General features: G+C 37.7%; 1 protein-coding gene and 1 non-coding gene across 8 annotated transcripts; both read left to right on the top strand.

Annotated features, from left to right (window-relative positions):
* Window positions 1–13,396: 13,396 nt before the first annotated feature.
* On the top strand, window positions 13,397–13,470 carry Trnai-aau. Its single transcript has one exon. It is a non-coding gene; the product is annotated as a tRNA-Ile (tRNA).
* A 16,590-nt stretch (window positions 13,471–30,060) lies between these two features.
* On the top strand, window positions 30,061–61,932 carry LOC121872921 (inositol monophosphatase 3-like). Of its 7 annotated transcripts, none has more exons than XM_042376043.1 (7): window positions 30,061–30,352; window positions 30,631–30,854; window positions 43,088–43,234; window positions 44,875–45,037; window positions 51,556–51,707; window positions 52,153–52,273; window positions 59,611–61,932. In XM_042376043.1, exons 1-7 carry the CDS (start codon window positions 30,343–30,345, stop codon window positions 59,859–59,861), a joined length of 1,068 nt encoding a protein of 355 aa, XP_042231977.1. In that variant the 5' UTR covers window positions 30,061–30,342; the 3' UTR covers window positions 59,862–61,932. The 7 variants fall into 7 exon arrangements, with proteins under 7 accessions (XP_042231977.1, XP_042231981.1, XP_042231975.1 ...); XM_042376047.1 differs by having other exon boundaries at window positions 30,062–30,302; XM_042376041.1 differs by having other exon boundaries at window positions 30,062–30,352; window positions 30,616–30,854.
* The last annotated feature ends 10,157 nt before the right edge of the window (window positions 61,933–72,089 follow it).

Raw genomic sequence — 72,089 nt, 5'->3', positions numbered from 1 at the left:
GACTTATTACATAAAAGAATAATTCATGAACACTACAACTTAGTTTAGTTTTTTACTCAACAGATTCCAAGTCAGAAATTAAATTCATATTTTCTTGCTCCCAAAAAGTATGAAAAACTTATCTACTTTCAGAAATCTAATTAGAAAAATGTAAGCTATTGAAAAAACAAACACAGTTATCAATGTATTGCCAAGGTGTTGGATGAGGTCTATAATAGTCTTGTGTCAGCCAGTTGTTTACTTGGTACTGTACATTACAACCTTGGCTTTGAGCCCTCGTAAAATGTCATTAACCTTAGATAAGGACAGGACTTCTGAACAAAATCAGCAAATCACATTATTAATCAATCAGAAATATGTTACACGCTTTCTTATACTTAACAAGATTTTCAGTAATGATATTCAGTGGAGGAAATGATCTTTTATACTGAGCTGTGTTAAATTCGTTCATTTCTATACCTGACGACATGATCTGAGGTGTAATATGGATGAAAACTGTTGGAGATCTTGTAGAATGTTTCTTCTCGTTTGTTCAGATTTATAATTCCCTGTCCGACGACATTGAACATACTCACTTTGAGATGTGTCCAAAAATGTAAGTTTGACACCAGCAGCAGATATCCAGACAGATGAGCGGTGGCAAGTAGCAGTAATAGCAGTAGTAACAATAATAGTGGCAACAAAACTAGGGACAACAGTACTAGTATAACAGTAATAGGAACAACAGTACTGTAGTAACAACAGAACCAGGGACAACAGTATTAGTATCAGTAATGGACAACAGAAACCGTAATAGGGACAACAGTAACAGTAACATCAATTGGAGCAACAGTAGTAGTAGTAATAACAGTAGCAGCAACAGGAATAAGGACAGCAACAGCCGTGCGGGTGGCAAAGACTGAGGGCTCCGTAACACCGACCCAAGGTGGCTGGCCGCTACCGGGGTGAGCCATACATTGCAGGGGAGTGCACCGAGGCAATGCGGCGGTGGTCGATGATGGCTCCGGCTCACCACGCTATTTACTTATTTTCTTCACTTTTTTAGATTTGTTTTTTCCTTACGGGAGACTGTGACTGCTGAAATACCACCCACAGTATATTTCCACTCGCTTCATCCTGGAGAGTAGTTGCTCCACGCCGCAATCTCTTTCCCTTCCTTCCTCCCTTCCTTCCTTCCTTTCTTTCTTCTCATCCTCCTTCCCTCCCTTTCTCTCCCTCCCCATCTCGCTGGCTCCATATTGGGGAATAGCTACTTCACATCGCATCACTCTCTTTCCCTCCCTCCCTCCCTACCTCTCTACCCCACCCTCCCTCTCCTCCACTTTCCCAGCCTCGATGGCTCTTTACAAGAGAGTAACACCATCACATCGTCTCTCTCTCTCTCTCTCTCTCTCCTCTTCATCCTCCTTCTCACTCTTTTACTATCACTTCCTCCGTCTCTTGCCGTGTATCAGTATGGCTTTTACAGGTTGTTTGAGTATGTTTCTAAGTCTATTGGCTGATTATTGTGTTTCTGGGGCCAATCAACTTTCTTTGTATTTCTCTTTACTTTTTTGTTCCACCAATGTAAACTCTCCTGGACGTATTTCTTATCAGAGTTTAGTTCAGGTTGGCTGGCTTACTAGGAAATGTTTCTTTTTTTTATAATACTGTTTACATATTAATACTAAACGTTAGTTCTTATTGCAGACTCGGGTTGGGGATATTATAAAAACGATTTGTACTTATTAGTATGATCTAAATTTCTATACTCGGATAGCGTCGCGATACCGTATGTAAACAAGTCGAAAAATACGGCATTAAAACGTCTAGGAAATATTATATGAATTAAAATAACCCAATAAACTAAACTTACATAACTAACTTAATCAAAGAATAAAATATGATCGTCAGGGTGGATGAGCTTAAGTTATGTCAGGTTTCACTCGATGCTGCTCTTCTCATTAAAGTCTTTCTGTGTTCTAATTCGGCTTTTTTTAACGTTCGTCACGTGTTTCCTTAATTAATATTATTTATCAAAGACACGAAATTATAAAAGGACTCTTAATAAGGCAGTGAGCCATAACTAAACCTACATATGTTTTTTTATGTCTTTACAAACTGATTTACGGGAATGTTTACACTGGATCTACTTTAGTTGAGAACTACCCGAGGCTTCTAAAGATCCTTCCTCAATAAGTATAGGTGAAGGGCCCATTAATAATTCATATGGTAAATAGAAGCTGCGTCTTATAGGAGTAATAAGGGTTCCCGCCACTACCCGTCGAGCCTTCCGGGATGAGGAACATTTCTGATAGGTTCCAACCGTCGCCACCGTCCCAAGGTCATCAACGCCACCACGTGACTTCCTTACACTCTGCCATGTTTACCTTCCCGCCCGCTGTTGACGCTCATGTAAATACGAGCAGTGGTGATGGTGACGGTGGGTGATGATATTGTTAGCAGTGATGATGAGTATATGTGGTGGTAGTGATGTTGGGTGATAATGAGGATAATGATGGTGATTGTGTTGTGTTGGTGTTATCGTCCCACACACCCAACTGTCCACACTGTTGAATGCATCTCCACCACTTCACTACATTGGGCGAGTAATGTGTCTGATAGATAATATAGATAAACAGTTAGATAAATAGTTAAATTAACTAAATAATTAGATACATAATTATAGGTGGAGTGTGCTATGTGTGTCAGAAGAGGTGGAATGTCTCATGTGTCAAAAGAGGTAGAGTGTCATGTGTCACAAGAGGTAGTGTGTGTCATATATGTCAGAAGAAGTGGAGTGTATCATGTGTGTCAGAAGAGGTAGAGAGTGTCATGTGTCACAAGAGGTAGAGTGTGTCATGTGTGTCAGAAGAAGTGAAGTGCGTCATAGTGTCATATAGACCACACTCCGAGACTATTAGTTTTACACAATCAAAAACAGAGACGAACTAAAAATCAAAGGTCATCATTATTGGACACAGGAACTCTCCACATCTCGACCCTGACCACCACTGCGTATGTGCCTGTGTGTGTGTCTGTGTCTGTGCGTGTGTCAACCTGTCTTTCTGTTTATCTGTCAGTCTGTCTGTCTTTCTTTGTCTGTCTGTCTGTTTATCATTCTGTCTTTTTGTTTATCAATCTGCTTTTCTGTTTATTTGTCAGCCTGTCTGTCTTTCTTTGTCTCTCTGTTATGTCATTCTGTCTATCTGTTTATCAATCTGCTTTTCTGTTTAGCAATTTGTCTGTCTGTTGAGCGAGGCACGTGAAGGAGAACAAACTACCCTGGATCTTAATAACTGACATAGCAACATTATCACCACCATCTAAATGTGAAATAAATATAAGTTTCTGAGAACCTATTCATGGTAACTCTCTCTCTCTCATTGATTTATTTATATATTAACGCAAAAGCACACAGGTGATCACTACAAAGCAATGAAACAGAAGGACCCTAAACGCTCTCGGAACAAAATCACACCTTGAGGGAGCACAGACTAGAGCACTCAAAGATAGTAGACGAGAGAGAGAGAGAGAGAGAGAGAGAGGGGAATTATCACACCCACACATTACCAGCGAGTTAGTTTGCTGCCCACAAAGGTCTCACTGACTGACTGACCATGAACTCTGACATTATCTCGTCCACTGCGCCTTACCGCCCGTCCTGTACTGTCTTAATTCTTTTTACCAAACAACTAGCTATCAACCTTTAACCGTTGGTGACCTTGAATCCTGACCTTAATCTCTAATAATAGGTAAATTAATGTAGGTTTTTTTTTTCAACCATGTGACCTATGGGTGACAACCTTGACCTAATTTGACCTTGATATTAATAACTCATTATGTCAGATATCGGTGTTAGAGGTCAATTGGGTTACAAGTTTAGAGAAGTCATTGATAACGACAGACCAATGAGAAATAAACAGAGGAGGCTTATTAATCTACTCTACCACGAGTGAAACAGTAAATAAATATTAACGAAGAAGAATAACCACAGACAATGGGGTCCTCTCCTTCCTGTTACTCTTAAAAATAAACAATATATTCACACCAACATTTTACCCAGTAGGAGGCGTCGACGGTGCTGCGTCCCTCAGAAAACTTCACCTCTTTCATTTAACTTCATCAGAATTTCACGCTCTCTACAGGCTCTCTCTCTCTCTCTCTCTCTCTCTCAATATAATATTCTTGAAAATTTAAGTAAAAAAAATTACCCTACGAAAAATTTAATGAAATGTTTTATACTGTGAGCGGGTGGACACTGAGACAGTCTGTTTGTGTGTTATGCTGTTCTTACTGGCTGGGTCCGTCTCTCTCTCTCTCTCTCTCTCTCTCTCTCTCTCTCTCTCTCTGTCTCTCTCTCTCTTCTGTTTAAGTGTGTATATTTCTTTGTGTGTGTGTGGGTGCGTGTGAGTGTGTGTGTGAGGATCTTATTACCACCATGCGATGTGTACTATTCCAGATGATACGAAATGTTACATAATACTTCCTTGAGATAAATGTATAGCATAATCAGGTGCCTACAGGAGAGCTCAAGTTTTTTTTTTTTCTGGCTAAATAAAATGTTTCAATTCAGTTCAATTCACTTACACACGTGACGTCAACTCATAAGTAGCAGAGAGACAGGTATATCAAGGTGCAACACAAACACAAATAACCTCTTGTCTAAGTTAGATAGTGTCAGGGGAAGTGTCAGGGCAGTGTCAGGGGAAGCGTGCGGGCAGTGTCAGGTGAAATGTGAAGGCAGTGTCAGGGGAAGCGTGCGGGCAGTGTCAGGTAAAATGTTAGGGCAGTGTCATGGTCAGTATGGGGGCTATGTGAGGGGAGTGTTAGGGAAGTGTTAGGGCAGTGTGGGGTGAAGTGCGAGGTCATTGCTGGGTGAAGTATGAGGGTAGTGTCAGGTGAAGTACGGGGGCAGTGTCAGGATGGGAGGAATAAGAATGGGAGGGTTCATATTGAAAGGGGTCAGTGTGAGAGAAATCTGAATAACGATGGAACAGGAGGAGGAGGAGGAGGAGGAAGAAAAGGAGAAGGGGAAAAGAAGAGAAGTATCAAGTGGTGGTGGTGATGAAGGGAGATAGGTAGAGGGAGGGAAGTGATGAAGATGTGATAGAGGGAGATGATACGAGGAGGTACCTGCTGAAAAAAATAAAAATAACGAAGGATTTTTTTTTCACTCTTTTTGTAGGAGTTCGTCAGTAGCTTGGAGGTGATCACTACACTACACTCTCTCTCTCTCTCTCTCTCTCTCTCCTTCCTTCCTTCCTTCCTTCCTTCACTTCCTCGCCACGTTTGGGAGTGCTACACTCATGTTTCTTCACATACACTCATGTTTCCTCACCTACACTCATGTTCCCTCACCTACACTCATGTTTCCTCACCTACACTCATGTTCCCTCACCTACACTCATGTTCCCTCACCTACACTCATGTTCCCTCACCTACACTCATGTTCCCTCACCTACACTCATGTTCCCTCACCTACACTCATGTTCCCTCACCTACACCCATGTTCCCTCACGTACACTCATGTTCCCTCACCTACACTCATGTTTCCTCACCTACACCCATGTTCCCTCACGTACACTCATGTTCCCTCACCTACACTCATGTTTCCTCACCTACACTCATGTTCCCTCACCTACACTTATGTTCCCTCACCTACACTCATGTTCCCTCACCTACACTCATGTTCCCTCACCTACACTCATGTTCCCTCACCTACACTCATGTTTCCTCACCTACACTCATGTTCCCTCACCTTCACTCATGTTCCCTCACACTTATAATGAGGGTAAAGTAAGAAGTACAAGTAAGGTAAGAATTTATAGTAATAGGATTGTAAAGTAAAGGAAAGTTGGTAGAGTGGCCTATTAGTTATTTAACCGATATTATGTTCTCAGGGAAAAGCCTCTAAACGCCAATTCTAAGTACATCTATTTATTAGTTAACTGAATGACATGGACACATTAATAAATATATCGACGTTACTAGACAATGACTCTTGGACACAAACATGAAATGGATACACTTCGCACCGTAAGTAACTCACCCTATGGATCGCTCTGACAATGACTCATGTGTTGCCTGCACTTCGGCACCTCAGCTACCCTGAGAGATTGGAACGCCTGAACTTGCCTAGCTTATACTACAGACGGGCAAGGGGTGACCTAATTGAGGTGTATAAGCATCTCAAGGGGCACTACTCAGTCGAGCGTCCTTACTTGGAGCTGGCGGACGCTCGCCCCACAAGGGGTCACAGCTCAAGATTGAAGAAGCCACAAGTCCAGGAAACTGTGAGTGCAAACTTTTTCGGAGTGAGGGTTGTAAACTCTTGGAACAATCTACCAGAAAGTGTTGTGACGGCACCGAGTGTGAGCGGGTTCAGGTACATTCAGGAGCCGGTGCATGCCCAGTACTTGCCAACAGTGCGTAACAGAGACGTGACCGATCGGCCAAGCGGCTATGAGCCGATCAGTGGTGAAGAGAATAAAAGTTATATAAGGGAGGCCCAGTGGCTGGGGAATATCTGCAAGTGCTGCTGAAGAGAGTGGTCCCGGTGGGTGCTGGACTCTGCCCCCAGTGGGAAACTTGGCTAGCTGGGGAGGGAAGTCCCCCTCCAGACCTCGACTAATGACGAGCGTGACTCCGTTTGCCTCTGTGTTCTGACTCTTCCTGTCTGTCTGAAGGAAAGATCTGTAGGCGGCTAGGCCTCTTATATTGGCGGTGTCAGGCCGACAGAGTACCGCATCAGAGGCTTCTGAGAAAAATTAAGGCTCATGGTATCGAGGGGAAAGTTTTAAATTGGATAAAATCATGGCTCACCGATAGAACGCAGAGGGTCAGCGTAGATGGTGTTAAATCTGAGTGGGGTCGTGTAACCAGTGGGGTTCCCCAGGGGACAGTACTAGGCCCACTCTTGTTCATAATCTACATAAACGATCTAGATACTGGGATCAGCAGTGACATAAGCAAGTTTGCGGATGACACCAAAATAGGGCGGCAGATTAATTCAGGGCAGGATGCAAATGCATTACAGGAGGATCTAAATAAACTGCAGGGGTGGTCTGAAAAATGGCAAATGAAATTCAACACCAGCAAGTGCAGCGTACTTAATATTGGAAGAACAAATACTGTCAATGTATACAGCCTTAACAACATCAACCTAGAGAAGTCGACTTGTGAAAGAGACCTAGGGGTACTTGTAAGCCCGGACCTACGGCCTAGAAAACAGTGCGTTAATGTTCGAAATAAGGCAAACAGAGTATTGGGTTTTATATCTAGAAGTGTAAGTAATAAGAGTGCAGAGGTCTTATTGCAACTATATCTTGCGCTAGTCAGGCCGCACCTCGATTATGCGGTTCAGTTCTGGTGCTCTTATTATAGAATGGATATCAATTCACTAGAGTCGGTGCAGCGAAGAATGACGAAAATGATTCCGGGACTTAGAAACCTTCCATATCAGGATAGGTTAAAGAAACTAAACTTGCATTCCCTAGAAAGACGAAGAGTGCGGGGAGATATGATAGAAGTATTCAAGTGGGTGAAAGGAATCAATAAAGGTGATATAGATAAAGTTCTTATAATACCCGAGCAGGATTGGACTCGGAACAACGGATTCAATTTGGATAAGCTTAGGTTTAGGAGGGAGATAGGAAGGAACTGGTTTACAAATAGGGTGGTGGACGAGTGGAACAAGCTTAGCAACCTTGTAGTAAGTGCTGGAACGCTGGAAAGTTTCAAAGGGAGGCTGGATGATAGAGAGTGGTAGTAACTCTCGACAGGAGCTGCCACGCACAGGCCAACCGGCCTATTGCAGACTCCTTATTTTCTTACGTTCTTATGTTCTTATGTCACTAATTAACACTAATTTGGGTGTGTCGAGACAGCTGTTTGAACAGGTATGTGGTGTCCACTGGGGTGTAGTTTCTTGAGTTCACACGGTTATGATGCCGGTTTGACTAATTACATGCGGTGAGAACTGTTCATTGTGACCGTGACCTCTGCTGGTCACGTCTTAATCTCACTTTAATTACTGAGAGTGGGTCACCTTACGCATCTACTTACTGTTATATGTGTTGTTTTTTCTGGGCTGTACGCTATGGTCTGATAAACAATCATTACACACTTATGCTCCCTCATTTACATTCATGTTCCCTCACCTACACTCATGTTCCCTCACACTTATGCTCCTTCACTTACACTCACGTTCCCTCACCAACACTCATGTTCCCTCACACTAAAACGGAAGAAGGAAGTAAGTGTAGGGAAGAGGAGGGAGGAGTGGAGGACATCCTTGACACAAATGTAGGTGGAAGTCCAAGATGAAGAAAAACAAGAAGTGTCTCGTATCTCTCGTACACTGTTGTTTTTCTCCTAAGTAGTCAACCTCGTCTTTGTCTGTTGCTGAATCTCCGGGACAACTAAAAGGGCCACAAATCTCAACACATTATCTGAGTTATGGTATGGCTTTATTGTCCTTATTTTCATGTCTTTCAAAAATATAAAATAAAGATATTAAGTTAGAATTACATTGATATAAACTGAGGAACAACATATGGTAAAAAAATTTAATAATGATGATAATTTAATAATTCTTTGATATCAGTTTGTCATTTGAACATTACATACATACATACAGACACACACACACACAGACAATGGATATCACAACACTCCCCTAGTAATTAATAGGACATAGATAACTTCCTTCTCCACACCCTTTTGACCGAGGAGAACCACTCACTCACTTCACTCTGTAACAAACACTACTTAAAGGTCCTCTCTCACACACACACACATTATCACCTCAGAACATTTAAACATTTATCTTAACAGTAAATACCACAGATGAGCTGAGTCTACCTGAGGCATTAGATATATGTGTATATATATATATATATATATATATATATATATATATATATATATATATATAACATTATGCTAGATAGTAATTTCACTCAAAGTACATCACGTCAACTGTACACTGTAGATATATAAACACACACTTAACATCTCTTATATAAACTTAGATACACTATCAACATCTCCTATGTAACTTAGATACACTATCAACATCTCCTATGTAACTTAGATACACTATTAACATCTATACAGTCTTAGACACACTATACACACATCCTCCCCCGAAAAAATATATCACCTTTAAACACCTTAAATAACCTAATGAGGAAATGAAAACAAGAATCCTTTCATCAAGCGATAGCAACTTGGTGATAAAGATGAGAGAAACGCCAGGACACAAGAATGATTAATAGAGAGGCAGGATGTGATAAAGAGGAGATAGAAGAATGGTGAAGGAAATATGATAAGAGTGGAAATATACAAAAGTTAAGGAAATATGATAGAAGGGGGAAAGGAGAGAGATATGAAATTTTAAACACTGTAGATATATTAAAAGTAATTGTAAAGGGCAAATAACTTGCCTCCAACTGAATCCTTAGTGTAAACAAGGCTTCCTCCTCCCAGTCCAGCCATGGGTCCAGCCAGCGAACAATGTATCAGAAACGACAAAACCTGGCCAGTGCAGGTGATTGTACAAGTGAAACAATAATGTATATGAAACAATATGGTTCTCGATAGACGATTTAAAAATAAAGTGTATAAGAAACCAGCCTTGAGTAATCATTTATTTGTTTATCATTTTATTTGAAAACGTCAACTGGGGTGGGAGGCAACGAGTGGGAAGACAGATTACTGACGGTGAAATCAATGGAAACTCAGCGAGGTGTTGGCAATACCTGTGTTGTCTGAACCATCATGAGGTGGAAGTAATGACAAAGAGGATGGCGGGCAATATCTCTTTACCAGCCACCCGTGTTGGCCGATTCAGTCTCACTCTCCACGGGGCCGAGTGCTTGTATGGGATAATGGAGAAGGCTGTCTGCCTGACTTACCCGGCTGTCAAGCGTTTCTCATCAGACGAAGTGGATGAACTCAGGGTTTTATAAGAAAAGAAAAACTAAGAAAATGACCTCAAGCAGAGAAGATGTTTTATGAATGAGAAGAGTCAGAGAAAAGTGGAGATCGCTGGGGAGATGACAAGCCTGTGGCACTCATCCAAATTAAGACGAGAGAAAGATTAAGGTGGTGACTGAAAAAGGGAAAATATTACAGTAGTTTTATCTGCCAAGAGCTGTACCAGAGTGAAAGAAAGCAAGCAAACATTAATCACCTTAAAAATCAGCTGTTTTGTTTAAAGAAAACCAAGAGAAGCTTTCTGTTAGATTATCATAAGAATATAATTATACTGTACAGGTATAAAGGCCTAGGAAGTAACGACCGTGCGACATAAACCAAACGATAGTACTTCATTACGGGACGAGCTGGAAGTGTTATGACATAGTTGTAATTAAGAACACGATAAAACAATTAAAACGTATACAGTAGCTATTTGCTCTGACAGATGTCACTCACTTATAATATAAGATTTTTTCCTTTTGCTGTTGAAAGGTTTGTTTTAATACTCAATATTTTTCCCCAACTTGGACACCACAAAAAGACGTAAGAAAGAAAGTGTTGGACGAGGAAGCTATTCTCTTCGCGGTTTTCTTGATCAAGAAACGGGGGATGAATGATCTCCATCTTCCTGGCCTCAAATAAGAGAAAACTGCGAGGGAAAGCTCCAATGAGGATATTCTTTTTACCTTCAATTTGAATATAAAATATCTTCAGCCACCGCGTCTTTTGATTCCAGCTATGAAGGCCTTATTTTAGGGGTTGTGGAGAAAAAATCTTTAATACTCACAAATACATTTCTTCTTAGAATTTTATTACTTTCAGAAAAAAAACTGTTAACGTGTAGGATAGGAAACTTTGTGTCTATTACTGAGAGAATTAAGAGAAGATGCTTCACCTGAACGTTCTACCGTGAAGAAAAAGTTTTGATGGTGTTAACCCAAATCAACAGAGGTCTTGAACATACTTCTATGTCTATGGATAAGTTACCACCTTCAAGTCAATGGTATTACAAAGAAAATTACACTTATGTTTCGCTCCAAAAGGATTTTATAAATAAAACTCTTCCGTTGTTCTGATTATCCAACCTGAAGCACACTATAATATTTAAATCTTTTACCTTTAAAGCTGTGCGGTGACAAAGTGGAAACACCGATCACCTCCTGCCCAAAGCGTTGCTGATTCGAGCTGAGATCACCCCTAGTTCACCCAACTGCGAATGGGTACCCAAATTCACAGATGAAGAAGTGAAGAAGATCGAGTGCAGTACCGGCCACGCTGCCTCTTTGTGTGCCCCAAATTTAATATAAAGTGTAATGTGTCCGTCAAGCCTATAGGACCCACTTTCACTCTTCAGCTTTAAAGAATAATCTAGGGTGTTGTCGGGTAAAATGATTTTCGTTAACTAAGAAAATACTAACTTGTACATTTTCCTGATGATCGTCACCTTGACAGCTGATCAGTAATGTCAACGCGAACCTCCACACTTGTAGCTCCGAGGCTGAGCTAACACTCCATAACTCTAATATCACTCTCGACTTATTGGCTCATCCTCAAACTTTATTAAACTTTGAGGAGATTCTAGCCAACACTTGGGCCTCAAAATTTGGGCAATATTGGATGGGTGAGCAGAGTGTTGTGAGCGACCTCCACCCCCCCCCCTCCACCTTTATTATCTTCCTCCATCAACACCTTCACTACTGCCTCCTCCTCTTCCTTCTTCCTGCCCCACCTCCTCCTCCTTCTCCACTCTACGTACTCTCCATATTTAGATATTATTTCATATAGGGAAGCAGCTTGGATCTTTGGTGGAAGCAATACGATATACATCACATACTACCACCATCACACACACACCACTGCAAGATTAACAAACTTAACCTAACCTAACTTAACCTAACCTGACTTAACCTAACCTGACTTTACATAACCTAACTTCACCTCCTGAGTAGCATTAGGGTGTTTAATCAGGTGAAATAAGTTAGAGGGCTAATCAATAGGTCTTTTTAATACTTTCGTTTTTACCTCATTAGAAATTCGTTTCATATGCGTGTTCATTCATTTCTAAATTACATCGCTTAGAGTTATGTCCCACAGTAGCCAACACTACACAGTAATACTAATAGTGAGGACAAAAGGCATTCTATTGCCAAGGAAAATAAACTGTACCCACTATTGAGTAAGTATTTTGTATTCCCTATTGAGTAAGTATTCTGTATTCCCTATTGAGTGAGTGTTCTGTACCTCCCTTTTGAGTAAGTGTTCTGTACCTCCCCATTGAGTAAGTATTCTGTATTCCCTATTGAGTGAGTGTTCTGTACCTCCTATTGAGTAAGTGTTCTGTACCTCCCTATTGAGTAAGTATTCTGTATTCCCTATTGAGTGAGTGTTCTGTACCTCCCTATTGAGTGAGTGTTCTGTACCTCCTATTGAGTAAGTGTTCTGTACCTCCCTATTGAGTAAGTATTCTGTACCTCCCTATTGAGTAAGTGTTCTGTACCTCCCTATTGAGTAAGTGTTCTGTACCTCCCTATTGAGTAAGTATTCTGTACCTCCCTATTGAGAAAGTATTCTGTATCTCCTATCAAGTGTCCTGTAACCCCCAACTATTGGTGACGGTGTGATATGTGACTGTTACCCATTGTTACTGGACTTGGGAATAAAGTACATGCTTTATTGGGTATAGTAACCACTCATTTGCAGGGAATTTGGTGGAATGTGTGGGTCTTGTACAGCCGACGGAACTGATTTTGTATTGTTACCGTAATTTTTCTGCCAATTAGTGAAACTTTTGACAAATAATAGGATCAGGATGGCATGTTGGGCCGCTCTTTTCTGTCAACTTCTAATGATCAATGTCGCAAAAATCAGATAATATGTTTTTGAATCAGAAACTCTAAGTTGAAGTTCTATATTTAGGTCCTTCAAAATAATTGTTTTATTTGTGTCTTTTCCTTTATTTTATATTTTTTGGGGTGTTTATCTCCTATTTCTCAATGTTTTTGAATATTACAGCTTTCATGAAATCAAAAGTACAAGAGGAACACCATGGTAGAACACGTGTGTTGCAGCAGTCAGTTAATAAATGACAGCTAGTACTGATATGTCTGATGTCCGGCCTTCCTTAACCATCTGAGCAAAGCCTGACAAGAGTGTAAAAGGAAGAAAATACAATATTACAAACTAGACTACTTTGATATATATAATTATTTTATAAATTTTAATGCCTGCTCTTTTATTTTCAGGGTACTGTATAATTATATACTGTAGTCAAGACACTCCAGAGTTTTATAGTTCATCACGGCAGGTCAGCTGACTATGCAGCAGCGAATGAATATTGTTAAATGGCATTTATCCACAAAATCAAATTCAAGCGAGAGTATTATGTTACCAAAGAGCGAAGGAAATTTAATATTTTATAATAAGAAAGCAATCTGGCCTGTTAGCTCAGTTGGTTAGAGCGCCGTGCTAATAACGCGGATGTCGAGGGTTCGATCCCCTTACGGGCCACAGTGGTGTCCGCCTTTGCGAGGATAAACTTTTTATTTTTTTCATTTTATTTTATTTATAGGTAGTAGGACAAGTAGGTAGTAAGACAAGTAGGTAATAGCCCGCTTCAAACAGGGAGGTACTACCGCCTGGGAAGATATTGTTGTCTAATGGTAGGCTCTGCTGCCATATGGCATCACAAAAATTGTGACCAAGTCCCAGGTTGCTGACCTGACTTTCTGCCTCATTTACACACTATTGCAGGGTTTCAATTGTTTCTCTTTACTTTGACAACACAACATACATTGTTGTTTATCATTCTTGATCTTTTTTTCCATGTTTATATTTATTTATTATTAGTAGTAGTAATAGTAGTAGTAGAAGTTGTAGCTACTTTTGTATTAGGATATTTAATTTTAAGGTAATAAAATGGTGGCGAAGGTATGGATATAAGGGGAAGATGAAGGCCAATATTAAAAAATATATATAAAAAATAAAGAAAGTAGTAGTAGTAGTTGTAGTGACAGAATCATGAGTGTATGGGGGGGGGGGGAATTCCCGTAAGCAAAACCTCACCCGAGATAATTTCTTGTCAGCGCTGAAGAGAGAAAAGGTCAATACCAGTAGAATAAGCCAGCATGATGGAACACCACCCCACACATCAAATCGCTCACTAGAATACGTCCAAGGTGTATTCCCTGGTGGTCGTCTCATCTTAGACAGGACACCTAACATATGGCTGTCGTAGTCACCAGATATGAACCCTTATGAATACTTTCTCTGGGTTATCTCGGGTTGTAGCGCATTAAAGCTCGAACAGAACATTATGCAAATAATTATCCAGATTCCACTTGACATGTTAGAGTGTGTTGTTGACAGATTCAGCCTTCGTGTACTGGCCGTTAATGAACAGCGTTACAGCGAGGAACATTGATCGAGCTTATCATTATCTAATTTGATTACTTAGTTTTTGTTTTTTTATCTGTGTAACTACAAGGCAAATTAATAGTATATTAGTTTAAGAAGGTATTGCTGCTACCATAATTAGCTCCCAAACCATAGCTCTTCACATACACATACTCACACACGCGCGCGCGCGCGAGCTCGGTTATAGCAAAGTTTGTTTAGTTAAGTATAAAAAGCAAGTTAATAAGAGTTGTGACAGAATAAAACAGTTTTGAAGTTAATAGTATTGTTATTCCTTAATTTTTTTATTTTCTGTGGTATATTTAAAAAAGAAAATGGTTATATTACAGAACCTTACACAGCATGACTATAGCATTATAGAAGTTTATTATATATATAAATATATATATATATATATATATATATATATATATATATATATATATATATATATATATGTATGTATGTATGCAAGTAAATCACTGTAGGTGCGCGTGATCCAGGTATATGCTGATAACCACAAGGAAAAAGAAAACACGAAGTTCCCAGCACTTGGGAACTTCGTGTTTTCTTTTTCCTCGTGGTTATCAGCATATATATATATATATATATATATATATATATATATATATATATATATATATATATATATATATATATATATATATATATATATATATGTGTGTGTGTGTGTGTGTGTGTGTGTGTGTGTGAGTGTTATACAGGAGGAACCCGGAAATCTGTGATGTTTTGTAGTACGTACCACACTTGATAGCAACCTTCTCACGTGTGTCAGGGTCGAGTCTCGAACATTTGACATATTAGTGAGAGTTACGCGCCTTTCGGCCGCTTAGTCTGTTCTTTGTTCCTGTATTATAAAGTTTATTTGCTCAGTGTTAGTACGGAAAGAAGCCGAATTATCCGAAGGAAACCTGTGATTTTGGGTAGTGTCACACTTGATAACACCCTTATTGCGTGTGTCCCGGCCAAGCACGACTCGAACCATGATACAATGGTGATTAATGTGTGTGTTACCGCTGTACCACCAACACTACTACTAATGCTAGTACTACTTTGCTGTCACTCGGAATCGAGTATGACGATCATCCATCTGTGATACATTGAGTTATTAAGGATGTCACCTACGTTGGTGAGTTTTGGGGTGACTAAAGAGGCTGATACAGGACCAGCAGGGTCGTTTACAGATGTTGCTCAGGTGGAGGGCTACATCTAGTGAGGAAGGGACGGTGGCACTTGTCTGCCTCGGTATGCAGTCGGGCTAACTCGAAAGTATTGACAGCATCTAGTGTGGTGCCCTTCCAAGGGTTACGGTGTGGTGTAGTCGTCTCCCAGGTGAGGCGGTCGATTTGGCACTTTTTTAGGTTTGTTTTAAGACTATCCTTATACCTTTTCAGTTGCCCGCCAGCGTTACGTTTACTATTCGTAAGGTGACTGTAAAGTAGCTGCTTTGGTAGTCTACTGTCGTCCATTCGGGTAACATGGCCAGTCCAACGTAGTTGTTCATGTGTACTATCAGCCAAAGATGCACTGACCCCACCTTGGGTCTCGTACTAGCAATTTTACGTGGCAATACTTGGTGAAGTAAGGCTGTACGTAATGGTGATTGTGACTGGTGAATCTTCTTTTCGGCTGTACCACTGTCAGGATAAATATCAAACAAACCAAAGGTAGCATTTTTATAATAAAAACTATTCATCATTATTTTAGATCATGAGAAGTTTTCAAATGTTCGCATATTTGCTTAAATAATGAAGAAAATTATACTCATGAATTGGCAACCCATACAACCAAAGCTGCCATAAGATTCTCACATCAGATTGTTCTCCCGATCTCATGTCATCTATCTCAGAAATCAGAGCCTCTTCCTGAACTGCCGCTGACTACTGATAATTATTTTTAGAGTCGCTGTTCCCACAAATTGATAAGATAGATATTTCTAAATTAATCTAAAATAGCCCAGCTTGAAATGTTATACTTGGTTATTTTCGTGATTTTTAATCTTGTACAATGTTTTAGAGGAAGGAAAATATTTTTCTCGGACAACTTAGCTAGAACAAAGGGAAACTTGAAGAGTCAACACCAACTGACACACCATAACATCACTACCGCCCCGGCACATATGCTCTCCGCTTGTTATGAAATAGTAATCTTGGCCTTTTATTTCCGGTAATTAAGAATTACGCACAAAGCCTATGAAGTTAATAAATTATGTGTATTAAGGAACAACTGTAGGGGATTATTTTTGTCCTGTAAGTACTGTATATATTAAACTGCTGTGAATTAGTAACCATCAGTTGAGGACGAGGGGCGGAAATTGCTCGTTTTCTTCACGTGAAAATATGAATTTGACCTAGGGTTGAACGGTAGCGTAAACAAACCTCGCGATGACAAAAGCTTTGTTTGTAATTTGGATCAGTAAGTTGTGTCCATATCTAATCTATTTGTTAATTATTTACACAACTACTAATGCATTATAGGGAGTACAGTATCATTCGTTGTCAGGAGAAATTCTTCAATGCAGCCTGTGTTTAGGCAAATGAGGCCGAGTTCGAGACACCTGGTTCAGGTGTTTGAATCGACAGATATTCGAGACATCGTTGATGTGGTGAAGCGGGAGGAAGGACACCAACCAGTGTGTCACCAGGCCTTCACTCGAGGAGGATACTAGGACCTTTCATTCGTGGTACAGCAGGTGGGCAATTGAATATTGGTACTTATGTTGACGTTTGAATTTAAGTTTTTGTTATTGATTGGTGTAAATGATACAACTTCGTAATATCAACGTCTATCGGCTCTAGTTCTCTTTCAGTTAGGTATACGGTTTGTTTAAGAGTGACAGGGAAGTATGTTCGTCTATTTGTTTTCTACACTTCCCACGCATTTCACTACATATTATAATTTAAGGAATTCCTGTATCTGAGCTATAATGATAGTTGTTTTTCCTGTCCCCATCCCGACGTATTATTACGAATAATTACTAAACTTAGTTTTGGAGAATCCTCGCGATCATTTGGGCGGCGACTTCATTTGTATGTTTACCTGGTGTATTAGTTTTATTGGAACCAGGTGTGTATTACTTTAGCATCTAGACTTCTTACCGTACATGGTAAGACTTGTTACTGTACATTATTTTTTCTACGAGATAAAAATTTGTGATTTTAAGTTTTGAAACTGTTCCCAAAGCAGTTTTTCTTGTGTGGGAAATTGACTATCTAATAAGTTAAGTTGTATTTATATTTTAATTTGTTATTGAACGTGTATGAGTACAGTGGTCGCTAACCCTCCGGTATGAGGACAGTACTTTGATTACACGCCCCCCCCACTCTTTTTTTAACTGCCACTTTACCTGCTTTTATACTGTAAACGGTTCTACTCCATTACAAATTATTCTTGTCAAGGCTGAAATTGTACCGAGTTTCAAACTTATTTTAATGGTAAGTTATAAGGAACCTAGTAAAAGGCTATTATGTTTTGATCTTGGATTAGAATAGATTGTGGTGTATTCTACTGATTGGTATTGAAGTTACATTTCCTAAAAAGAAATGCGTGATTTCTTTAGTGCAGAACGTGCGTGTAGTTGTCTGTTTCCAGAATACTAAGTTTTTCCTGAATGGTATAAACCTTACCTTGCTACTCTATTTACTTGGTTGTTTAACTATGTTCGACTTGCTTAGGCGTGTAATGTGCTGAAGTGTGTGAAGAGTTCTTGTAAAACTCTTAAGATGGAACGTTTAATTATGAACGCCACTACAGGTGTACTCGTGAATAGAATTTAAGCTAGTGAACATTCTTATATATTATATTATAGTTCCCCGGCCCTTATGTGGGTCTGTGACATGTGCTCAGTTGGGCTAATCCCCGTAAACAAAAGCAAAGTGGATTCTAAGGTTATACATGGAATTTCAATGTGAATGGATATGCTGAAGTATTACAGAAGTGTCTACCATAGTAACGGTACATGTTGTTCTAACTGACTGGCTAAAATTGCTAGCCATTGAGAAGTTAGAGTTCGCATTGAAGGGTGCAGTTAATTTATTAACCTTTATAAAGTGCTAAATCCTTTACTAAAAACTTCTAACACGTGCAGTGATACATTTGTACTGTAAACCTGTGTCTTAAGCTAAAATTCTTTAAAAACTAAGAGTAAACGACGAATATTGCTTGAATATGAAATTTGGTTGAATTGAATTGAAAAATTCCAAACTACTTTACTTTAAAATTGCACTTTGATCTTTACACTAAATGTAAACATCCTAAGTTCTTGCATTACATGAGAATGGTTGAAGAAAAACCAAAATTATTCTTGTAAACGACTAGCCTGAAATTGTAAAAATCTGGTTGTCTTCCCAACTTATTAATTGCCACTCTGTATCTAACCGAGGACTTAATGAGGACTATAAATTCTATAAAAACTGGTTTGGTCACATAAAACGACTTGTACTTGCGGAATCTTAATGAAGGTTGTTTAAAGATGCAATCTACCTAAAAACCACTGCCTTTGTGTAGTGAGGGAGTATAGGCTACTTATTACCTTGGAAGGCAACTTGCTTCTGACGGTTACTTCAGCTTGAGCTAAGTATTGTAAGATCTCTTTAGGTATCTTGAGAATATCGGTATGAAGTAACTTCTCGATATAGAAGTTTAACGCCATAGTTTGTAAATTAACTAATTTATGATAATAATGTAAGCTTATACTAGAGCTGGGTTTTGAAATGTGGACCATTTCCCAGTGGTCCACACTGAAGAATAAATATTAAGTGCGGTAAATATTTTCTATTAAGAAAAAAGTCCTCCCATTATGTTTCAAACGGAAGTCCATTGTAATTTTACCCCTATGAGTGCTGATGATGGTACACAGTGCGTGTCTAGTGGTCCACGAAGTACATAAAAGTAAAGAACCCCTGTAGTAAAGGTATTAAACTTGGCCTTGCTTGCAACCTCCAATAAGAGGTGGTGACAGCGGTAACTGCGTTGCCCGAATCTTGCAGTAAAAAGCGCCGCTGATATTCAGTGTAAACGCCCACCAGTCACACAATGACTGACTAGGATCACTTGTTTCAGGTGTGGAGGCCAGCGGTGGTGCTAAAAGACTTCACTCTTTACTGCTGAACTGGAGGTGCGAGTGACGTGAGCTACTATCTGGACTTGACCTACACTTTCCCAGCTGTGATGGTGCTCGAGTGACGGACCACTGCCACTAGATCAACACTACCCAGCTTCTCGGCCATAAACTCCTGTTATAACACTAAGTTTGACTTGTATAGATGTCATAAGTTTAATTCCCCTATAATTATATTGGTGTTGTGTTCAGCTTGCTTTAAAGCTACTGAATACTTGAAATTTAGTAGTAAAGTAGCATTTATTAATTTATCTCGCAATATATAAACAAATTAAAAGCTCAAACTAATAACCAGAGTTTTGTGAAATTCCTTAAACACGGTGTAATATTGTACATTGATCACTTTGTCCTGCAACAAGACCTGTTAAGTGTGGTAGATCGTGAAGTAAAGGCCAATCGTTTCCCAAGATTTCCAGTGCAGGGTACAGTACAGGTCTTTCGGCATAATTTTCAGATTCGGGATCTGAACCAGTAAGAACCAAGACGGTGAACAAACTTAATACCGGGAGTATGCGGTACGTCAACGGGCAATGTTCGGTGGATTTGGCATCCTGTGTATCGCTGACAAGGCAGTGGACTCTTAACACGTCTTTCCTGCGGTGCCCATAGTTTGTGTGGATAAACCCGTCATAGTACATTATTCTTTCCTCGCACAACTAAACTGTGGAATGCTGACCTTTGTTTCTATACTCCTACAATCTGTCTAGTTTCAAAAAGATGGTTTTCCGATATCTTTGTGGTGTACAGTATTTTTCTCTATTTTTTTTTATTTACTAGACTTGTTCCCCAGGGCCCCGTTGTGGGTCGATGACCTCTGCCCGGGTGGGCCATTCCCTGTAAAAAAGTCCGTTATTCTGTGTCCATTATAGCACTAATAATATTATCAAACGAAAAATTAAATAAAAGGCATGTCATATGAAGTTCCACGAAGAGTAACCCTGTTTAATTATCATTGAATGCATTATTAAAATAGCCTATGAATGGTCGAATACTTGCTGCTTCAATTGTCTGAATAATTATGTACATAATTTGTATACCCACATTGTCTATATACATGGTGACTAAATGTGAACGCGTATGATTATTTTACTGAATAAACTCTGTATCTAAGAATTTGTGTCCCCTTGGCCACATACGCACAGGGAAAGCTGGCAAGGTCTTTCAGGTATACCTATTAAAATATTCGGACTAGCAAAGCATGTCCAGCAAAACCATGAAGAAATTACCATGCAATGAATTTTTTTTTGGTTACACTAATAAAAGATGTCGGAACAATTAATTTCCTATTTGTCTAAAGCTTTACTCGTTGATGTAATCTAAATTTCGGGCCCAGGAAGGCGGGCCGAGGGCGCGCGCTGGCGTCTCCGTGTATACTGTACAGTAGGTACCACTAATGTTGCGATTATTAGAAGTTTGTAGGAGTCTAAACTCGACTAATAAATTTATATCTTGTGGAAACCGGGATTGAACGTATTATATTAGTGGGAAATAACTTTGATCCCAAGTCGATGGTCCAGCCACCCTGTTATTACTAGGTTTTCAGTCCTGATTGAGGCTGGAGAGCAGGGGCGAAGGCCTTCCATGTTTCTTTATGGTTGAAGGTCTTTGGAAAAGTTCATGGACCCCAATGTTTAAGTTCTGGTGCACAGCCAGACCCCTCGAAGCGCTTTGGTTAACTCTGCTCCACCCCTATTAAGGATTAAAGCTTAATTTCCCTAATAGCCACCTCGCCTAGAGGTGCCCAAAGAGGGAGGAAGGCCAGTGGCCCATGTAGGATTCACCCCCCTCCCTCTCAGTTACCATTTGTCTCGATAGTTTGCCAGACTATTTTGCAGCCCAGAGTGCTGTTCGTCAAAGATTATAGAGGAAGGATATATAACCCTTTGAAACCCAGTTTCTCCCTGGCCTTCTATTGAGGCTGCGACATTGTTATACAGTAGAAATTGTTTATATTACTTGGAGCTCCCGCCAGTAGTTATTTAGTTGGGACAGTGACCAAGTGCTATTTATGCCTGGGCACTGGTTCCTCTCGTGTGAAAATCTGTTTTAAGCGCGCACTCGTATACAATGTTGCTTGCTTCTTCGGTGATCTATGTAATGTCAATTTACAGGGGTTATATTTCTAATGTTTTCTCGCCACTGGAGCAGGTCCGTTAATGTTTGTTTTTTTAGGACTGTTTTACAATTTCCTACATGCACGTACGTACGTAACATCCTTAGCTAGTTGTCAATCGATCGATTTTAAATATTGAAGAATCCCAGCTTGACTTGCCGCTGTCGAAAAACAACCAATTGTTATGCAATTCCCAAAAATCGTGTACCTCTTCACAAGTTGGGCTGTAGTAGTGCACAACAGACTGGAATGTCGAGTTGTGCGGTAAGTGGTTACGAGTGTCCCACTTTTCAGTTTTAAATGATTTTCCGACTCTCCTCTTCAATTCGCTAACATCCAACCTAGATTTAAGCTTATTCTGTATTGCATTTTATTATAGGATGTCGCGGCGTCAAAATGAAGTAAATATGTTGCGGATTATTTTCTTAATGCCGAGATTAAGCAGGTATTGTGTCCAGTTACTAAAGAGTACAGTACTGCATGTTGTATAAATTTACATTTTGAATACGCCGTGTTTCATTAGATTTATTGGAGTGACTGTTTGCAAATACAGTATATTTTAACGACTGTTACGTTGATGTGTATTTTATCCTGGAATGTAGCTTATGTGTGCTCGAAATATATATATTGGAAAATAAATTAAAAGCAGTGCACATTCCGTAATAGTAGACCGGCCAAAACTCAAAAATTTACTTTGAACTGCGTTTTATGTTCTAGCTGGCACCCATGCTAAGTCAACGTACTTGTGGGTGAGGAATAAAATGCAGGTGGATGCCAACCTCGCTTTTGTCTTTGAAGGTCAATTTCGAGGTTAAATTGTGCAAACAAAAAATTGGCGAAAAAATACATTGAGCAAGTTTGTTTGTGAAAAAAATTTCTTTTAATAGTGCCTAATAAGTTTGATAGTATGAATTAAGTAATCACAGTAACAGAAGTATCAACTAAATCACAAAGCCGTAAATATAGCTCCATAACTATAAGTTGGTACACCAGTTACGTCTACAAGTTCGTTTCTTAATGAACAGCACCTAAATGCTGCACGGACAGTCACAATTGATGTGGATTGCATTCACTTAGAGCAGAATTATTAGTTCCTTACAGCTTCTCTCGATTTCAGCCTGGAAGAGAGACCTAGATCTACTGTCCAGCTGGGTTACTGTAACCGCTGCTGTCACAACCACAAGCCGTCATACACTTCATCCTTTTTCTAAAGCAGTTGCACCGATGTGTCTTGCACTTTTCTTGCAAGCAACAAGCTCCAGGCAGGCTTCGGGGATTTGAAGGAGTCTTGTCCACATTGATAGGAGGCTTTCGGGCTGAAGTGTCCACTTGATCTTCAACATCTACGTTGTCTTTGTCGTCCTGGAGTCACATTTTGGCCTGTTAGTTTGCCCGCTTGGCAGGGAGCTCCAGGGCATCCTTTGTCGGAGGGAACATTTCCCGAATTTTCTTGACCATCCCAAAAAGGTAAGCTCTGGCGTCATCAACTGTCTTGTTCCGAGGTGCCATACAAATGACAAACTTATCAACGTCTGCAAATTTACCCATCTCGACCAGTGGCGTGCAGCAGGAGTGGGTGGTCACAGAGCGCCTTCAAACACTTATTTTTCCCATGACCACTGAAGGACGAGACTGTCACTTCTAGTCAGAGCGTGGAAGCTGACTGGTTGTCCTTGACTGGGGCCGACAAACTCTTGAATACATCGTGCACGGGGTAGCATTTTCGGTTCTTGGCCGTTCCACACACAATCCACATTTCAGCGACCTTGGTGCAAATTAAGTGAATTAGCAGCACCATTACATCAGTGTCTCTGCACACTACCAGTATTCGTTTCTTGCCCTGGGACGCTGCATCATAGGAGTGAAGGATGAGACTGGTGTCCATCTGTTCATGGTTGCAACAGTACATGGGTTATACTCAGGGGGAGGGTAGTGGAAACAAGTGTTCCGACACAGGGTCAGGGGGCAGCAGTGCACGTTACCCACTCAACCCCCACCCGGGAGGCGGCACCAGCTCAGCCTACCGGACAGGGGGGAACGAGCGCCGTGTAAACAATGACATTTCTAACCACACCCTGCAAAATACAGTGTGCTTAGCAAATGCTGCAGCTTCTGAGAATGTGGGTGGAGCGGGTTTATTACTAAGAGCAGAGACGTTACCGAGAACAAATTCTGGCTTCAATGTCATGTACACTAATACTGACACGTTCCTTGATAAGAGGGAGGAGTTTGAAACACTACTAAGAGTACACCAACCAGATATTGTAGGAGTTGTAGAACTGTTGTACAAGAACAGGAGAATCGACCCAGAGGAATGCGAGTTCAGTATTGCTGGATATGACTCATTTATGAACCTAACTCAAGAATCCTGCAGGAGGGGTGTGGTTATCTACGCTAGGCAAGACCTTAGAGCCAGCCAGGCGAGGGTACAGGGAGAGGATGTTTTTGAAGAGTCCAAGTGGTGTAAAATTAAATTAAAGGGAGGGGACTTACTTATCGTCGGGTGTATCTACAGATCCCCAAACTGTGGCCCACTAAATCAAAGGAACTTAAGAACCTTAATAAACAATGCGGCGATGCTCAACCCTAGCCATCTCCTTATCATGGGGACATTAACTAGGCGACATTGACTGGAGAAAAGAGTCCACCCCGAATGACTTGAATAACCCTGCTACTCTTTTTGTAGAAACTCAGAGATAATTTTCTGTTCCAACATGTGAGAGACCCGACACATTACAGAGGGGAGCAAACACCCAAGCCACTTGACCTCATCATAACAAACGAGGAGGGTATGGTGGCCAAACTGGAACACCTTGCCCCCAGTTGGCACCAGTCACCATACAGTGTTGTCATTCAGATTTAACTGTTACCTAGTTCAAGATAAGGCCAGGCTAAGGTGCAAATATTACAAGGGAAATTACAATGGGATGAGGGAAGAGAGGACGGGGTATCAACTGGCCTGACTTATTAAGGTACAAGAACGCAGACACTACGCTGAATATCATAAATAGTAAACTGACCCATTTGATCGATAAATATATACCCAAGACCAAACCCAGTGCTTCTAAGAATACGAGGGGATCACTACACATGAACCATACGGCAGTCGACAAAATTAAGAAGAAAACCCAAAAATTCAAGACGGGTTGGGTCAAACGATGAGCAAGACAGGAGGATGTATGCAAGAGCCAGAAACAAAAACAAAGATAGTGTGTAGGAGGGCTAAAAAGGAGTTCCAGAGGCTGGTTGCACGCGAGGTCAAGTCAAACCCAAAGGCGTTTTACCGCTATGCAAAGTCGAAATTGAAAACGCGAGTAGGAGTATTAGACATGAGGCTTGAAGATGGTAGTTACGCAGATTCTGACCAGGATAAAGCTGAGGCATTGAACAGCTTCTTTTCCTCAGTGTTCACAAGAGAGGATGAAACTAACCTTCCTGCGTTTGAGGTCAGACTTCGACACAGCACTGACCCACATTGTGTTCACAGAAGAGGGTATTAGAAATAAACTGTCCAGGCTAAAGGTCCATAAGAGTCCCGGACCTGACATGGTGCATCCTAGAGTGCTAAGAGAGCTGTGCAACGAGCTTGCAGAGCCCCTGAAGATCCTGTTTTGTAAATGCCTGGATGAACAAATGGTCCCCAGTGAATGGAAAGTGGCTTATGTGAGTCCTATCTTCAAGAAGGGCGATAGTCACTCCACGAACAACTATAGACCGGTGAGCCTGACCAGCATAATATGTAAAGTACTTGAGAGTATTATCAGAGATGCCGCGATGGAACATCTACTACGAAACAACCTTGTAAAAGATTGCCAACACGGTTTTATGCCGGGGCGCTCTTGCTTAACACAATTGCTCAAGGTATTGGATATTTGGACCCATATTCTGGAACGGGGTGGTAATATCGACAATATTTACCTAGATTTTGCCAAGGCTTTCGACAGTGTACCCCACGAAAGGCTGAAAATCAAACTGGAAGGGTACGGAATTCGGGGAAATGTCCTAGCGTGGATAGAAGACTTTCTACATGACCGCAAGCAGTGTGTGGTGATTAATGGCACGAAATCGTCATCTGTACCTGTAACACGTGGGGTACCACAGGGCAGTGTATTGGGCCCGCTGTTGTTTGTTTGTTTGTTTCATAAATGACATGCCTGACGTACACTCCTCCATACAAATGTTTGTCGATGATGGCAAGTTATTTCGGGAAATTAAGAACCAAGCGGACTGTGAAGATTTGCAGAAGGACCTCTGTGGGCTCCAGGAATGGTCGAAGAAATGGCTGCTGAGATTCAATGTCACGAAGTGTAAGAGGATGCACCTGGGGCGTACCTACGGTAAGGAGGCGTATCATATGTCCCAACGGGATGAAGAAAATGCACTAGTTGAGACTGTGTGTGAGAAGGACCTAGGTGTGTATGTTGACAATGAGCTGAAGTTCTCGGGCCATTGTGAGAAGGTAAATCAGGCAAATAAATTATTGGGTCTTATAAGAAGGTCGTTCAGATATCTAGACGGTCCGTCCCTCGTGACGATCTTCAGGAGTGAAGTGCTTCCCCATCTGGAGTACTGTCACCCCATCTGGTCCCCGAGATATGCTAGGGACTGTCAGTTGGTTGAAAATATTCAAAGGAGGGCCACCAGACTGGTGCCTGCACTTCGGCACCTCAGCTACCCTGAGAGATTGTAGCGCCTGAACTTGCCTAGCTTATACTACAGACGGGCAAGGGGGGGGACCTAGTTGAGGTGTATAAGCATCTCGGGGCACTACTCAGTTGAGTGTCCTTACTTGGAGCTGGCGGGCGCTCGCCCCACAAGGGGTCACAGCTCAAGATTGAAGAAGCCGCAAGTCCAGAAAACCGTGAGGGCAAACTTTTTCGGAGTGAGGTTGTAAACTCTTGGAACAATTTACCAGAGAGTGTTGTGACGGCACCGAGTGTGAGCTCTTTCAAGAGAAGACTTGACCAACACTGGAGCGGGTTCAGGTACATTCAGGAGCCGGTGCATGCCAAGAGCGCGTGACAGAGACGTGACCGATCGCCCGCGCGGCTAGCGATTTACATGAAAAAAAAATTATATATATATATATATATATATATATATATATATATATATATATATATATATATATATATATAATTTCATGTAAATCCACAATGAAAACGTGGATAAGATAAATCTTGATAAAATCACACGGGAAAATGGAAACAACGGAGCACCTTAGCTTTCGTCTTTATTCAAGACATCTTCAGAGGCAACTGGATTACATGGACAGAGAGAGGCTTAAATATACAGGGTGACCTTAAAAACATGAGGTCAGGTCATAATGATGTCATCCACTAATCCCCACACCAACACACACGTAGAGGAGCTTAAGAGAAGGGGGGTGACGTGACTAGTCAGGTCAGGTCAAAAATAAGGGACCCACTAAATAACTATCATACATCTAGATCAAAGGTTTTCAAAACATTTTTAACCTTGGGCCACTGACAAATAAATTTATGTAACATATTATCAGTTTTGAACTGACCATCACTAAGGTTTATTGATTTTAATTCCTTAATCAAACTAGCTTCAACCAGAAGTCTTTCTGTGACACAAGATGATTTAAATACTTCTAAGCTTTTTTCCCAAGCAATGGGATGATTATTATTCCTAACATGAACGAACAAGGCACTGCTTTCAGATGCTGTTCTGATATTATACTTATGTTGTTTGATTCTGAGCTGCAGTGTTTTTCCTGTCTGTCCTACATAATTACAATTACATTTGCTACATGGAATACAATAAACACTTCCATTTACATTCAAACTTGGGCTATTCCTTATTAACATATTGGTAATGGTTGAGTCATACTTGAAAACAACATTAATATTTAGAAGCTTGAGGGAACGAACTAACGGGACAAATTCATTACGATAGGGCAGTCAAAATATTCTTAAGTGTAGGAACTTAATGTTTTTAAGGTCACCCTGTATATTTAAGCCTCTCTCTGTCCATGTAATCCAGTTGCCTCTGAAGATGTCTTGAATAAAGACGAAAGCTAAGGTACTCCGTTGTTTCCATTTTCCCGTGTGATTTTATCAAGATATATATATATATATATATATATATATATATATATATATATATATATATATATATATATATATATATATATCATGGTTTTAGTTTTTCGTGGTGGTGTAAGAGTGGATTATATTATATAAAGATTATAATATGTTGTGTTTATTTCTTACTGTAGAATTCGATACCTTCACACTGGTTACTTACAGGAGATTATGGCGTATCTACATAGAAGTTCACTCGACATTCCATGATTTATACTTGATAAATGATGATTTAATGGATTCCATTAATTTCCAACATCCATCTAAGTTATTGGTTATACTTTGTCATAACCAATCAGTCATTACCTTTAGTAATAATAAGAAAGGATCACACATACGGGCAGATAATTGAACTTACATTTATTTGTCAAGCTTCCATACAATGATTTACAATTTGCATGGATATATGATTCACTCACGTTCACGCTGTAAAAAAATTAATCTTCTAAAAGAGGAAATTTTCAACTCGGGAACGCGTGTGATTACTCTACTATGGGTATGACTTCACAGAGCCTTAATTCTTCAAGTGATACATTTACTGTCAGCCTGGATTGCTTTTGTTGCAACCAGGCTTCCACACAAGAACTTCTTTCCACGGGAATAACAACAAAAAGATACTCTTGGGTTACCACACATAGTCTCGCGTCACTGACAGTCACTGTAGACAGTTGTCGCGGCAAGGAGAACTGGTAAGCATGACTTGAATTAACCATTTAGGTGCAATAGACCAGCCTGGATTGCTCTTGTTGCAACCAGGCATCCACACGTGATATTTCCACGGGGATAACAACCTAGGTTAATACGCTTAGTCTTGTGTCGACGACGGTCCACAGGACAGGGTGGCGGTGGAGGACTCTTGTGTGGTGTGGTGTGGTGTCCCGTTCCCTTCAGGAGGGAGGAGGTGGACGTCTTGACTAACCCATGGCCAAGGGGATACTACTTAATATGAGTTTTTTGGTGTGAGGCGATGAACAGTACAACACTGTCTCACTGCCCCCCCATATAGGCTGGCTAACATACTACTAATGAAAAATATATGTCCCAGTTATGCCTCGCCGGGTGCCTTATCTCTTGTAAAACAAACCTTGGAATTGGTTGCGTGGGTAAGCCTAACGCAACCCATGACACATATATTTCATTTAGTCCATATAGCACGCGGAGTTTCAACATATAATCAACGACCTTGTGGGATTTCGTGATGTTGGTTCACACTCAGGATGGGTTGGAGAAAGGAAACTCACAATGTGCTCTCTGTATATGTATTGTATTGGATGTACAGTGCAGCTTGGTGCTGGGAAGTTGCAGCGTGGTTACAAGAGTGGAGTAGAGAGAGCTGGTTGGTGAGGCACGTATACTGCCAGATCTGGGGTCACTAATTCTAAGGGGGAAAACTTAACTATAGTCTTAATTTTAAGGGTTGCTGCCACCAGACCCCCTCTGGGCAGTATGTAGCTCGCTATGTAGCGGGCAGAGTGGACTTGACATTGAGTTAGGGTTTTCATTGACCAGATTGATAAGGGGAAAGAAGGGTGAAACCATAACATGTCTTAATTAATTTATTCCTTATAAAACATACTGGTAAAAAAACATACAAGTGAATTGGCCTTCATCAGAAGAACAACGAAAATGTTGGTACCCTGCTCGGCACCAGACGTCTTACATTAATTGCGTGTCATCCACATACTTATTGCATAACAATCCGTGACCTCCTTACCTCGGTCATTCCTTCTTACACTACCCCTTAACACGTCAGACTGCTCCACCTGTATGGAATATAGCACCGTAGGTTATCATACACAGTAACACCATCTCACCTCCCTGTAGCACCATCTCAACACACCTGTTATACTCCACACCTGCAAGTATGGGACTCCTTGTAATTTCTAGGTATACATAACAGGCACCACGTTCGCACACCGCCCTCTGTGGGTAGAGACGAGGGCTCCACCAAGAGACATACCAGTACTATTTCTACGCCTGGTATTATAGGTCGCTCCAAGTGACGACCGCGGCGTTTCTCATGGTCCTTATTTGTTCCTACTCATTTGGGGTGGTGTGCTGGGAATCCACAGGTTCACAGTGGATTGGCATAGCTGGGAGTAGTCACCACCTGGTGAGGTCGTTCATTATATGTTCAAAGTCCGCGTGTTATATATACAGTATATACATATATATATATATATATATATATATATATATATATATATATATATATATATATATATATATATATATATATATACACAAGTATATATATACCGATCAGTGGTGAAGAGGATAAAAGTAAGTACAAAAAAGGTCGCACTACACCTGCTGAGGGCTTGAGAATATTCTGTCAGTATGAACAACGACAATACTGTATTGTTTTGCTACTGAATGTTAAATTTACTAATTATAAATCTAGTTTATCGACTTAGTTGTAAATTTGCACAATTTAGATGATGTTTAGCTTGCCACCATAAATACTATTGGTTGTATGGAAGATTTTTTAGGTTATGGTAGATTGTCCTGGGATAAACAGCAGCAACAGCTGGGGTCCACGACAGCAGCTGAGCCTCTCCACAAGTGTCAACCTCTCGAGCTGGTGAGCCCTTCCTAGCTACGTTTATTACTCCCGTGAAGTGATGATCACAGGTGATACACAAGTGTCCAGTTGTTGATTCACTGCCACACATGCTGGTATATCGTGCTCAGATGAGTTGGCATCGAGTTGATACAATACTTTATAAATTGTGTTATTTAGTAATGAGCTGCCAGTGCCCAAGTCCAAACTAGCATTCTTTGGTAATAGTATTCCAAATTTTCTTCTACATATCCAAAATGGAACATTGATACTCATAATATTTGTATACTGTTTTATATCGTTGTAATTGTGACAAATTTATGATCAATGGCAGTGCCAGCTTTTACAGGTGACACTGTAGTCTACCCTCATACACATTACAAGATGAACCTGGGAGCCACAATAAAAGTTAATAAGTTTGGTGTTGGCATCATATTCACGGCGGTGGTGATGGTGGCCGTGATATACAGATACGGAAGTTCAACCAATCTGGAAAGAAGTGCGTCGTCTATGGTGAGCTTAAGGGACCTGTTATCGGCTGCCATAGATTCAGCTCAGCGAGGTGGAAAAATAGTGAGTATATTTTCATAGTGGATATTTTGCCATGACCGGCTAAGTTCCTAATAATGCTATGCTCCGATTGATTACGTACTTTCTGTTTAATATGACGGGGGTCTGTCCCATGGTAAGGACGTTAGGTAAGGTTAAGTAGGTTTCTTTGGTTGGTTAGGTTAGGTTCTAGTAAACTCACATCTTTTATAATGATAAGAACATCTGGGGAAAAAATGAAAAAAATGGGTAAATTTGCATAAGTGCACACAACTCTGTTAGAAAGTAAAAAATATGTTTTTCTAGTGTATTTAGATAGGTTATGACCTTCATTTCCGTCGGAAATTGGATGTTTTTTTTTATCTTTTTTTTTTGGGTGCGGCATTTTCCGACAAAAATTATGGCTAAGCGAATACAAAATACAAAAAAAAAAAAAACGCTAGAAAAATATAAATCTTACTTAACCTAACGGACTCTCACCATATGAGTTGGAATCACTTATTTCTTACCTTATTGGCTGTCTCTTCTTTGTTTGGGATAAGGGACGAGTTGCTACAATGCCACATATGTTGGTCTTGACGATATTTACATTCGTTCTTGCACTTAGGACACTTTACTGAGGTCGGGAGAACACCATGAGATCGAAAAATTTTTTATAGTTTCTTCATTTTTTCGCTAAAACTCGCAATCAGCTCCATATAATTAAAGTGACACCCATCGCAGATTTCCATCGTCGGAAATTAATCGGAATTTCAAAATATGAGACCCAAATAAAAATTGAAAAAGATTGGGCCAAAAATACAGCGAATTAAACCACAAATCATTTTAATTGGTTGCCCCCCCCAAAAAACGCTTTTGACTGGCCTCGTGACGTGTATGGGAACGCATGCGCTTGATGATTTATGAAGGAGACACGCAGTGTGGGAGGTGAGGTAGGCGATAATGGCGGAAGATTAATGGAAGAAAATAGAGAAAATTTTGGATACTCTATCTCCGTTATTATACATTTGTGGAAGTAATGTAATAGAAGAAATTATCTTATAATTAGACGTCTTATTCGAATATGATAATAGATTAGGGGTAGGAATGTTGTGTGTGAAAATGCAATAATACCCCAAATAGAACAACTTCTAGTGGTAGTGGTGTTCTTAGACATTACTGTACAGGTACCTTATTTTTAAACCTTTTTACGAGTTAGGTAAAGTTTTCAAAGGCTTGTTTTGTGTACTTTTTAGTATTTTAACCCACATTTTCCCTCTACTGCCCACTTTGAATAACCAATATTGATGATTATTGAGGAGTCTTATCGGTGAAAATACTCAAAAAATTTAAATTTGTGCCAGAAACGTAGTAGAATATATATATATATATATATATATATATATATATATATATATATATATATATATATATATATATATATATATATATATATATATATATATATATATATATATATATATATGCTGGTTATCAGCATATACCTAGATCATGTGCACCTGCAGTGATTTGCATATATATATATATATATATATATATATATATATATATATATATATATATATATATATATATATATATATATATATATATATATATATATATATATATATATATATATATATATATATATATATATATATATATATATATATATATATATATATATATATATATATATATATATATATATATATATATATAGTGAACCCTCACATTACACGGTCAATTGAACCCACGGCGGCCCGCGTAAAGCGAGAAACGCATAAAGTGAACAACATAACATATGGGATTAATTGAAATAGAGACCGGGCCGACCCCTAAACTCCACTTTTTCCCGTCACAATACGTACGTTTTAGTAAAAATAACATCTTAACTTTATGATGGTATTCACACACACATAATATAGAAGGGAACAATCAAAAAGAGAATAATATACTGTAGGTTAGGTTAGAAAAAAACAAGGTTAGGGTTAACACTTATGTTAGTAGAAGAGATGGGTCGGCGTACGGGAATGGAGGCTGGTTCCGAGGCAGAGGGCAGGCTACTGGCCCTCAGGTGAGTCTTCATCACTGTCATCCACACTCATTAGTGCCTCCCTGACAAATCCCTCAAAGTCATCATTACTGTCTCTGTCACTATCACTGGCTTGGGCTGGCTGTGGTGGGTTGCGGGCGAAGAACTCGGTAATGCTTTGCTGACGGCTGGTGTTGATGTTGTCGTGATACACCTTGATGTAGGGCTCCATAGTCTGCAACAGCTGGGTAGTGAAGACTTCATACCGGTTATCGTCAGGGTCGTCGGAAAGGAGGAGCTTGAGTTTCTCAACACACTCAATGGCACCCCTTACATTACTATGCGATAACTTGCGTTCTTCTTGGGATGACGCACCACCTGCCTCTTCACTGATGTCATCATCATCTGGCATCTCGTCGGCAGTCACATCAGGATCCCTTATCACCTCCAGGATGTCGTCGTTGGTGGTCTCGGAGAAGCCTGCAGCTGTAACACTCTGCGCAGCTTCTCTGGCAAGGTCCACTGCTACTGCAACAGTCTGAACCTCACCAGTTACAGATTTACTCTGCCTCCCACCTGGAATACCTTGCAACACGTCTCCATGCGTGACGAACAGTTGCTACAGACAACTGATCCCATGCCTCCACCTAGAAGTCCACAGCTTTCATAACGTTTGAATTTTCTCCAAAATTCTTTCACAAGTACTTATTGCTCTGCCAACTGTTGTTCCTCGTTGTCTTTGCTCTTGCTATCGGTGTCACCCAGGTTACACATTTCATCCTTGGTGTTGGTGTAGTCGTTCAGGAGCTTAAATTTCTTGGCAGAGAATGCAGCTTTCACATTACAGATCAATTCTTGGTCCATGGGCTGTGTTGGGAGGAAGGAAGACCACTTTTACGTTGGGGTGACGATCTAACAGGGGCGAGTGTCCTGGTGCGTTGTCAAGCAGCAACAAAATCTTGAATGGAACATTGTGTTGCTCACAGAATTTCTTCACGTCAGGAACGAAACAGTCATCAAACCAGGAGAGGGACAGAGTAGAGAACATCCATGCCTTATGTGTGGTCAGCCAGTGGACATTTAGCTTGGTCATGTCCATGCTCTATAAGCGTGCGGCTTGCATGCTGTATGGATCACCGATAACTTGAGCTTACAGGTACCGGAGGCATTGGTGGTAAACAGGAGGGTGATGCGCTCCTTCTGCAACTTCCGGACCCGACACTTGCTGGCATTCTTCACAACAAAGGTCTTGGAAGGTAGCTTTTTCCAAAAAAGACCAGATTCGTCCATGTTAAACACCTGGTCGTCGGTGTACTGTCCTTCCTCCATAATCTCACGTAAAAACAGAGGAAATTCCCTAACCGCAACATGGTCAGCACTAGCTTCTTCACCACCAATGTTAATGTTGGTGATCTTGTTCCTCTTCTTAAATCTCTGCAACCACCCAGAGGAAGCATTAAAGGGTTTGGGCTCTGCAATTCCCATCTTACGTGACACTGCAGCATACAGTTCACGTGCGTACTCCTTAACTGAGCGTGTGTCCACCGCCATGTTCCGTCGCGCCTGACGAATCAAGTAGCTCACAAGTAATTTCTCCATCTTGAGAAGCACCTGGTTGTGGCCATACTTGATCATAGAAGCACCTGTAGACTTTGTGATGTTCATGTGCTTCTTTATCTTGGCTGCATCCTTCTTAATTGTTCTGATCGTAGACTCGTTAACACCATGCTGGCGCTCGAGATCAACCTGTCTTGTTCCTTTCTCCAACTCTTGGATGATCTTGTATTTAATTTCGTAGCTTAAAGAACGTCGTATCTTCTTTGGCTTAGGGCGGCTATATCCAGGTAATGCAAGGTTTCTTTGTGGTGGTGGTCCGGTGGAAGCCATTCTTATGGAACAATGGATCCCGATATACACGGTGTAGCCGGGAGGGGTGTAACTGACGCGGGTAGGTCAAGGGGCATGAACGCTCCCGCGGCGGGGCACGTCATAGTACATTAAACCAATCACAGCTAGCGGAGGAGGGAGGTAAGGATGCTGGTCCAATCACAGTCCAATACGTCATATGACGTCACCGATAACGCAACAAAGACATGCACTGCGCAACCTACTCACGCCTCTTACCCAACATGGCGGGATGGCGGGAGGTTTGAATCCAAAAATGGCCGCTCTCCGCATAAAAGGGTACACATCACGTAAAGTGAGCATTCCGTGTTCGGCAGGGTACCGCGTAAACGTGGAAACGCGTAAAGTGAAACCGCGTAAAGCGGCGTTTTACCGTGTGTGTATATATATATATATATATATATATATATATATATATATATATATATATATATATATATATATATATATATATATATATATATATATATATATACATATAGTATATATATATATATATATATATATATATATACACAATACATACACACAGTCAACCCTCACTTACGTCCCACATTCTATGCTTACGCTTACGTGCCCTGCCAGAACCCAGGATGCTCACATTCCGCGGTGGGTGTACCCTTACACGGTGAAGTATAATTTTTATATAGCTCATAAAATTCATACAAATTATCCGCCAGAATATAATTTACATTGCTGGAATTCTTACAATTGATGATCATTTTGAATATAAACATCATAGATTTTGCATTAGACATACAAATTTTAGATATAATGTTTACTCTTGAGTAAATATGTTATCTTTGTGCAAAATATATGATATTTATATTCAAAATATTCCTGGTCTTACAAGAATCCAGCAATGTCAATTATATTATCCTAACTTTAGTCTGATTTATTATTTATTACTAAAAAGGTAAACAGTCTGGTATTCCCACACATTTATCTAGTAGGGACGTTGGTGGGGCTGGGAGGACCGCAACCGACCATCTGTTACCGTAGAAGAATATTTTTTTTATTAACTGAAGATTTTATTTTAGCTCATAAAATTCATACAAATTACCCGCCAGAATATAATTTACATTGCTGGAATTTTACAATTTGGTGATCATTTTGAATATAAACATCATATATTTTGCATTAGACATACAAATTTTAGATAAAATGTTTAATCTGAGTAAATATGTTATCTTTTGTGAAAAAATATATGACATTTATATTCAAAATATTCCTGGTCTTACAAGGAATCCAGCAATGTCAATTATATTATCCTAACTTTAGTTTGAGGTATTATTTATTACTATACCTGGTTTTTCCAAAATTTATCAGAGAGGGAAGAGCCAGCAGTGTAGTGTGAGAAGAGGGGAGGGAGTCGTGTCCATTATTTGAATGGACATTAACTTGCTACTGTATTTCTATTTCTTAAGTATTAATTGTGTGCATGTACCATCATAAAATTAAGATGTTATTTTACTAGAACATAGGTATTGTGTTGGAAAAGTGGAGTTTGGGGTCAGCTGGTCTCTATTTCATTTAATCCCATATGTTATGTTATTCACTTTTACGTTGCTTTCACTTTCCGCGGTACCCTGTGGGTTACATTAACCATGAAAGTGAGGGTTGACTGTATATATATATATATATATATATATATATATATATATATATATATATATATATATATATATATATATATATATATATATATATATATATATATATATATATATATCTATCTATATCTATCTATCTATCTATATCTATCTATATATATCTATATATATATATATTATTATCTATCTATCTATATTTATCTATCTATTATCTATATTATTATTATTATCTATCTATCTATATCTATCTAATATTATATTTTTTATTATTATTATCTATCTATCTATCTATCTATCTATCTATATATATATATATATATATATATATATATATATATATACCGTTGCTATAAGGCGGGGTGATAAGACGCCCAATCCATTTAAAAAGTAGCTTTTGAGCTCTATTTGCTGTATAAGACCAGTACCCCAAATGTGACACTTACCCACTGACTCAGTAGTCCTTTACCAACCATCCTTGATTTTTTAAAATAAGGCCAATTCACTTCAAGTAATGTCATCAAATTATACCCGCTGGTGTAGTGTAAACACTAGTGACGTCACTGAAGCGTGTTGGGAGTGTTCCCTCGTCTCGGTGGTGTGACTATTTATACAACATGTGGTTCAACAGCAACCACCGTATTCTAATTGTGGTGTTTCATTAGGATTTGAGTGAAAAAGGTTACCAGTATGTACTTACTACATACATTTATTACACAAATATATATATATATATATATATATATATATATATATATATATATATATATATATATATATATATATATATATATATATATATATATATATATATATATATATATATATATATATATATATATATATATATATATATATATATATATACTGAATATACTATGTACAAAAAATGAATGTTCAATGAATTATTTATGGTGCATTAGGGTACTGGTCACTTCTGATGGGCTATAAATAGCCTTCTTTATCTCCCCTACATCTCACCCTGAGCCAGACGGAAGGGTCTTGGTAAATAACATGTTTGCTTATTTTCCATTTACTTTAAATAGATTTACCGAATTATTTGTTTTATTTATTTATTTATAATATACTGTAATATATTAAACACACTGTAATTATTTTCTTTAATTTATAAACTGTTTTGCGACAAAGGAATGTTCTCCAGTAGTGTTTCATTAGGATTTGAGTGAAAAAATATTACGTACTTACACAATTGTTCCTCTTACTTTGACAACACAACATACATACAGTATATTATTTCTCAGTTTTGATCTTTTTTTTTAATTTTTGTATTTATTTATAGTTAGTTACTTAAAATAAGGCCAATTCACTTCAAGTAATGGCATCAAATATTACCAGCTGGTGTAGTGTAAACACTAGTGGCGTCACTTGAGCGTCTGTAATTAACCGTCGATAGTTTCAAGAATTAATGCACTCATTTACTGAATATTCTTTGGAAAAAAATAAAATTTAAATCAATTATTTATAGGAGATAAATATTATTATGAGTAAATATACCGATACCGGTATGCATTACTGACCACCTCCACGGCTCCTCACTGGCAAATGGGGGGGGGGGCGTGGGGAGGGGTGTGTGATGATAGCTGTGTTTATTATAGGGGTATAAATCTCTTTTACGGTATGTTAGACAGGTTTATAATACATTTTTATTATTTTAATATACCGGTAATCTTAATTTGAATCCAGCTTGCCAAACGTAAGTTTCAGTATAAAATAATTAGTGGTAAGACCTTGTGAGTGGCTTACGATGTTTTCATCACCACTCTTGACACACTAAACCACAATATTTAAGAGGTAAGAATTTTAAACTTGGTGGTTTAGACGACCCCCTAACTTTGAGCAGATTTTTTTAATGTTCAAATTTCGTCTTATAGGCCGTGATATACGGTATATATATATATATATATATATATATATATATATATATATATATATATATATATATATATATATATATATATATATAAATATATATATATATATATATATTTATATACATATATATATATAATCAACGACCTCACCAGCAAGGAATCGAACCCTCGACCTACTGGGTGGGACTAGGGAACGCTTACCGGCTAGGCCACAAGGACACTAAAAGCAGTTCTAGACTTTGTTATATTTCACACAAAGCCTGTTCATCGAGCTGATGGCGCCGTGAACCTCATTGGGAACTGCCCGTGCCTCTTATGTGGTGTCAGTAGCATTTTACCGAATCCAGCTGGTATGAAACGCGAGGTACATATATATACTTCATTTTTAGTCCATATAACACGCGGACTTTGAAGATATAATCAACGACCTCACCAGCAAGGAATCGAACCCTCGACCTACTGGGTGGGACTAGGGAACGCTTACCGGCTAGGCCACAAGGACACTAAAAGCAGTTCTAGACTCTGTTATATTTCACACAAAGCCTGTTCATCGAGCTGATGGCGCCGTGAACCTCATTGGGAAACTGCCCGTGCCTCTTATGTGGTGTCAGTAGCATTTTACCGAATCCAGCTGGTATGAAACGCGAGGTACACATATATACAGTGGGGTATGCTATAACGAACGGATCCTACTACGAATATTCCTATAACGAACGGTTTTACCTATAAAATTGAGAATTCTATAACGAACGAAACTCCTACAACGAACATTATTTAAATTTTTTTTTTCTAATTTATTGTTTTTTTTATTACAAATATTAATGATATTCTTTATTTCAGGGGTTTAGATGCATATTTATGCACTTTTTTACAATTTTTACAATTTTATATTATATTTTTCAGTGTTAAGTGGTTGTATTTGGGGGCCTGGAACGGATTAATCCTATAACGAACGAATGCTATAACGAACAAGGTTCTAGAACCAATTAGATTCGTTATAGCATACCCCACTGTACTTCATTTTTAGTCCATATAACACGCGGACTTTGAACATATGGACTAAAAATGAAGTATATATGTGTACCTCGCGTTTCATACCAGCTGGATTCGGTAAAATGCTACTGACACCACATAAGAGGCACGGGCAGTTTCCCAATGAGGTTCACGGCGCCATCAGCTCGATGAACAGGCTTTGTGTGAAATATAACAGAGTCTAGAACTGCTTTTAGTGTCCTTGTGGCCTAGCCGGTAAGCGTTCCCTAGTCCCACCCAGTAGGTCGAGGGTTCGATTCCTTGCTGGTGAGGTCGTTGATTATATGTTCAAAGTCCGCGTGTTATATGGACTAAAAATGAAGTATATATATGTACCTCGCGTTTCATACCAGCTGGATTCGGTAAAATGCTACTGACACCACATAAGAGGCACGGGCAGTTTCCCAATGAGGTTCACGGCGCCATCAGCTCGATGAACAGGCTTTGTGTGAAATATAACAGAGTCTAGAACTGCTTTTAGTGTCCTTGTGGCCTAGCCGGTAAGTTCCCTAGTCCCACCCAGTAGGTCGAGGGTTCGATTCCTTGCTGGTGAGGTCGTTGATTATATGTTCAAAGTTCCGCGTGTTATATGGACTAAAAATGATATATATATATATATATATATATATATATATATATATATATATATATAAAACTGTGCACTTAACATTTCCTGTGTCATTGAACTATCAACTTTGGGACATCAGACCATATAAAATAAAAACTTTCTCAGCTCAAGAAAAAATATCAAATTCAGTCCAATATAAATCCTAATAAATACGCACAATGAGATTGTTGTTTGTTTCTTGACAATGTAAACAAAGACAGCAGATGCTCCGGCATGTGAACCAAAACTTGGTCACTACAGGAGATCCAATAGTGCCATAAATACAGTAAATATTTAATTTTTTTTGCCTACAAAGAACATAGAAACATAAAATTACTGCTGTATGATCAGTGTTCACAGTGTTTTTACCCTGTTATTTCCCTCTTCTTTCATGCCCTCTCAACTAACATGTAATTTATAATTGAAGGATAGACCAAAAAGAAAAAAAAAGATATTAAAATGCTGTTGCTTTGATTTTGTTATTCACCATCATCTAAACAACATCTGAAAATTGGGTGCAATTCCATAGATTCCTTCTGGTGCTAACGGTCTCTTCCACCTTTACCTTGGTATTTTATTTTTGCCTTTACCTTCTTTGCCACTCATCAGCCCATTAGCTGCTTGGTAGGGTAGTCACATCTCTGTTAAGCACTGTTGGCAAATACTGGGCATGCACTGGTTCCTGAATGTATTTGTACCTGTGTCAGTGTTGGTCAAGTCTGCTCTTGAATGAGCTCACACTCGGTGCCGTTACAACACTCTCTGACAGATTGACCAAGAGTTCACAATTCTCACTCCAAAAAAATTTGCCCTCACAATTTTCTGGACTTGTGGTTTCTTCAACCTTGAGCTGTGACCCCTTGTGTGGCGGGCATCTGCCAGCTGCTAAGATTCAATGCATGAAGTGTTAGAGGATGCATCTGGGTAGTACCAATGGTAAGGAGGCATATCATAAGTCCCAATGGGACGAAGAAACTGCATTAATAGAGACCGAATGCAAAAAGGACCTGGGTGTGTATGTTGACAACGACCTGAAGTCCTCTGGCTATTGTGAGAAGGTGAATCAAGCAACTAAACTAAACTACAGTATGTATTTCCATGCTAACCTGACCCGTAAGCCATGCCCCTTGTCTATAGCTACAAATAGCTGATTGGTTCAAAGAAAATATTCATGTAGCTGTCCATTTATTCAAACTAAATGTGTTCACTATTGGTAAGCAGACCTGTTATTCTCTAAAATAAATGTTAAATAACTGGACTATCAAAATGCAAATGATTTCAAGGCATTAGCACTTCAGAGAGGATGTTAGAAAATTTTAAATGTTTACTCGGTATCATAAAAGGTCGAGGTCAAAGATGAAATTCGCTTTCGAATGAAGTCTTTTCATATTTCTTTGATTTGTGCCAAAAATTAAACTAACAGACAAATGATACCAAACATATTTTTTATTTATTTTTTTTTATGGGATTAGCCCACCAGGGCACAGGTCAATGACCCACATCAGGGCTTGGAGGCAAAATAATAATAATAATAATATAAATTAGTAAAAAAAAAAATATTAAATAAAAATATAATACAGTACCCTGTACTATCCGGGTTGATTGCGTTACAGCACCTCCTTAGGTGCTGTATGTTACGGGCTAGATTACAGGCTCACTTACGGAGTCCGCTGCCAAATATTTGTTTTGAGTATACCGATCGGAAACTGTAAGTCAAGTTACGGGGTAAGCAAAGGGATATAGTCCCGTAAATGTTTTTGAGTATGCGGCCCCTGTACGGTATAGAAATTTGGCTCCTGTTTCTTGGATTAATATTTACTTGACTCGTATCCCCCACCAATCAAACCAACTGCCTTCCCCCTTTTACGATAATTTCTTATTATGTACATATCCTTCTAGGACCCAACATGAAGGTGAACCATAATCTACAGTAATTATTGAATTTATTCAATTACTATGTCTGAGTCACAAGTTTTTACCTCTAAATTGCTAAGTAAATGGTGTTCCTCAGTTTTGATATATGATAGTCTATAAAAAGTCCCATATTCATTCATCATTTCCATGTAAGTCAATTCACAGTCATATTTTAACAAAGATTCACAGCACTGTACTAAATTTTACATAAGGTGTGAAATGTACCGGTATGTGAACATTTTAATCTGTTGTTTTTGTGCACAGATGAGAGTTAACATGGGTAATGTTACATTGAGACTGTTCTGTATCAAAAACCACCAGGGGCGTATATTCAGGGTGTGCTAGGTGTGCTCTGCACACCCACAGAAGTCATGAAATAATGATTTAATACTTTTATTTTATGTAAATAAATATACAGTACGTACATGACATTTTACATGTACAGTATTAACACAGTGTTAACCTCAACTGTTGTTTCTTGGCTTTCCTGTTGGCTTGCGATTAGCTGCAGAGCCTGCAGTTGAGCGGAGCTGTCACCGCACACTTTGGGTAGTAGTATCAGAACGGAGGGGATAGGGGTACCAAGGCGGGGAGGGACGGGATTTATAGCGAGTGAAGTCGAGCGGCCAGCCAGTAGCCCCCAGCCCGCAGCGAAGGAAGCGTTGCTCTGTACTTCGTTTCTGTTTACTGTGAATGTGAAAATATATTTCTTTGCTTTGATTTACATAGTATTTAAAGCTCACTGTGCATTTTAATTTAGATACTTTAACATCATTTTCACCCTTCTTACACAATGGGAAATACAATACTGTTGAAAAAATTTACTCACGGAATTAAGACAAAGAGGCTCTTTTTATGATGACGTTATGATGCAGTTTACATCGCAAAAAAGAAGAATACACAGTATAACTAATGTATAAATAAAGTGGGTAAGTATAATATATTTTTGTTTGAATTGCACTGCTAATGTATGTACACTTCTACAATAATTTTCTTCTATTTTGCATTTCTCTGTGCTGTTTATATGCATAGTATACTACCTTTTATAAGTATGTAATTTACTTTATGCAACTTAAAGTTTAGTCTTTACCTTATTATAATGCTCAGCACACCCTGTTTCAATACCCACCATACGCCACTGAAAACCACTACTCATTTTTTTAGCACATACCTCTAACATTTTTCTCTTACAGATGTCATCAAAATATACTACTGTACATGCTAAAGAGATCTACAATCATGTTATTAAAAAATGTTAAGTGAAAAATATATTACTTCAGGTATATGCTATCCGTGAGGCTGTAAGCTTACATGAGAAGAGCAAAGGCAAGACTAAAGAAGGTGCTAATGATCCAGTTACAGATGGTGACATACAGTCTCACTTGACTATGTATTACTCCCTCAAGAAAGCTTTTCCTTCGCTGGAGGTAAGGAGAACTACGATCAAATCTTAAAACATTTATAATGTTTTCCAATTCTATTCATCTTATTCTTAGCCCCAGTGTTAGCTTTACTTATTGGAAGCTAATATTGGACAATTACTTTTTTCCACAAGTTAATTTTTCTACACCAGGTTATAAATACATAAGTTTTTCCTGGCCAGCTTAACATTATTGTTCTATCATGCTCTTTCAATATACACTGTATCCTTAATTTACCCATTGCCTCATGCATTGCTCACACACACTTATAAGTTTTCTTCCCTACAATCATGCTTGGTATGGATAATGTTGAGAAGAAATTTGGAAATGTTACAAGATGTTCAGAGCCTGTAGGTATCGGAAGAGTGAAGCTTATGTCTGAAGTATACAGAGGAGAGGAAATGTAGCTCTGCATCAAGAAAGTGTAATGATTGATATGGTTCTTCAGTATTATGAATGGGGTAGTAAGAGGGGTGAAAGCATGAGTACTGAAAAGAGGAATAAATTTGGTGTACAGGATACTGTACCTGTACTGTAATAGTAGTAGTAGTAGTAATGTAGAAGGTGCAAATGGGAGGTAAAAGCATCTGCTGTTTGTAGAAAACACTCCCATGGTGAATGAGTGAAAGGAAAGTATGAATGTCTGGGAATGGGTTTTGAAGAGTGTGTACTAGGAGAAAGTTAAATATTGAATGTGAATAGATATGAATTGGTGAATGCAGATAAAAAATGGAGACTGAGAAATAAATGTTACTTTGAATGTGGATGGATTGTAGGAAGTACGATGTTAGAGATGTGTAGCAGTGGTTGTGTCAGGGATTAGAACAGTAACTGAGATGAAAAAAATCCTAGAAACTGTATTTATAGAAAAATGTTGAGAGAGAGAGAGAGGAAGAGAAAATTGTGAAATTAGGCAAATTATGAGATATACTGCAGAGAATAATTGTTGAGCCATCATTATTATGTGTGGGTGTGTGTGTAGAGCATGGACTCGATGCAACAGGAAGAAGTCGATTAGAAGCAACAGAATTTATTTATTTGAGAGCACGCACTGTAATATATTTGGTAAATGGGATACAGGGATGAAGTATAGAAATCAGATAGAGATGAGGAAATGAAGAGTTTCAGAGAGAGCAGACCAGGGTTTGTTAAGGTGGTATGAAGAAATAAAGATAGGGATAGAGTTTTTATAATTCAGAGGTAAATGGGAGCTCAAGATTAAGGTTGGAGGATGGAGTGAAGACAGTGCTTCAGTGGTAGTGAGGGGGGTGGACATATAGAAAGCTGCAGTGCCTGTGCATTATAGGAGAGCATGGCATTGAGTGGTTTATGGGGTTATTCAAAGCAGGGAGTGGATAAGGCAATTGAAAGGAGAGTTTTTGTTTTTTATTCTGACCACCTTGCCTGCATAATAAGACAACTCTTGTAAGGTTTATGAAATAAGTTTAAATTTCAACTCCCACCAAGGTGGCTTGGTGGTGGTCACCTGCATTATCTGGTCTAGGTGCAGTTCTTCAACTCATCCCGTCATACATGCATTGTGTCATTTGACCTTTCCGTTCAACTTGGGTACAATATTTCACAACTCCTTTTGTATATTTTTGAGGTCACATTGGAAGTAACACTGAATAATTTATATTTTACAGATAATATCCGAGGAGCATTCTGTGAGTGTGGATACATCAAAAATTCCACCGGCCTCGACTCATAACTTGGAAGTGATAAGTGTTATTACTGATGACATTGTTGTCCCAGCCCAAGATATACAAGTTTGGATTGATCCTCTAGATGCCACTCAAGAATATACAGGTAAGGAAGAAAAAGGTTCAGCAGCTGAGCTTGGTGCATTAATTTGCTTTTACAAACTGTACTGTAGTGGATTATGAGGTAAGTATGTAGAGAATAAAGGTATACTAAATGGTGCTGATTACACAATCACAGATTTGTATAGGTGTAGGAATTATATTCTTGTAGATTAACATATTTGTATGATTTTTTATAGTTTTGGAAACATATCTGTATTTTTTATGTTCCTAAATTTGTCCATATGCAATATTATGAAATGAAAACATACTGTAGCTGGATAAGGCCACGTTGTCAACTTGGTCATCCCTCAAATTAAACCATTGATTACTGGGGAAAATTAAAGTAATCGGTGCATTGAGAAATGTGTGGGGAGGGAAAAACTTTAACAGAGGAATCAAAGATGGGGATGTACAGTTGCAGTCAAAAATAATCATCCACTCCACCACCAACCCCTGTGCCTGGCTGAGTCCTTTCTGCCATTTGTTGGGGGGGGGGGGTGTATGTGGTGCAAGTTCCTCATCAGAGAGGGGGGAATTGGAAGAAAGCAGGAAAATTCATGAAGGAAGGATGGATGTAATTTTTTTTTTCACTACTGGTATATTATCTTGGGTATACATGCTTGAAAGAGTAATAGATGAGGACCCTTATTTTGTGATTATAATTATGTGCCATCCATTTCCTTATTTATCATTTTTTCAGGATGCCATCCAGATTCTAAACAACTGTGGTAATTAGATTGATTGATACGTGTATTGAGATACAAAAGAAATACATCTCAAAGGGATGAAGTGACTTAAGTCATCCCCACCCCAGTTGGTAATTAGATATTTATAATAATAATGTTGATTTGAGGAGAAATATTGAATACTTGTATAAGGGTAGAAATCACATTTGTTTTTAATATTTACTGACACAGTTCATACAGAATCTGAATAGCATATCCACTGTCCTCCTCACCTGTCAGTCATGGTCTCCTCATCCTATAATTATATCAATTATATGAATTAAGAGTTAAAATATGTTTATGTACATTACACACCCAAAATTAGTCATTTTAATACTGTTTGCAGTGTTGTATCAAAAGCCAGCTGGTTTCCCAAGTTCCCAGACTCCTCCCAGTGGGTTAACTAACACCTCACAGTGACCCCAACCTCACTTAAAATTTCTGACACATTGTAGCCAGGTGCGCACAAACCGATAAATTGCTTGTGACTCAACATTCGACGTTCTTTAGCATTCATTCTAGGCTGGGTGTGGAGCAGTGGCCAAACACCATTGCTACTACCACCTCATCACCTCGCATTGATTTTTACAACACATTTTATTCAACAAGCCATTCTTATTTGTTATCACTTACAGTGATTTTTATTTTCAATAACGGTAGTGGAGGGAAGTGGAAGAAATCCATTAACATTTCATTTTTATTTTATTTTTTTTTTCAAGAAGGATAGTGGCAAGTGGTCAAGTAACAGTTTTTTCAGTTAATATTGATTATACTGCATATATTTTTTTTCAAGAAAAGTAGTGGCGAGAGGTGGAAGTGATTAAATAACAGCTGCGTTTAGTGTTACTGGTGGTGAGCAAGTCACACCCCCTCTTCTCTTATATTGTCATACCAGGGGCTTTCCCTCGTGGAAATCAGATGTCCTATCAACAATAATGACACAGTACCTGCCAAAAGCTCACTTGCATTCCTCCCCAGAATCGCCAGTAAAGGCATAGATAACTAAGGGAAAGTCAGATCCATATTTCACCTCCCCGGACACCCAACCTCCTGGTTGGTTTGTTGGTTGCTTGGGCTTTAGGCCTATCAACTGCCAGGATCATTAAGGCTGTCAACATTAAGCTACTTCCAACAAACTTAACACCTTCAGGTGTTAAGGATAATTCTAAGACCACATATACTCCCACTACATATGTGGCCCTAGCCCCCCCCCCCATTAATACCTCCCCTACCCTCTTGTGACCCGTCGTGTAGAAAGACCTTGAGCTTGCGGGTTTAATAGTAGGATGGGTGGATGATTATTTTTTACTACGACTGTTCAGGGGAATCACAAGCTTATATTATATGGATATAAAGTATAGACTGTTGACATAAGAGGGGGCAACAGCAGAAAGGATAGTGGGAGAAATACTGTACAGTAATTCTTTGAAACTTTAACTTAATTGAGTGAGAAATTAATAATACAGTACAGCCTATATTTCCCTCGCAACAGTCAATTTCCTCACATCCCACCTTACTCTTTCCCAGTCAGTCTATGGCACTAAAAACACAGCACAGATTTAAAATCACAATTACAAGGTCTTTTACTGTATTATAGAGCAGGATCTTTTTCTGTATTATAGATTATGATCATTTATTACAGTTGTACCCCACTTAACGCGGTCAATAGAACCCAGAGGGTCCCGTGTTAAGTGAAATCCGCGTTAAGTGAACAACAGAACATATGGGATTAATTCCAATAGAAACCGGCCCGACCCCCAAACTCCACTTTTTGAAGACACATAACTATGTTGTAGTAAAAATAACATCTTAATTTTTTGATGGTACATGCACACAATTAATACTTAAGAGAAATAGAGAAATACAGTCGCCAAGTTAATGTCCATTCAAATAATGGACTCAACTCCCTCCCCCTCTTCTCACACTACACTCCCTGGCTCTTCCCTCTTGAGAAATTTTTGGGGGAAAAACCACTAAATTTTAATAAATAATACCTCAAACTAAAGTTAGGAAAATATAATTGACATTGCTGGATTCCTTGTAAGACCAGGAATATTTTGAATATAAATGTCATATATTTTGCACAAAAGATAACATAGTTACCTAGAGAAAATTTTTTATCTAAAAATTGTAAGTTTAAAGCAAAATATATGATGTTTATATTCAAAATGATCACCAAATTATAAGAATTCCAGCAATGTAAATTATATTCTGGCCGGGTAATTTGTATGAATTTTATGAGCTAAAACAAATATCTTCAGTTAATAAAAAAAAATAATCTTCACGACACTATCTGTCAATCAAAGTACCACACCTTGCCTCCCCCTCTCCCCAGCACGGTCAGTCCCAACCTCCCCCACCAATCATCCCTTCAAGAGAAAGTGGGTGAAAAATTTAGATTTTAACATTTTGTATTAAATAATACCTCAGATTAAAGTTAGGATAATATAATTGACATTGCTGGATTCCTGTAAGACCAGGAATATTTTGAATATAAACGTCATATATTTTGCACAAAAGATAACATAGTTACTCAGAAATTTTTTATCTAAAATTTGTATGTTTAATGCAAAATATATGATGTTTATATTCAAAATGATCATCAAATTATAAAATTCCAGCAGTAAATTATATTCTGACGGGTAATTTGTATGAATTTTATGAGCTAAAACAAATATCTTCAGTTAATAAAAAAAAAAAAATATTCTTCACGGGGTAACAGATGGTCAGTCGGTCGGTCCTCCCTCCCCCCCCACCAACCGTCCCAAGGAGATGTGGGGAAAACCAGAATACTTAACTTTTTGTAATAAATAATACCTCAAACTAAAGTTAGGATAATATAATTGACATTGCTGGATTCCTTGTAAGACCAGGAATATTTTGAATATAAATGTCATATATTTTGCACAAAAGAACATAGTTACCCAGAGAAAAATGTTATCTAAAATTTGTATGTCTAATAAAATATATGATGTTTATATTCAAAATGATCACCAAATTATAAGAATTCCAGCAATGTAAATTATATTCTGGCCGGATAATTTGTATGAATTTTATGAGCTAAAACAGGCAGTCAGGCAGGGTGGCGGGTGGGCAAATCTAAAAATAGCATCTCGAGCCGGACACTCACCGTGTATATGTGGAAAAAATCCGTGTTAAGTGAAAGTTCAGCTCTGGCGAGGCACCGCGTATATAGTACATTAAGTGAAACCGCGTTAGGCGGGGTAATACTGTATAGAGCAGGTTCATTTATTATAAAGCTGGATTATTTATTATAGAGCTGGATCATTTACTATATTATAGTGCTAGCTATATACAATGCTGCATAATAAGATGTCATATTAGGTGAAAACAAAAGTACTGGACAGCATGACCTGACAATTCGCAGTCCTCGATTATATGTGGATGACACCCTGGATGTACCCAAGAATGTCTGCAGGTAGTTTTAAAGTTGCTGGCATTTTCGTGGCTGGGACAGGGAGCCATTCGTTCCCGAGATAGTAATTTCTTTTACTTGTGTGTGTGTGTGTGTGCGCGTGCGTGCATAATACAAATAAAAATAAGTAATACAGGGGCAAACACATAAAGAGAATCTACATTTCTTTGCACACGAGTAAAAATGTACCTCCCCCACCTCCGCCCTGGTCAGCAAATGATATTCGCTGCCATTTTGAGACCCAAACCCCCACAAATTTTTAAGGCATGCTGTACATAAGACTAAATGCCTTATGATCCTAATATAATTGTTTAATAGTGCCAACTGACAGTGTTGAGCATCAAGCCAGTACACTTCATGGCATACTATACTGTACATGGATTTCCTTATCTCGACTCATTTATAATATGGGATTTCCAGGAGCAAACCTTAATTTATGAAGCTGGTTCACACCCATTCATTCAGTCTACCACAGCAGTTTGAAGTTTGATGGTTATAAAGGCTCCATCTAGCACAGTGTAGACAGTCATGTACAGTAAGATCTCATATTTCGCTAGTAGTATAGACTGGAAATATTGGCAAATGTAAATACAGTGAACCCTCGAAAATCCGAACTAAAGAGGCCACCTGTCCGGATTTTCCAGCAGATAATAAATGATATAAGAAACAACAAAAAACAGTACTAATGTAGTGATAAACAAATTACCATATACAAGTTGACAATCTCTTATCCGAAATCCTTGGAGCCAGAGGCATTTCGGATTTTGAATTTCGGTTTTCAGAATGGTTAATTTTTTTTTTTTTTATTAGCCTACGGCACAACTCACTGACCCACATTGGGGCCTGGGTGGCGAAAAATATAATATCAATTATAATAATAATAACAATTCATAGGTCTAGGTAATTGTTTCTCACTTTTATCTTTTCATTCTTGTATTTCTTTATTATTATTATTATTTTATTATTACAGTATTATTGTTATTATTAATATTATTAATTTTATTATTATATTTTATTATTATTATTATTATTATTATTATTATTATTGTTATCATTATTATTTTGGTGTATTTTTTATTAAAATTTTTATTTACTATGAATAATTATTATAATTATTATTACTATTACATTTTCGCCCCCAGGCCCGATGTGGGTAAAAAAAAAAAAAGTTTTGCCCACAAAATTTTTTTTCTCGGTTTTTAGAGCTTTTCGGTTTTTGGAATTTCGGATAAAGGGTTGTCAACCTGTATAAACCATGTATTTACCTATGATAACATAATAAGAAACATTGTATCATTACTAGAGTGAATGAAATAATATTCCCTCAAATAATAATTGTCAACTCTGTTTATGTTTCCCACCTCCTCGGGCACCTGTGTCCAAGCAACTGACAGGTCAAGCAGCGCCCACGAGCCTGAAATGTTCTTTGCTCTGGTTTGGGAATCTTTCTTAGGGAAGCTTCTAGGAGGCTTTTTAGCCCAGAACCCTCAATTATTTTGTCTGGATCTTCCGAAATCTGGATTTCCCAGGTCCGGATCTTGAGGTTACTGTACATAAACTAATGGGAAAAATAACAATATACATTGGCCACTCTACATCAACCTCTGATTTTCCCGTTTATAACCTCCAAATGATACGACTTCTGCCGTTACTGACCTGATTGTTCATCCGGGCAGTCATGAAACTGATTTGAGAAGTGCGTGGCTGCTGCGACTGGCCAGTTACAGCTCACTACCTCAATACAGACGTGCACTTCCCACACATACACCCATGCTCTTCATTTTTCTTATTTTATAGTTTATTGTATATGATAGAACTATAAAATACAGTACTGTACTGTATTGTATATGCATTTTGACATTATTCGACAATTTCCAAATCTTTGTGTTCGATTATTCGTTGATCTTTTGTTCAGATTTTGCACCTTATTCCCATCATTCAAAGATTGTTCCTCAGTATTCCAACCAAAAAAACAGACTTATGCTTCAACATAAAATATTACAGCATTCAGCTGCCTAGATCTCGCATTCAGCTGGCTGGATCTCGCGAAACTCGCGATATTTTACGCCAAATATAAGACTTGGTTACATTAGCTAGTGCTCGCAAAATTCAAAAACGCGAAATGAAATCGGGCGAAATATGAGATCTTACTGTAGATCAAGTCTAATATCCCTGCCAGCCATAAAATACATAGATTGGAAAAATAAAAGTAAGAGTTTGGGAAAAGATGGAAGTAAGAAGAAATCTTAAGTTTTGGTTTGGATTTTATTTGATTTAATTCATTTCTTGATATTTAAATTGTTAGTTTCATTAACCACTCTATTTGTATTATTTTTCCGTATATTAATTTTCTTCCCTCAGAAAACTTGAGAGAATATGTGACAACGATGGTATGTGTGGCAGTGAAAGGCCATGCAACAATTGGAGTTATTCACAAACCATTTAGCAAGTTCACAGCTTGGGGCTGGGCTGGGAAAGGTGTATCCCCACAGCTTCAAGCATCTGTATCCCAAGTTAGTGTAGTTTTATCCATGAATTTTATATTTTGTTGGTGTGTAAACCTGAATTATGGTCCATGTGTTAGTGTAACAATGACCTTAACTAACTGGGCTTTAACACTGCCCAGTACTCCTTTACTTAACTACCTAACTTTTGCTTTACAAGAATACTTATATTCCTCTTATCTTTTATCACCACCTGATTGTATTAAGTGATGTTCTTCTCCATTAATGCTATTTGAACCTGTCTCTTACTGTACTTCAATTGATTTCAAAATACCCTACTGTGTCCTTTCATTACCCTGTGGATCATCAGTAACCAAAACATTTTTAAGAACTTTTCTGTAGGTGTCTGCTTGTGTAAAATTAGTATAATTGTTAGGGATTGGTAAAAAGTTTTGTCATACAGCTATAAATAGTGTATATACCAGGTCTGACATGGTTTGTTTCATTTAAACAGGGTGGACCAAAAGATGAAATTGCACACATCATTGTCTCTCGCTCACATGCTGGGGAAGTAGAAAGTGTGGCCAAGGCTGCATTTGGAGACAAAACTCAAGTGATTCATGCCGGTGGAGCAGGTAAGTGTTCATAATGAAAAATATTAAATTATTTTAATCCTGTCTCATTTTATTACCTTCCTACAGTGGTTGGTATTATTAACCCTCTCATGGTTTTTCAATGCAGATTGCATCTTGCTCCTGTACTGACATGACCCCTCCTGTTCAACTGTATCTCTCACTGAGAGCTCCCCTCCCTTAATAAAAAATGCAGGAGGAACAGTGGACTGACCCTATCACCTATCTAAGTTCCCCTCATTAGCCACTTGGGCTGGTAAATGCATCTCTAAGGGTGCAATTTAGGTCTGGGTCAATCTACCCAATGTTTACTAAAATGGAACACCTTTCCTGTTACCAATGCAGCATGCAATGAAAGACAGGCTAGGGGGTGAGATTGTAAGTGATGTTACTTGTGTCAAAAGACTGCAAGAAATACCAGAGGATTAAATAAAGGATTTTTTACCAAATAGGTGAAGAAGAGGTGAGAGTGAAGTTAGTTGCAAGCTGCAGTATTTATTAAAGCTTTTATTTTTCTGTTACATTCATTAAATAAACAATATGCATTAGGGTGATAATTAGTTGCACTGAATTATAATAAGATAAACTAGTGGAGGTATAGAGGCAGGACTGAGAGTGAAGAAGATAGTTTGTGTGTGATAGATGCCTGTTTGGAAGAGAATGCTTTTATCCATAGTGGTCTATGTTATTCAGAGACTGTCAGGCACACTGCTGTGTATGGGGAAATTGTTTACAGTAATCCCCAGAGCTACAGAAGGGATGCATCCTTGAAAAGTTGACTGTAACATGAGATTCTTAAATGTGAACCCCATTTTCCCCCACTTACTTCCATTACACAGTTGAAGATGCATTCCTGAAGAAAATACACATTTTAAAAAACACATACTGTACCTGTACATGGATTATTCTATGATATAATATTAAAAATACACAAAACACTTGAATTTAATTTACCATAAATGATGTCGAGTGCTGCGAGAGGTGAGGTAGTGCAATGGGAGTTGTTGGGAGACATAGCATACCCTAATGTTTTTGCAATCTGGCTAAGTATTTCTCCCACATCTAACCTCCATAAAATAATCAAGTTTTATATTCAACGTAAATCCTTCATGGACTCTTTTAGCACCATTGTTTTCACTTGCATTTGATGGCCTCTTTCCACTCATCTTGAATGAGGGTAATGCACTGGACATACTTGATTAAGATATGTACGTAAGTGTTAAATCCAAGAGCTGGGGTCGTGAGATCAAATGTACACACTGGGGGATATAAACAAACTGAGTTCAGCGGCATGAGATCACTGCATACCCACGCTTGGTGGTATCAAACATCAAGAAATTCATAATAAATAAATTTTAATATCTATAAAAAAAATTTCTTCCATACCGTGAGTTTTTTGTTGAAAAATTTGAAAATTTATCCCATATCCGTAAGGTCGAAGTTATTGGCCATATCCCAAATTTAGTGGTCATAATTTACAAATTCCCCATGGTTGAATTTCCACTACAGGGAGTTCTGCTTATACAGCGTGTTTGATACGGCAATTTGCTCTTGATTTATGAATTGAACAATATTTGTATACTTCTGAACGCTTGTTTGCTATAACAGCGATTTTTGCTTACTATTTCTCCAATTTTGTGGTATTAACTGTGAATATGGTAAAGAAGAATATCTCCAAAAGTGTTCTGATGATAGAATTCCGGTTGATTATCGTAAAAGAAAGGATATAACACTTGAAGAAGCTCGATGTTATCAACCTCAAAATCACCCTTCCCCCATCAAATTACATTCATATTTTTTCAAGGTAAAGTGTTAAATTTACTGTATGATTTTATTATTAGATATGAATGTAACATTTATTTAGACTGTGCTATCCTTTGTGTTAGGCTAACTACTAAATTTTTTCGATTTCGAGTAATCTGCACCTAACCCTATTTTCTCCATAAGCCCTGTTATTTCTATTACGCGATTTTCTATAACACGATATTTTACAAGAACACAATTATCGCGTTATAGCAGAACTACCTGTACTTGAATTTCTGTAACATGGGGGATACCTGTAGAAAATAGGTTTGTAGCAGAGCACAGATAACTAACATAGTTTTGAGTAATGAGTATCAGAGTTTTACAACTATAAAATCCCACAATGTCATCTGTTATTAACATAACTGGTTCAGTTATGTTTGACAGTATTTTGTTTATATTTTGGTGTAGATTTTGTGCGTGATACACTGACAAGCCTACTCTACTAATAAATACAGGTACACCACCAATTATCTGGGAACTGATGGTCTGAACAAAATTATGAGGGGGCACCTAACTTCCCTCCCTACCTCCTAGCTTGGGTGAAGCTAGTTTTAGGTTTAAAGTTTTTATCTTATAAGTTGTAGCTGACTAGACTTAGCAGAACATAAATTGCATTGCTGGAATTCTTGTAAGATAGGGATTAATTTGAGTATAAACATCACATAGTTTGCACAAGAGATAGAAATTTTAGTCTAGAGTAGTACATTTGTGTACAATTTTTTTAACTCATATTTTCAGGAAGATATATGTAACTTTCTTCATTTATTTTTACTCATAGACATGCACACACCATCCTAAATATATACAGGAGTATTGTGAAAAAAGTAAAAGAAATAATTGCCCTAAGGGTAAATCTGTAATAAGTTAATTAATAAAAATTTTATGTCTAATGCAAACTTTGGGATGTTTATACTCAAATTAATCACAATCTTACAAGAATTACAGCAATGCAAATTATATACTGCCAAGTCAATTCTGTGACATTTTATAAGGGAAAAACTAAAACTCTCTGTTTTCAACCTCCTTGACAGCTGTCAACATGTCAATGCCCCCTCCACCCCCCCTCCAACAGCCAGGGTGAAGGCAGTTTAGGCTTAAAGTTTTTATCTTATAAAATGTCACTGACTAGACTAAGCAGAATATAAATTACATTGCTGGAATCCTTGTAATATAGTGATTAATTTGAGTATAAACATCATATAGTTTGCACTAGACATAAAGTATTAGTCTAGTGTAGTAGAGTACATTTGAGTGCAAAGTGTGTACAGTAGTGTTACTCAAAATTATGGCTTTTTCACATCTAATTTCATTTAAGATTTGTTTAATTTAAGTTTCTAGCAGTCCATGGTGCTTTGGAGATGCAGGAGGTTTATAATTAGTAGGTCAGAGGTGTATTGTTGAATTATTATTACCTGACCTCGGTTGGTCCGGCAAAATGGATAATCCTTTGGAACCAAGGGTGCCGGAAAATTGGTGGTGTTCTCGTATCACCAATGTTCAATAAAAATATATTTTTACATGTTACATACTTACAAATACAGGTGAGGCTCTCCCTTATGCTTTGTATGCTTCCGTGATATCCCTGAGGGGCCATGCCCACATTTCACTAAGTGAGGAATTAATTTTTTAGTTACAAAATGTCTATTTTTTTTATGAAAACAGTTTTAAAATGCATAGCTGTGAACAAAACATGGCACAGAGAAATGTGTGGACAAGAATAGGGTGGCATCTCCATGCTGATCGGCTGAGAGGGAGAGTGTGTGGGTCAGCCACTGTTTCCATTGATCACACCTGGGGCCACAGCTGAGGTGTCGAGACCGTCTTTGCTACACTACCCTATACAGTAAAACCCTGCTAAGGCGGACTAATTGGGGATAAGAGATTGTCCACCTTAGAGCTATTTTTTCCCAAAAGACCGCCATTTTAAACATTAAGCAGTACAACACCAATGTATCCAATTTTTATAAAGAAATACATGTTTTTAATCAAAATTAATTTAAAAAGTAATGGACATAAAGTACTGTACACTTACTTTTAGTTCACTGATAAGGTCTTACCCTTAATCTTCTCATCACCCTTATGGATACCAAACACTTCCCTAGGGGTCATGGTTATTGTTTAATTTTTCAATAATAATGCAAAGAATATAAATGCTACTTCAGCCTACGGTGAATGTATTAAATATATAAAAACGAAAAATAATGACATAAAAAACACCAAAAATACAATACAGTACCGTATTTTATGGTAGGGAACATTTAAGAAAAAAATTTTGTGTGCATTTTCCTCCTGTGGCCATAGTTTTCTTAATATACTATACAGTACAATAGAACATCGATTTAAAGCGATTCAATTTAAGATTATTGATTTAAAACGACACCTACAATTAAGGACAATGTTTTAATTTAAAGCAAATCTTTCCTATTTTGCAGATAAATCTGGTGATCATATTTAAAATTTTGCACCTAATGTTTCTCTGGGCACGCTACACTGTCCTAAGGGCAAAGCTGTACTGTACATGTACTAAAAATAATGTACTAAATGATTACTAAAATGTTTGTCTAGTGTAAACTATAGCATGTTTCTATTCAAATTAATCACTATCTTAAAAGAATTCCAGCAATGTAAATTATATTCTCCCCGGTTACTTTTGCGACATTTTATAAGCAAAAATCATAAACTCAAGCTAAAGGACATAAATAAACAAATAAATACTTCTCTAGACCTTTGGTGCCAACTGTCAAACATGTCACTGTCACTTCCCTCCCTCCCTCCCTCCCATCTTCCCAGCCAGGGTTTGGTGTTTTAGGCTTAAAGTTTTTATCTTATATAATGTCACAGACTAAAGTTAGGAGAATATAATTTGTATTGCTGGAATTCTTGCAAGACAGCGAATAATTTGAATTTAAAAGTCATATATTTTGCACAAGAGATAAAAAAAAATTATCGTTGTACAGTAGAAGTCCAAAAATCCGGACTGCTTGGGGATTGGGTCAGTCCGGATTTTCAGATTTTCCGGATTCTCAGGCAGTACTTTTAAAATTCAAATTTAAGGAGGAATAAAGAAGAGATTAACAGGTACATTTTGATAGTTTATTCATTAGCAAATATAGCATGCTTCATTTATCAAAACGAGCAGTTTTAAAGAAAAAGCTGTGAATTCTAGAATTTTATTCTTTGCCTTTTATATCATAAATTGTAGACTTTCCATTGTCATATGTTTCCATTAGAACAGTATTGCTCACACCACGTTCTAGTTTCTTAATTATTTCAAGTTTGTCACCAATTTCAATGTATTCTTCTTTCTCTTCACACATCAAGTTTATCTACTGAGCCATTATTATGGGCTTGTACAGTACTCTGTAAATGGAAAGAGTAGGACTCAAAATTACATATGTTGTCACAGTTTGATTGCTTGTTTTAAAGTGGTGACCACGTGGTCGCTTGTTGTCGCTGTGCAGCTGTGGCGCTCACGACACATACACACAAAAGCCCGCTAAAAAAAAAAGTTTGACTTTTCGAAAAGTCCGGATTCTCAGGTGGTCCAGATTTCTGGCCTCCGGATTTTTGATTTTACTGTAATAAAATCCTTAAATTAGAACTAAAAATTTTTATGTCTAATATGAGCTATGGCATGTTTATATTAAAATTAATCACTATCTTATAAGAATTCCAGTAATGTTAATTATATTCTTCCATGTCAGTTCAGTGACATTTTATAAGAGAAAAACTTAGTCACTCTTTAGGACAGATAAATAAATAAGCACTAGACCTTGGCATCAACTGTCAAACATATCACCTCACCTCCCTCCCTCCCCCCCCCCATCTTCCCAGCCAGTTAACAGACCATTTCACATCCCTTAATTTTAGCTGTGTTGATTTATGAGTGTTTGTTTTAACATAATACTACAAAAAACAATGTTTTGTTTATTCTAGGAGATGGGCTGAGGTGCATCTGGGTAGACTCTCACGCTTCAAAATCTCCCTTGAAGAGAGTATTTGAAAGTTAACTAAATGAGTCATGAGGACAGTGCAGTACATTACTTAGCAGTGGTGTGGCGGTAGATTTACCAATTCCAATTACATTAATTTATAATATTGGAATTTTTAATTACCACACCACCCTGTTAAATACAGTACTGTGGTATCCCTCAGGACTCATTTAGTTTAAAACTCGGGTTGAAATCGACGACCCTCTTCAAGGGGAGATGTTGTTTAATAACTGCGTCAGTCATTTTAGTATTTTGTGTTTCTCTCAAGTACCAAACTAAATTATTCCATTGAAACAACACTTCAATTTAGTGCGAATTCGGTTTAAAGCGACCTCTCTTGGAACGTATCTCGTGTTATATGGACGTTCTACTCTACTGTATACAGTACCAGGAAATGTGAGGAATAAATAAAAATAATACCCCAAAAAATACAGTATCGCCAAATAAGTAAATAAAAGCCAAATAAAAGTTCAACACAGCCAGTTTGCACATTACTCCCTGTTTCACCATAGTAACGAACATCGGCTGGCACTCCAACCTTAGCAATGCCCCCCTTTACACTTTGCAATCATCTTCCCCTCCCTCACTCAGCCAGCTAACTCTTGTGCAAAGAAATGTATATTCCTTTTATGTGTTTGCCTTTAGGACAATTATTGCTTTTAATTTTTTCACAGTATGAGTAAAAATAAATGATGAAAGTTACGTATATCTACCCAAAAATACGAGTTGAAAAACAACCATAACACCACAGCTTGGCCCAGTAGCCTGGTGGTTACAGTGACTAGTTTAACCTGGCAACAATGCCATGATTAGTCACTATTAAACACTATTATATCAGGAAACACGAATAATAACAGTAAATCCAGTGAAATATGGCAGGGGAGGGAGGAGGAGAGACACAACTGCAGACGACGCTTTAACTGGCGCTCACTCGCTCCCGTTGCCAGGCGTCGCGATCGAAATACTTATGAGAGAAATACATATCTTGTAATCTAATTTGAAAACAGTGATGGGCACAGTGATAAACAAATTATATAAACCATGCATTTACCTATGATAACATAACAAGAAACATTGTATCATTATTAGAGTGAATGAAATAGTATTCCCAAAAACATCAATTGGTAATTCTCAGACACCTGTGTACCACGTGTTGATGCCTTGGTCCCTTGAAATTTTGCTGACATGTCATTGAAGGACAAATTTTGTCCCTTTTCTTTATTATTTTTAAGAAAATAATTTTGTCCGACAAGCGATATCCATGTTAGCAGGGTTCGCCTTAACAAGGTTTTACTGTATTTCAATATCCAGCCAAGGAGAGCAGAGACGAACTCACCATATGATGTGTACACAGATCGAAAGATAAAGCCTGGGAAATTTTAACACTAGAAAACATTTTCAAAGGGGTGGCAAGTTTGTCTGTGCTATGCTAGATGTCTCATATACAGTTTAGTAAATAGGGAAGACATAATAGTAGTAAATGGGCTTGAAATTTAAATATAACCTTTAATAAGCAATTAATAATTTGTAATCCTCTTCTAGGCTACAAGACTTTGGCAGTCATTCAGGGAGATGCAGATGCTTATGTCCATGTAACTTTGATCAAGAAATGGGATCTCTGTGCTGGAAATGCTGTTCTCAATGCTCTCCATGGTAACATGACAACATTAAGTGGGCAATCAATAGACTACAGCTCGAATGAGAGAAAAAAGATAGAGGGGCGTGTTGGCCACGCTGCATGGCCACAAATACTATTTACCAAAACTACAAGGCCTCAAAAAGAATATCTCTAATTAAAATACCTATAAATATGCAATACTTTTAATACTTTATTTATTAAAATCTAAGAAATTTATTTTGGTAAACTATTTCTGTTTGTTTTTAATTAATGTTATTTATTTCTATGAGTAACTTTACATGTATGACTTTTCTTCTGGGTCTGAGCAATTGAAATGTACTTGTACTTATGAAGGTTCCCATTTAGTAGTCTTGACTCAAGAAATTTATACTTTACATTGACACACTGTACGTGTGGTCTAACATGGAATTGTAAAAATAATAATGTAATGGATCTATTGAATTGGAAGCCCATCAGAGTACTGAAGTGTATTGAACAGTAATAAGTGTTAGCTAAGCACAAGTGTGCCTTACTCAAGTAATTATCCTTGGTACTTGACATTTAGACCAACATTTGGACGTCTTCAGCTAGTGTTGCTTGCATTGCTTCCTTTGTTAGCTACTGAAGGTGTGAAGATTCTATTTGGTGGGAAAAAAGGTATCAACGATAATACTGGACAGTACAGTCTGAAGAGCTCAGACTGGTAAGGCTTGAGAGACTACAAGGTTATCTGTATGTTATGAATATACATTACATTTAAGAGCTCAAGTATAGTATGTAACTGAAATTAACTCTTCCTCCAGGTTCATTTAGTATGTACCAATAAGCTAAATATATGAGATATTTTTCGTGAGTCAGAATTTAAAAAAATGGTGAACATGAGAGTGCCAGCATCCATTAAGTTACTTGTCAGGTTGTAATTATAGTGAAAATTGTGCATATGGCCTGAACTGCCAAAAAGACTACATTCAGCTCTTCACCATGGTAGATGAATAATATGTTTTGTACTTTTCCTTTGTACAGCCAAAGGGTTACAAAGAGATCTCTGGTTTGTAAACAATAATCATATCAACAGTTGTTTTACAAGAAGGAACAAGACACAGTGTTTTACCAACATATACAAAAGCTTCAACTGATGGAATGGTTCATTATGGTTTTGGTCATCTCTCTCTCAGTTACCCAGTCATAGACCAGTTAACAGTATCTTGATTTGCCTCACAAATCATAGCTCCTGGAGTTAATAATGTACACCCATATTTATGTGACATTTTGTATTCTTATTTCCAATTGTTCCTCTATTCTTGTTATGATGTTCCAATCAAGAATGAAGAAATCTTTATTAGTTTCTTGAGCAGCTCCTAAGGGAAAAGACATGAACATGTATTCAGTACTGTACTATACCACAGTGGATGTGAAGGTGGTTCTGCCAGACCATGTGGTAAGTGGTAATTTAATGTTTTATTCAGTTGTTAATGTTTTTTCATCATTTTTTTTTTCAAAATGCTATTATTGTATGGTGTGTGTGTGTGCGCATGTGTGTGCATGCGTGCGTGTGTGCATGCGTGCGTGCTCGTTTGTTCGTTCGAAAAAGTAGGACAGTTATTGAAGGAAAAAATTCCCATAAAATTAATGGAATAAGCAGGGAGTGCCTAGTAATGTAATCTTTTCACACATGATATTTTACAACAGTATTACGATGTGCATATCCTCGGTAAGCTTGATGCAACTGTACACTTATTATTAAGTGTGACTAAAACAAACAAATAAGCAAGATGCTCCATTACCAGTATGTAGTTGCAGATTTACAGTTACACATCTTAATACATTTGGTGGGTTTTAATTAAATATAGTAGTTTATGAAATATATTAATAATTTTTGATAAAAATGTGCTTGCACAGAAATATTAGTGTATGTGCGTGTGTGTATCTTATGCATGGGTGTAGGTGTATGCTACTATGTTTAAAATGAATGAAAGTGTGTTGTCTGTGTGTTGAGGAGAAAGGAAGTGTATGAGTGGTGGTGTTCTTGGGGGTCCTGACCTGACACACTGCTGGTGGAATGTATTGTGGTGTTTGGGTGGGTGTTGGATTGTGTATGGTGTTGTGTATGGTGTGCATCCTTCTCTACCCTGTTCAACATTTACTCACTGTCTGCTGTCAAGTCCACTTTCACCTTTTGCTCACTCATCATTCAAGTTTGAGAAGGAAATGTTGCAGAGTAAATTTTAATAAATTTTATTGTGATACTGTTATTTAATTATTTATCATACTATCTATTAATATTTTGCTTCGTATTCCCTCTTTATGGCTAGATGATTACAGTACAATATTCCAAAAAAGTTACATAAATCAATTGGGGTCTACAGTAGTCAGTTGGACTGCACTTGAAATCACTGAAAGTGAAACAGCCTAGTTTCTGAAGTTAGAGTAAGTAAAGATGTACAGTAAATGCTGTAATTTACATTCCATTTTTCTCCCAAGTGCGATATTCTGGATTATATCAATGTGGCATCAGAGGAATTTGGCTACCTCATCATTGATTCATGAACAAAGGATAAATTTCTGGAACAGTCTGATAAGATTAGTTGTTATCTAGTTCTATGTGGAATCAGTATTAATAAGTGTTACCTTACCCATGATATGTATACCTATACAAAGCATGGGTTTCCACTATTGTTGTCATTAAGGTAAAGTCAAGGAAGCTCGTATGTTCACTGGATCATGACCTACAGTATTGTCTCACTGTGACTCAGATCTTGCCATCCCAGTTGCTGTGCTGAAGTAGTTGTGGAATTTTCTTCTAATGTCATTGTACAGTACAGTATTCAGTTTCAGTAAATAATGAAAATTTATGTCAATGGTGCTTGGGAACCATGCAAAATAAAAAAATGCAATGTTAGAATCTTCATGTTGGTTCACTGCTGAGTCTAGGTGGTCAGGAGGATCCAAAACAGTAAAGGTTTAAAACCATTGGATTAGATCATCAGTAATTCTTTATCCTGGAATTTGAGCAATACTTTCCCAAGCAACAGAACAGAATAACTTAATGACTACAGTGGGGTATGCTATAACGAATCTAATTGGTTCTAGAACCTTGTTCGTAATAGCATTCGTTCGTTATAGGATTAATCCGTTCCAGGCCCCCAAATACAACCACTTAACACTGAAAAATATAATATAGAATTGTAAAATTTTTAAAAAAGTGCATAAATATGCATCTAAACCCCTGAAATAAAGAATATCATTAATACTTGTAATAAAAAAGACAATAAATTAGTTAAAAAAAAAAAAAAAAAATTGTTTTAGGAGTTTCGTTCGTTATAGCATTCTCAATTTTATAGGTAAAACCGTTCGTTATAGGAATATTCGTAGTAGAATCCATTCGTTATAGCATACCCCACTGTATCTATTTATTTGCTAAATCTTGGGGCATGTTGTGTATATAAATGCTATTTTTCTTATACAGTGGTCCATCAGTTAACGAACACAATTCGTTCCACAGAGTCGTTCGTTAACCGAATCCATTATTTCAATGGGATATTGGGTAATTGGTTCCAACTCACAGAAAAATACATACAAAGTAAAGCCAAAAATGCATAAAGTCAGAAACACTCCTGAGACTATCATAAAATAGGCACCCTAACTGGATGTTGCTCAAGAGACATGGTGTACTGTGTTGAAGGATATGCATCTATGGTACATGCACTTACATGAAATCAGTTTTTTAAATGGATAGAGGAGTTAGTTCTCACTGTTAATTGCTTACTCCAAAGAAAAACAATGCTGCTGTGTTTACTAGACTTCATGTATTTCATCACTGTGTTAGCTACTGTAGATACAATGTTGTGAAGTATATCTGCAGTTTTAAGCATACATATACACAGTAATATTGAATTAGATAAAACTAATTACTATCTTGGAACCTATATTATTTTTGATGACTTTGATATTCTCAGACCTACTGTATATGTTGTCCATGTTACAGTACAAGGGTTATTCAATACTGTCTCCACGAATATTTTTATTATTACAGTAAGTCCTCGTTTAACGTTGCCCCCGACAATGTTGTTTCGTTATAACGTCGCTACTCTTTAGATACCCATGATTCGGACAACGTCCCACCGATTCGGTATAACGTCATCACGGTCTACTTTGTATGGCGCATCACCTCTCACCCAGTCAGAGCGGGAGGAGCCGCCACCCTCCGGGTCTCAGTGACTCGCCACCTTCCTCCTCTCCCACCCTCCTCTTCTCCCACCCTCCTCCTCTCCCACCCTCCTCCTCTCCACTACCCACCACACACTCGCTCCACCTCCGTCCATCAGTGAGTACAATACAAAATGATTTAGTTTACAGGAGCTCTTCTACTTATGAACGAGTTATGTTCCTCAGGCTTGTTTGTAAGTCCATCTTTACTCTTGTAGATACCAAACATATTGTAAAAAATGAAAAAATTATGGATATTTAGTACAGTTATACCCTTTAATACAGCCTTAAAACCTGGCTCACTCTTCTCTTCTTAGGTAATGTTTGTTCTATCTGGAATTTTCTTCAAAATAATCCAGTCTCATCCACATTAAACACCTGTTCTGGCAGGTAACCCTCCTCAGTGATGATGTTTGTATCTCTGAAAGTTTGTAAGTTGAATGTTCTTAAGTAGAGAAGCACCTGTATATATCTTTTTGGATGTATAATATATACTACTTTCTATAAAAATTCAATATAATTTATGTATATGTAATGTATTTTATGGGGCAAAGGGAGGCTGGGGAACGTAACTCCTGTATTTTATCTAGTTTCTTATGGGGGAAATTTATTCCGTTAACGCCGCGGTTTTCAGGAATGGAACCACTACGTTAAGCGAGGACTTACTATATTTACTAAATAATTGCAATATGGAAAAAAGTTAATATAAATGTTTTAATGTGTTTTATAAGTATTATGTTAATGGTCATTGTCACCTTTCATGTGATGGAATTTCTCAGCATTTTAAACTGCTGAAAATTTTCTTCAGTTGCAGGATTAAAGATGATGATCATTGAGGCTTCAGAATATGAAATAATATATGTTATTAGGATTGTTTTTATATTATAAATGTATTTTAGGTACATATATTACTTAATGCTCTGTGTTTAGAATTTCTTATAACCCACAATTGTTATTTTGTGCTTTTAGAGGTGTGTATAAATTAGTTTATTTTTTTATGTGTGTGCTCTTCATATTGCTACACTGGGCGATTGTCATACTGTACAGTTAACCCTCACTTTACGCGGTTAATGTAACCCGGAGGGTACCGTGGAAAGCGAGAAACGCGTAAAGTGAATAACATAACATATGGGATTAATTGAAATGGAGTCCAGGCCGATCCCCAAACTCCACTTTTTGACGACACATAACTATGTTGTAGTAAAAATAACATCTTAATTTTATGATGGTACATGAACACAATTAATACTTAAGAGAAATAGAGAAATACAGTCGCCAAGTTAATGTCCATTCAAATAATGGACACGACTCCCTCCCCCTCTCACACTACACTGCTGGCTCTTCCCTCTCTGAGAAATTTTGGGGGGAAAACCAGGTATAGTAATAAATAATACCTCAAACTAAAGTTAGGATAATATAATTGACATTGCTGGATTCCTTGTAAGACCAGGAATATTTTGAATATAAATGTCATATATTTTTCACAAAAGATAACATACTTACTCAGATTAAACATTTTATCTAAAAATTTTATGTCTAATGCAAAATATATGATGTTTATATTCAAAATGATCACCAAATTGTAAGAATTCCAGCAATGTAAATTATATTCTGGCCGGGTAATTTGTATGAATTTTATGAGCTAAAACAAATATCTTCAGTTAATAAAAAAAAAAAAATATTCTTCACGACACTATCTGTCAATCAAAGTACCCCACCTTGCCTCCCCCCCTCTTCCAACCGCGCGGTCAGTCCCAACCCTCCCCCCCACCCCCCACCAATCCTCCCTTCAAGAGATGTTGGGTGAAAAATTTAGATTTTAACATTTTGTATTAAATAATACCTCAGATTAAAGTTAGGATAATATAATTGACATTGCTGGATTCCTTGTAAGACCAGGAATATTTTGAATATAAACGTCATATATTTTGCACAAAAGATAACTTACTTACTCAGATTAAACATTTTATCTAAAAATTTTATGTCTAATGCAAAATATATGATGTTTATATTCAAAATGATCACCAAATTGTAAGTATTCCAGCAATGTAAATTATATTCTGGCCGGGTAATTTGTATGAATTTTATGAGCTAAAATAAAAATCTTCAGTTCATAAAAAAAAAAAAAAATATTCACACGATAACAGATGGTCGGTCGCCGGTCCCTCCCACCCCCCACCAACGTCCCTACTAGATAAATGTGTGGGAATACCAGACTTTACCTTTTTAGTAATAAATAATAAATCAGACTAAAGTTAGGATAATATAATTGACATTGCTGGATTCCTTGTAAGACCAGGAATATTTTGAATATAAATATCATATATTTTGCACAAAAGATAACATATTTACTCAAGAGTAAACATTATATCTAAAATTTGTATGTCTAATGCAAAATCTATGATGTTTATATTCAAAATGATCATCACATTGTAAGAATTCCAGCAATGTAAATTATATTCTGGCCGGATAATTTGTATGAATTTTATGAGCTAAATTAAAAAAAATTATACTTCACCGTGTAAAGGGGTACACCCACCGCGTATTGTGAGCATCCTGGGTTCTGGCAGGGCACTGCATAAACGTGGAAACGCGGAATGTGGGACCGCGTAAAGTGAGGGTTGACTGTATATGTATTGAGAGTTACGGATTTATAATTATTTTTTTCCAATGTATTTGTTGTCAGAATTCCAAATAAAATTTTATAACATTGACAATATAATGATTATGACAAATGTTTTATTTTCCTTTAATTTGATGAAGCTGACTTTATTTATAGATATCAAACGCACATTAAAAGACACTTTATATAAAAACAGCACCATTATGGTGCCTATAGACTTTCTCTTAAAGTTATAAGTAATAGAAAATACCGGTATGAGTCAGCGTCGAGACTACTATTTTAAAGAGTTTCTCCACGTGGGTTTGATTCCCAAACTGACATTGTGCATTGCAGTTGATTCCAGTTCACCCTAGTTCATTTACCAAATTAGTGCTTTTCTACCATTCTCAACATCATTACTGGTTGTACACTTAAAAGAACACACCACATGACAAGCTTACATGTGGCACCTTCACTAGAACTCAGTTGGTAGTACATATGAATGATGTACACACAACCCACATAACAAATGTTATTACTGGTGACATTAATATTTAGGGGTTCAATATTCAACATGGGATAACTATATTTCTGCTAGTTATCCCCAATCAGGTATAACAATAATACTTTGGCCCCTATACTGTAACTGAGGAATACACCAGGGATTCACACTGGTGTCACACCAACAAACGAAGCGCGTTGTTAGCTTGGTTGCAGACTCACTCAATTCAATCGTGCCGAATTAACGACATCCTTCAAGACAGCCAGCTGGAATGCAGCTACCGGTCCCCGGTACCTGCTGGGTATTCAGCTAGCACCCACTCTATGCCTGGAGATGCGTTGAGGAAGAGTCACGAGCGTGTTAAAATGGTCTAACTTCAACTACACATAACATCCGTCTGGCAACAATACAGACGATACTTACGTTACTTTAATTATATTTGGCCCATGATCATTTCACTATGTTAAAACATGAACACTGATATTCACAAAATTCAACTGAGTTAAACTGACTTTACATGGCGCCGGGAAACAATCATTCACACACCTGGAGATACGTTAAGGAAGAGTCACGATCGTGTGAGTCTTCCTCGTGCATTCATTTATATATGGGCATCTGGCAACTCAGGCTTGCGCAGGCATGCCAGAAAGGTTAATCTCAAACGACAGAAATTTGATTCAACTCAGTCGCTGTACATTCAACTTTGAAAATCAGTGTCGTGGGTCAGGTGAATTTCTTATGTCTATTTTTATAATCTAATCAGCAATTGAGCTTGCCAGGAAAAAGTGAAATGGGCATCAAATACGCACGCTGTTAATGTCCTTCTCACAACATCAGCGGGATTTTTAGACGAGGACCCTCTATGGGTATACGTACGTTGAGATCTTGGAGATAAGAGTGTGACATATTCTTTTCAAGAGATTAACGATTTTCTTAAATTGACAACTGACACTAACTTAACTACAAATATCAGATTTTCTGATATTTGGGCATCAAAATAATCTAACTTCAGTAGCAATTGGAAACTCATGGCTATCCGCAAGGACGATATCACGGGATGCCATTCATACTGGCAGATTCGACACTCACTTACTTGACAAGTTTTACGAACAATAAAGACAGTTGAAGCTTTCAACATCACTCACAAAGGATCTTGAATGCTTTATCTGTAATCAGACATATCTAAGTTGACTCAAAACAATGGTGTTCTCTCTCACATTCAAATTTACTTTAGAGAGGTTGGTTTAATGAAGTCAGAGAAAATGGATGGCACCTAAGCTAGAGAAAACGTGTTTCTTCCTAGGGATAACTCGCCGGTTATCCACATGTCTTGAGGGCGTGGAGCATAATATGAATCATCAGGTTTCAAACAGACCAGCCATGCCATTGTGACCATGACAAACACGCCTTGTGTAAACGTTTTCTTCAGACATAAAGTTAGTGTGTATCCACTCAGCCAGGTCGCTGAACCCAAGTTTGGATGCCCAGCACAGGCAGCCTAAATAAGTACTGTACTGTATCACAAATTCCTAGATTAATTGAAGTCACGGATGAATAAAGAAAAAGTGCATTGAAGTTGGTAACCTTTCAGAATGTTTTAATTTTTTCTCACAATTTGGACTAGAATGTTGTAACACTAGTACAGTGTACCTGCTGAAGAGGTATGTAAGGTATAGTACTTGTTGGTGTAAGAGCAAACTGTGATACTAAAACAAAGTGAGATTTTATGAGAATGTAAACAGTGGTGTAGGTGGAAGCAGTTAAGTTTACCTTAATGCATTAAAGTAGGTACGGTAATAGACAATGATAAATATGTTACCTGTACAATTTTAATGATAGCTTACCTTAGCTCTTTTTGTATACTACTTGAACTTCCATTGAGGAGCCTCTTCGTGTTTTTGTTATTCTTTCCTTAGATATGCTGTGTCTATAATAAATGTTACGGATACTGTATTAAGTGTAGGTCATGTTAAATGTATTTAAAAATTTTAATTACATTGTACAATATCTAATGGAATAAAAAACTACAATGACTAATAATATTTAGTGCTCACTTTTATTTTTAGATTCACATAAAATATCTTGTATCACAGGCATTACTTCAGTAATCACTTCATTTATGGTTACATTTTAACACACAAAACCAAAGTACTTGTACAACACACAAAACAACAAATTCCCTTACCATAACACCAGAGAATGATAATTATTGCTGTAGAGTGATTAGATCTACTGGTCAGTAAAACATCTAATTGCAGTAGAAAAATATTTAAGCTTAGTCATTTCCCAAACTCAGTTTAGAAAATTAAAATTTAAGCAAATATAGTAAAGAAGACTTTATGAACTTTAATTTTTTCTGACAAATGATAGTTTCTGAATAATTCCCAAGTATGGTACAGTATTGTACTTTATAAATTTTTCAATAATGTAAAACTGAGTTATGTTATTTGTTGTGAGTGTAGTACAGTACTGTACTTAATTGTTCTTCTCTGTAAAACATTTCCTTAAACAACTAAATTCACAAATTCTGACACTATCCAATTCATTGATCATCATAAATATAAAAATATTGATAACAAAGTACACTATGGTGGATGTTTTGGTATATATTGGTCACATTAAAAAAAAATAATAATAAATAAATAAATAAATAAATACAGTATTAAGACTTACTCCTTGGATAAAGAAAATCTACATACAGGATGCCCTTGATTTATGAAAGGATTTCTTTCCTGAAAATTCACAAAAGGGTTCCACTCCTGAAAACCTTTTGAAAATTATTTTTCATAAATCAGTCCCATAGACTACTAGTATAAAAGATGAGATTCGTTCATAGAAAAAGCCGTTTTTTTTCTAAAAACGAGTTTTTGTGATGTAAGTCCAGAATGCTACGTCTAACTTCATACCTAGGTATGTAAATGCCTAGCATTGACTCGCCAGGCCGACATACAGGCAATTAAAACATCTAATAATTACTTAAATACATATTAAAAAACTTTCCCTGAAACATCTTAAAATGCTACAGAACATTTTTAATGAGTTTTTGGCATCCATAATAATTATAAGCCAATAAACTTAATAAGTGAAGTGCATCATGAAATAGTAGTGCAAGACTGTGAGGCCTTGCCAAGATATATTGTTTTAATTTTGTAGTGACAACAACAGTGAGTCTACTGCACTGTACATACATTTTGAGATGTTTTACTTTTCTGGGTTTCACTTTTGATGAGATTTTTAACTGAAAAAAAAACACACTAAACTTATTCATTTAGCATTTTGTTCTTTCCACTCACAAAAGATCAAACTCTGAGATACAGTACTAAACACATCAACATGCCCACAGTCAAAATACCATACCTTGATATATCAACCTCTTACCACTGCTTCACCTAGCATTACTTTTGACCCATGATAAATAAAATACTAAGTATACTAGAGTATATTTGATTTTTAGCTTAGTTAACCACTCTCAATAAAGTAAATACAGTAGTACCCCGATTTACGCGGTCAATTGAACCCACAGGGTACCGCAGGAAAGTGAAAACCGCGTAAAGTGAACAACAGAACATATGGGATTAATTCCAATAGAGACTGGCCCGACCCCCAAACTCCACTTTTTCCGACACAATACCTATGTGTAGTAAAAATAACATCTAAATTTTATGATGGTATGCTCACACAATTAATATTTAAGAGAAATACAGTCGCCAGGTTAATGTCCATTCAAATAATGGACTCAAATCCCCCTCCCCCTCTTCCCAGCTCACTAGCTCCTACCTCTCTGAGAAATGTTGGGTGAAAACACTAGATTTTAACATTTAGTAATAAATAATACCTCAGACTAAAGATAGGATAATATAACTGACATTTCTGGATTCCTTGCAGGTCAGGGAATATTTTGAATGAAAACTTCATATATTTTGCACAAAAGATAAAATATTTGCTTTGTGTAAACCAAATTATTACATTAGATCTAAAATTTGTATGTCTAATGCAAAATCCATGATGTTTATATTCAAAATAATCATCATATTGTAAGAATTCCAGCAATGTAAATTATATTCTGGTCGAGTAATTTGTATGAATTTTATGAGCTAAAACAAATATCTTCAGTTAATAAAAAAAAATATTCTTCACGACACTATCTGTCAATCAAAGTACCCCACCTTGCCTCCCCCCCTCCTCACACTCATGCCAGCTGGGTCGGTCGGTCCCAACCCTCCCCTCCACCCCCCACCTTCCCTCCCTACCAGAGAAATGTTAGGTGAAAATACTAGATTTTAACTTTTAGTAATAAATAATACCTCAAACTAAAGTTAGGATAATATAATTGACATTTCTGGATTCCTTGCAGGTCAGGGAATATTTTGAATGTAAACTTCATATATTTTGCACAAAAGATAAAATATTTGTTTTGTGTAAACCAAGTTATTACATTAGATCTAAAATTTGTATGTCTAATGCAAAATCCATGATGTTTATATTCAAAATGATCATCATATTGTAAGAATTCCAGCAATGTAAATTATATTCTGGCTGGGTAATTTGTATGAATTTTATGAGCTAAAAAAAAAAAAAAAAATTATACTTCACCGCGTATATGAGTAGATGCACCGCGGAAAGTGAAAGTCCGGTTCTGGCAAGGTACCGCGTAAATGAGAAATCGTGGAAAGTGAAACCGTGTAAAGCGGGGTAATACTGTACTAGATTTTGTTTTTAGTTTGTCTTTATAAACTGACGGAGAGCCCCGAGATGCCTGTGTCAGCAACTAGGCATCTTCTGATGCTGTGAAAAAGAAAACAAAATGTAACCAGATTTTTCTTAGGTACAGTATGTAAATCATAGCCCGGAACAAAGGAACATAAGAATAGAGGAAACTGTAGCGGGCCTATTGGCCCATACTGGGCAGTCCCATTTACATCCAACCCCTATTGCTCATATATCCATCCAACCTATGTTTGAAGCTTTCCAGCGTATTCGAGTTAATGGTGGTATTTGGTAACTTGTTCCACTCGTCCACTGCTCTATTTCCAAACCAATGTTTGCCTTTTTCGTGCCTAAATCTATATTTGTCTAATTTAAAACCATTGTTA

The sequence above is a fragment of the Homarus americanus genome, unplaced genomic scaffold (assembly GCF_018991925.1).
Source record: "Homarus americanus isolate GMGI-L3 unplaced genomic scaffold, GMGI_Hamer_2.0 scaffold11022, whole genome shotgun sequence".
Lineage (NCBI taxonomy): Eukaryota > Metazoa > Arthropoda > Malacostraca > Decapoda > Nephropidae > Homarus > Homarus americanus.
This window is presented reverse-complemented; position numbering and strand designations above follow the sequence as displayed.

Coding starts and splice junctions, on each gene's coding strand:
- LOC121872921 (XM_042376041.1), top strand. Junction 45,038..51,555: donor TGCCACTCAAGAATATACAG/GTAAGGAAGAAA, acceptor TTCTTCCCTCAG/AAAACTTGAGAGAATATGTG. Junction 51,708..52,152: donor TTCAAGCATCTGTATCCCAA/GTTAGTGTAGTT, acceptor TCATTTAAACAG/GGTGGACCAAAAGATGAAAT.